The 70823-nt window shown below is 34.8% G+C and overlaps 1 protein-coding gene and 2 long non-coding RNA genes across 3 annotated transcripts; 2 read left to right on the top strand and 1 right to left on the bottom strand.

The window, feature by feature from the left end:
• The first annotated feature begins 41536 nt into the window (after positions 1 to 41536).
• On the top strand, positions 41537 to 53152 carry LOC117328707. The gene is made up of 4 exons (XR_004533025.1): positions 41537 to 41635; positions 48141 to 48228; positions 51601 to 51637; positions 52869 to 53152. It is a non-coding gene; the product is annotated as an uncharacterized LOC117328707 (long non-coding RNA).
• A 308-nt stretch (positions 53153 to 53460) lies between these two features.
• Positions 53461 to 54419, bottom strand: LOC117328702. The gene is made up of 2 exons (XR_004533024.1): positions 53957 to 54419; positions 53461 to 53591 (listed from the first exon to the last, which is right to left on the bottom strand). It is a non-coding gene; the product is annotated as an uncharacterized LOC117328702 (long non-coding RNA).
• A 1482-nt stretch (positions 54420 to 55901) lies between these two features.
• On the top strand, positions 55902 to 69855 carry LOC117328690 (zinc metalloproteinase nas-4-like). The gene is made up of 6 exons (XM_033886180.1): positions 55902 to 56020; positions 56268 to 56341; positions 58620 to 58692; positions 63386 to 63530; positions 65545 to 65974; positions 68262 to 69855. Exons 1-6 carry the CDS (start codon positions 55924 to 55926, stop codon positions 68286 to 68288), a joined length of 846 nt encoding a protein of 281 aa, XP_033742071.1. The 5' UTR covers positions 55902 to 55923; the 3' UTR covers positions 68289 to 69855.
• The last annotated feature ends 968 nt before the right edge of the window (positions 69856 to 70823 follow it).

Here is a 70823-nt window from a genome sequence, read left to right as displayed (position 1 = left end):
CAGGGCAAAATAGATTTTCATAGATGGACGGCATATCAAAATTGTGTTGATCCTGAGGGTTCATCTTTCTTCCTGGTGAGGAATTTAACTTTTAGCACTACAAAATCACAATTTTGTATATGATTTGTTTAATTGCCATTGGAAATAATGCAAATTTAGTTTAAATAATCGATGTGGGATGGTAGTTTGACGGTATGACTGACCTCAGGGGCTGAAGGGGGAGGGGACAAAAAGGGTCAAATTGTCTAAAATTTCAAAAATCTTCTGAATATCTAGATATGATAGAATCAAATACTCCATATAGATAGAAGGGTCTTAATTAAGCTGCTTTACCAAAATTGTGAATCTGATTACCCTGGAAGGGGATTAACTCTGCTAAAACTTATATATTTTTGACTATCATTTGTTGAATTTCTATTGAGATTCATTCCAACTTGGTTAGAATTATCAGTATGGGAGGACAGTTTGATGATGCACATGGTAAGGCACATGGGCCTCTTATGTAACATTGATCAAAGTTTTATGTAAGATCACTGATCAAATTCGTTTGAAACACTCAAATGACTAATTAACAAAAGTATAATAAATATGTAATGAAAGTGGTAGGTTTCTTGTAGGAAGCCCTGACAACGCTTGAAGTACCTTCACTTAACTTGTTAATATCTAAAGAAAATCTCAAAAACAGACCTAAGCTAATTCTATTGGGCTGTTAGCATGCTAATAGAAGCAAGGATGAAGGCAGGTTTGTAGGTTAAAGTTCGCACGATATACACTGGCAAAAGTCATTCCGCACATTCTAATTTTGCTATATAATCTTGCCATTTAAATTGTTTTTAAAGAATTTTCCTGGAAGTTTCTTTGCTGAAAGAGTATATATACATGTGTATTTCATTTGATAATATTTTCATTATATTCCGTTGTCATTTATTTGAAAAATTCAAATTCATTTTACAATATGAATTTTTGTAACATCATTTTGATAATTTGGGAAGTTAATGAATGATGAGGGTGCCATGGGAAATTTGATTTCATAGTTACTTTCAATTTCTACCTACATATGGGGTATTATGCATTGAAATTTTACACGAAGAATGTCTACATTTCTTTTTTATCACACAAACTTTCAATAAGATACAAACGTGAATGAAGGCATGGCAAATGATTGAAATACAAAGAAACTGTAGCAGAATTAGGTTGTGCAGAAAGACTTTTGACCCGAAACTGTATTACCAAAAGAAGATTAACAGCAACACTGGATTTCCTTAGGATAGCTTATTTTCTCACCTTGGTCGATCTGTCATACCCTTATTTTGTACACTTGCTACTCGTGTTGATTTTTACTAATTTGACTGAGGTACATGTTCCTATGGGAAAGGTCATATGATATTTGGGGGGGCCGAGTGGTTAAGGTGTCCCGACACTTTAACACTAGCCCTCCACCACTAGGTTGCGAGTTCGAAACCTACGTTGGGCAGTTGCCAGGTACTGACCGAGGCCGGTGGTTTTTCTCCGGGTACTCCGGCTTCCCTCCACCTCCAAAACCTGGCACGTCCTTAAATGACCCTGGCTGTTAATAGGACGTTAAACAAAAAGAGACCAAACCAAACCAATATGATATTTGACTGTAACAGCATCTGTTCTCATGCCCATATTGGTACTTTGGTTGGTTGCCTGCGTACAGAAGCCTTGGGGAAACATTTTGTTTAGTTGCCACTTATTTACAATTTTGTTTAGTTGCCACTCATTTATTATAACTTGTTTATTACTTACTGCTTAGTTTGTTAATTGATAGTAATAAAACGTGGTATAAGCACTGATAGGCTGAGCGGCAAAATGGACGGCTTCAGCTGTAATGCTAAATTATTTACCAAAATGTATGCTACATGTATTTCAAAAGCGGACATTAATCAATACGCTTAATTGATTAAAAGTGAACATTTTACTGAACAGAGGCTGTGTGCCTAATTATCAGTAACAAAGGAGGGCTAAGTAATAACAAATAAGTATTAAGGTCTATTTTAGGAATAACAAAAAAGTATGAAGTTTTAGCAAACAACAAAAGTAATTTGACATAATTTTCAGGCAATTAAGTACTCCACAACGAAACATAAACACAAAATGATAAATATAAATAGTATACAAATGTACCTGGTACGAAATATCAGGAATAATATCTAAGAATGATTCAAGATTATAACAAAATACCTCAGTATTACTGATGATTAATAACAAATAAGTGACAAATAAATGCTTACAAATAAGTGGTAACTAAAATGTCCCTCCAGGGCACCCGTATTTGTGTAAGGGATCGCAGGGAATTGCTCTTCATTGCGCAGGTCAAAGGTCATGTGGTTCTTCTCACAGGGGTTTGCAGATATGCTGATAGCATTTATAGCAACCAAAGAGGCAACTGATGGATTGAGGTTTTCATAGTACTCTATTTTCCCAGATTCAAATGAATGTGTTGAGATGTATTTGAGACGAAGGACAGTAGTATTGAACCAGTAGCATGCTGGGTAGACTGCCCTTGTCTCTAGAATATTGAAGATACAAATCAAATTAGTTTTACAATTTTGGTCGATCTAGGTAGCTTGTATTAAATTTTATCTGGGTAATTCTGTGGTAAAACGTAAGGGACACAAAGTGTGTTCAAATGAATAACAATGACAAACTTTAAAATCATGATCATATGTGTCAAATGTAAGGAAAACAAATTATTGGGTCCTATAACCCAAATTCCAGGGTAATGGTAGAATGTAGACATGCATAAATTAAAATTGTTATGTAGGGAATGAATGAAATTTCATATTCTTGACCTAAATCAACTTTGAGATGCATATAAATTACATTTTCCACCCACTTCATAACTTCAGAACATGTTAAGATGCAGACCTGTCAGGCCTCTTGTATTTATGCATATCAAAGAAGGGTGGCTTACCATAAGTATTCTTAGCAGTACCTCATTTTAACATATTATCAATTGAGACAGTCGAAGCACATGTTATGGTATGATGGTCTTATTGGTATAAACGAGAGCGATTTTGTTACTGCTGGAGAAATGACAATTGATTATACATGTATGTACTAAGTTGTGTAATGCCACATTTTGAGGTTGACTGAATAATTCAAGATGACCCACCACAGGACATCAGAAGGTTCAGAATGTGCACGTGTATTTCATATGAATGGTTTAAATCATGAGGTATATGAACCTCCACATGTATATTTCAAGACAATTTCCATAGGTTCACTTCTGAATTCCACACTTTTGGTTGAAGAGTCATAGAAGGATTGACGAAGCAGCTGTAGGTTATCTACATAATACCTTTATATTTATTTTCATTTCCATTTTCTGTTCAGAGCGAGAAATTTGATAGCTTATTTCAGGTTGAAACGTGTTCGTTAGAAAATATGTAATTTGTTCTTTATGACTTTAGGCGACCTTTATCAAATCTGACAATTGTGTCATGAATCATGATGCTGGTCAAAGGTAAGAATGGTAAGAGTTAAGTTTTGTCGGTCAGATTCGATAGCTGTAAATGAGGGGATATCAGATGGCCGAATTAAACAAAGCATTTATTTATGTACTTGTGTTTACTTGACAATTGAAGTTAATTGAAATAAATGATGCCTTTAAAAGTATACTTTACAACTGTAGGTGATGATAACGTTGATAGATTAAATTCCCAATGATATTTTTGCACCTGTTTGACCTCCACACTGAGGTTGATGTAACGGAGACCAATATGTAATGAACTGCACATCTATGGCGAAATGTTAAATGTCGAAGTGACCTTGGTACATCGCACACTTCGGGTAATTTATTTCTGATAGTTTATCTCCATTTCGTTTAGGATGTTAAAAAACAGCACGGAAAAATTACCAACAGATTATATATACTTAGCATTTTAGCATTCCATCTGTCTCCAGTTCATGTGTGAACAACGGTAGGCTGTAATATGATATACAGATGGAATTGAAGGGAGTAAAAAAACAAGTCTCAAATAATTGTCGGAATAATCGGTCATCTTTACGGAGAAATTCCTCATAAAATACGTTATCTGAACATCAGGTAGTTGTGACTGTTTCATGGACGTCGGAATCCCTGCAAAATTGCATCCTCAATTGGCAAATCTAAAATCTTTGTTTCGCAATGTAACGCTGCTCGTGGTCGTAACGTTCATGTACAACGACAGTATTGTCGACCATTTTATGATAGAATTCGGACTACAAATATTCGTTTATGAACTGTTAATCGAAAATTAAGTGACGGATAACAAAAACAGTATGGAAAGTTGTCATTTATTCGTGGAACAATCTTGATCCAGTAACTAACCAAATTATATAAGATAATGTTTAAGCTATCTTATAAAGAAAATAATTTCAGATATTTTTTTTTTTTTTTTCAAACAAACATTTTATTCACTCAGATCTATAGCAATACACATTACAATATTTGTCCTCTCACAAGAGGGCTCTCACTCGCCATACTTCATTCACACACTGATTTAATTTACTAGTTTCCATATTGTGTACTGTACCTTATATATCTATTGACTAGGCCTAAAAAATAAAAATAAAAAATATATTACACGGTTTTTGTGTTGTTTTTTTAAATCCGCTTATCCGACGACCGTATCGTTGTATTTTTTTTTTTTAAAGTTTTTAGGATATCTCATTTATGATGCAAGATATCTGATAAAGTATAGCATATATGTATTTGGAAAACACCGAAAACTGTGCAATAGTCAAGATAATGGATAGTTCGAGGACCGTCAGGGCCGAGACCTATGCGTTATCTTGACTACATGTATTCCACATTTTGAGGTGTTTCTCATACTTAAAACATGGCATCATTAGACTTGACTATTACACAGGTTTATTGTTAAACTACTCCACTGTTAAACCTTTACCTGTCACACTCTGACACCCATTGACTTTGTTAACCTCACTAAACAAAACGTACATCATACTTTTCATGAACTCTCTTTGAAACATTTACTCTGGTTTCACTGTTTCACTCATCAATAGATGACATCTCTGTACAGTACTGTAGTAAAGTTCTCACAAAAACAAAAACTCACATTACTTTTGACCTCAAAAGGGATCCTCTTTCGGATATAGATATATCGTATGCAATCGATTCAGAACAGGAACATAATCAAGCAATACAGGAAAAAGAGCATAAATTGGAAAACCAACATAACCACCAGTTTCAGACTAACCATGGTAAACTGGACAGTTAGTCATTTAAAGCCTGAAGACTGATAGAAAGAAAAAGATTATAAACCGTCAAAATGTGTTCATGTGAAGTAAAAGGGAAATGTTTAAGTTTTTCTGACAAAGATATTGATTCCAATTTAGGAAGATATATAACAGAAATACACAAACAGATAGAACAGAGTATCAAGGTAATGTATACTTTATGAAATAAATACTGGAATTCAGTGTTATTTCGTGAAATGTGTCGATACTTCCACATGGATTATGGATATCTTTTTATTAAAAGGTGTTATTTTCCATCTCATATTTTTTTTTTTTTTTTTCAAAATCAAAACAATCTATTGTTTAGCATGGAATAGAGTTGAAACAGATGTACTTTTATCACCTGTAACTGTGGAATAGTTCTTGGATTATAGTTAAATAGTTTGTAGCTATTCCACAGTAAATTCCAACTGTTCCACAGCTGCAGGTGATAATGGTAGATCTGTTTCAACTAAACTTCATGCTATAACAATAGATGACATCACAACCATGTTTTAAATATATTTATTACATACTTATTTATTGTTTATGTCTATTTAGTTCATACATGTTCATTATTTATGATGCATAATTAAGTAAGATATATAATATAATTTGGTTAATTAATTAATCAACATTACACCATGATAAACTGACAAGTTGGCTTGCGAAAGACACATCAAGTAAAAACAATGCTGGCTAGTTGGAACGGAACCTAGTGTTTGATATGTATATTGTTTGGATTTAGATGAAGCCATTCTCATGAAATGACCTGACGAAGAAATGTGTAATACTAGTAATCATATGTAAGTACACGTAAATGTATTGAATGTCCTTTATACGGATCCCCGGACGGGCGTTGTTGTTTGTATTTGTATCTCTACATTCCATGATATTAACTCAAAATGTTGGAATTATACGTTCATAATTTAAAACATTAGATATATGCCATTTATATCAATAAGTCACTTCTTCAGCCTCATATCCTTATGCTGCGAGAACAGACGTTGTTTATGTATAGTATCGAGTCCACATATGACCGCAGGAATTTTTGACAAATCAGAATAAAAACCTTTAAATAACTGTACTGAATTAGTTGTCTTTATTGAAATGTATTTACACGAAGATTTATTGAACATTCTCTCATTCTTTGTATGAGGGATACGAACTTCGTTTGTCACCGTGATTCTTGGGATGTTAGGTTTGAAATTGTTTTAAAGAAGAGTTCATAAAATTGTGTTCTTGTCTAGAGATACAAAATTTAAATAAATGTTAATTTTCTCGTACTGAAGGCGAAATCTGTTAAAGGTTAGCTATAGCCATATTGGATGGAATGCACATGTACAAACCGTCAACAATTGTAAATAATAGAGCTATTGAAGTAGAGACTTTTCCCCTATTCAACTTAAAAAAAAAGTGTTTTTTTTTTTGTCGAAATAAATTAAACATTTCTTCAAGCACCCGCTTATGTTTTGGAGAAAATCATACATGTTTTTTTAGGCTAAACGTTTTGATATCGGATGTAGTTTCTTAACTCAACATTTGATTAAGGATGTTTTCGCTTAACCCCTTTGACATTACTTACTCATAGGCCTTGGAGTTTAAACTCGCTGCTACAATGATGTAAGTTATCAACGTCAATACTTCAATATTTCACCAGTAAAGTACAGATAGACTTTGTAACTTTACCCAAACGTTTGTTTATATTTACATTACTTTCAATAATTTCGAGAAATACTTGGGGCATTGATAATTAAGTTATGGGGCATTTTATTTTTTGCATATTCATATACGACTTTTTCATATGTAAAATTTACAAACAGTTTTTGAATGAACGTTTTTCTTGGCACCTGGCTTCGGCGTAAATCACTCCACATATAGCATCTCGCTTTGGCGTAAATCACTCCACATATAGCATCTACCGTAGACAAGTTACGGTCCATATATGGTTACTACGGGAAATATTAATGTGTAATAATCGTCGTTGTGGGTTTAAAGTAGTGAAATACGACCCGGGTATCGATAAATCACAGACACTCGACAACAGGACTACCATTGTTTACTTCTAACGCGTGTTTCTATTAATTCATCCTTTTCCCCTCTCAAACATGTATAACTGGGCTGGAATGATAACTACGATACCAACTAGGTTAAGCTGACCTTGTGAGGTACTTCAATAATTTTAGCTAGATAATTAAAGATGAAAATCCTAAGCAGAGTGGCCGATTTTAGCCTTTTTGAAAATCAGAAAATAGCTAATTCCATATATAATATATAGTTCCCATGGAAAAGTAAGCATTTTTGAAGATTTTCATTTTCAATCCTGGTAAAACAACGAATGAGGTATAAACTGAACAAGACCGAAACCACTGTTTCCATTTAGAGATTAAGAGACAATACATGCTTTATTTACATAAGAATGGATAATGATATTTGTGTTGTGTATTCTGGTTAAGATCACTGCATCCTAGGGCTTCAATATCACCTTTTCATTATTCCAAAATTATAAGTTAGATTTTAAAGTGTTAGGCTGGCAAACAAGGTGTGATATTGATATATTTGGAAAAATCAACAGTTGAACAAAAACCACAACCTTCTATAATAGTCAAGAAAAACGAGAGTAGTCCACTCGTATTTTCGTATAGTATATTTCACTCTAGGATAACCGATTTATATGGCTTACTTATTACATATACATTATGATCATGTCTACATTGTGCACTTAGTTCAGGATCGTGTACTTTTGGAAAAATAACACGTTTATATAAACTGTAACTCTACCTAGATTATATAAAGTTGCTGGAAATTTTAGTTGATTTATATAGGAAGTCATGAGGCAGGAATATCGTCTTTCTAGCGTCTCGCGCTTAACTGATGTCAATACCAAGTTCTTTAACCTAATTCGAAAGGCAAAAATAATTATAAGGGTGCATTTATATTAATGTTATAAATCAAGATTTAGAAACCGATTAAAATGTGAATATAAATCCGCATGCCATCCGCAAGATAAGATCATTTTTCATCGAGTTTCACATGTTCACACATTTCTTACGATCAAACACGATCTTACTGCAAGGTAGATGTTCATGTTGATTTGATATTCATCTGATAAACATCGTGTGTATGTTACAGGTGTTTTGGACAACCAATCATACTCATGTATTTGTCAACATATAAACAACAGTTCACTAGTATTTAAATACAAGTTTCAAACAATCAGACGGCATTTTACTAATATGATTATAAATGTAGTGTATTTAATTTAGTAAACATTGGCATCTAATATAAAAATGTAATGTATTAGTAAACATTCAGCAAAATATTACTAATATATAAAAATGTAATGAATTAGTAAACATTCAGCAAAATATTACTAAGATATAAAAATGTAATGAATTAGTAAACATTCAGCAAAATATTACTAATATATCAAAATGTAATGAATTAGTAAACATTCAGCAAAATATTACTAAGATATAAAAATGTAATGAATTAGTAAACATTCAGCAAAATATTACTAAGATATAAAAATGTAATGAATTAGTAAACATTCAGCAAAATATTACTAAGATATAAAAATGTAATGAATTAGTTAACATTCAGCAAAATATTACTAATATATAAAAATGTAATGAATTAGTAAACATTCAGACAACTTCTTACTAATATGTAAATGTCATGTATTAGTAAACATTCAGCAACATATTACTAACATATAAATACAAAATGTATAATGTTTTAGTAAATATTCGGACAACATCTTACTTATATTTAAATGTAATGTTTTAGCTAACATTCGGACATCATCTTACTTATATATAATATATAAATGTAATGTTTTAGTAAACATTCGGATAACATCTTACTTTAAAATATAGATCTAATATTTTAGTAAACATTCGGACATCATCTTACTTATATAAATGTAATGTTTTAGTAAACATATAGGGAGTACCTGTCTGTATGTCAATAAGCATTAATAGATATAGGCATGTACAATGTATTACTTGACTGGTATAAATACATGCATTTGTCAACATTCAGGCACTGTCCTCTTATTCTACCAGTTAATATATGTATAAGTAATCACATATACATGCATTATTAAACGCTTAATCATTGCATATCTGGTAAATAAATTGAGAAATTAACTGATTGAATGTTACATTCAATTAACTGTTTTATTACGCACGACTCTTCCGGCATACTCCAAATGCTTTATATTCGCTATTTCAAGTCCGATATATTTCTGATCGGAATATGAACTATTATGTTCTGTCAGCGTGGTTTATATTATCCATATAGACCTTCCATATAGACCATACATATAGACCATCCATATAGACCATCCATATAGACCATCCATATAGACCACCATATAGACCTTCCATATAGACCATCCATATAGATTATCATATAGACCATCCATATAGACTATCCATATAGACCATCCATATAGACCTTCCATATAGACCATCCATATAGACCATCCATATAGACCATCCATATAGACCTTCCATATAGACCATCCATATAGATTATCATATAGACCATCCATATAGACTATCCATATAGAGCATCTACATAGACCATCCATATAGACCACCCATATAGACCTTCCATGTAGACCATCCATATTACCATCTATATAGACCATCCATATAGACCATCCATATAGACCATCCATATAGACCATCCATATTAACAATCCATATAGACCATCCATATAGACCATCCATAGAGACCATCCATATAGACCTTCCATATAGACCATCCATATAGACCATCCATATAGACCATCAATAAAGACCATCCATATAGACCATCCATATATACCATCCATATAGACCATCCATATAGACCATCCATATTACCACACATATAGACCATACATATAGACCATACATATAGACCATACATATAGACCATCCATATAGACCATCCATAAAGACCATCCATATAGACCTTCCATATAGACCATCCATATAGACCATCCATAAAGACCATTCATATAGACCATCCATATATACCATCCATATAGACCATCCATATAGACGTTCCATATAGACCCTCCATATAGACCATCCATATTACCATCCATATAGACCATACATATATACCATCCATATTAACAATCCATATAGACCATCCATATAGACCATCCATATAGAACATCCATATAGACCATCCATATATAGCATCCATATAGACCATCCATATAGACCATCCATATAGACCATCTATATAAACCAGCCATATAGACCATCCATATAGACCATCCATATAGACCATCCATAGAGACCATCCATATAGACCTTCCATATATAGCATCCATATGGACCATCCATATAGACCTTCCATATATATAGCATCCATATAGACCATCCATATAGACCATCCATATAGACCATCCATTAAAAAGTGTAGAACGGGTATTCCGGAAGGACAAGCGTTCTCGGCTTTATGGGGACTAGTATATACACATCATATTCAAGTGATGTCATGCTCCCAACACGAGAACAGTAAACGATTCAAAAACAAAATTACAATGATAACCATAAAATGCCATAGTCCCGGCAAACCTGCACCCCACAAACCAATTAGTGTAATCTGTATAGGCTTCAAATGATCTAAGCCAAAGTGAAGATATTTTCATTATCGCAGACATTGGCAGTACATATGAGACTTAACCTTTACGGCACAAATACAAATATTTTCACTCCTAGCACATTCTAAACATAAGTCTAGCAAGTGCCGGAGACCTGCCCCGGATTCCTCCGCACGCAAAATCAAAAATTCCTATATAGCAAATATATACGTGAATTTTCTATGAGGGTATTTTTGTGTAAATTTTAAATCTAAGTTATCATAAGATAATCCATTATCTTTCTCCCACTGTTTATCCATTTATAAACTGCAACCATTATTATTTTACTTGATATGTAAGAGTTTCGGAGACAATGCGACAGAAACAAACGCTTCACACTAATTACTACAATGTCTCCGTACCTACGCAATTAGACATGCGAAACAAGCACGTAAACAGGATAAACAGTAAATCAGATGATGGACATTCTTATAGCAATGCATTGTCAATACAGACATACTTCAACGTTGTTAAAAAAATACAATGTAAAGAGAGAACATATTTACAACATTCAACGAATACAATATATATGGAGGGCAAATCATATAACTTTTTAAACAGTTCTTTGATAAATTTACATAAATTCCTAAAAGTTTTGATATTGGTAGATTACATTAGCTGTGAAAATTTAACAATATTAGGTATAGTATAAAAGCATTTCTTACTTTATAATTTTCGTTCAACAGTCCAAAATGGGCATTTTAATAAATAATGAAATTCATCACCAATGTCATTGGTATCACAATGTTGAAAAATTCTATTTCGATAATTTACATTATGCTATTTTCCAGTTTCTACAATGAATTTACATAAACACACACATTATCCATGAAACAAGATTATGGACATTCTAATAACAATGTATTGTTAATATAAACATGAAAATACACATTCGCCCTGAAACAAGATGATAGACATTATGATAACAGTGTATTGTCAAAACAGACATAAACACACACATTATCCCTGAAACAAGATAATGGACATTCTAATAACAGTGTATTGTCAATAGAGACATAAACATGGTGGACATTTTGATAGCAGTGTATTTTCAATACAAACATTCTCTGCACATGTAATCATTTACGTACTAACAATACTGTACACATCATTTTCAAAGTAGCAAATGCAAGTATTGCATGTAAAAACCTTAAATTACGTTGATCTAGTCATATTACAATTACGTCGTAATGGGGCTTAGAACTAACGGCACTACATACAGACATATCTAAAGGCCATTCCAATCAAGTTAGGGCGTTATTCATAATCAAATTATAATTTAAGCTTTGTTAAGTTAATGAGAATGATTTTAAAAGACAATGTTTAATTGTTGCGGTGCAGTGAGAACCTAAAGTGTTACATATGCCATATCGAAGTAAGTATTTCGACGCGACCACTAGGCGTCATAGTGCGGCCTCTTTAAATCAACCCACGAGTAGGTCACCCAAAATAGACCGAAAAACGCATAACTCATTTTTATATTGTAAGGTTGGGGACCCCTGGTATTTTCGAAATTAAATAAGAATGAATTTATGGCTACATAGAGCAACGAAGGGAAGTAGATATCTACGGCTTCATAATTCTGACTGTACAATGTGTGTTAGTTATAATGTTTTGTTTTACGTCATCCTACTTTGTGGCTGAATGATGTCTACCATATCCTTTGTAACTCGATATCGTACATGCTTTCGACGACATCAGACAACTTCTAACGCTGTGATAGTCTAACTTGTTTCATACGAAAATAAACAACACATAAGTGTTGTACAAATAACAGATTAACACTACAGAAAAGTACATGGAATGATGATACCAATCATTCCCGCAGACAGCATAATGTCTCTTCAATCCTTGTGTTTACACTTCAGAAATCTCGTCTTGTGGTTTGTCCCTCTCATTCAAGCACTATTCACATTAAAGTGCTCAAACTTAATAATGTTGTCATGGGACGCATAAATGTATAGAATTATTTGATTTACTGGTAAATTATCCAGTTCAAAGCTATTTAGCATCCATTGTCATTTCAATCCTATGCGGACAGGTAGTGTGAAGTGGCTGACACTTCAGCAAGCTGTCAAATACAACCGAGGAGCGTTACATACTAATGATGTTCATTGAAAACGCAAATATTTGAATGTCAGTTTCAATTATAGTAAATTCTTATTAAGACGCCCAGTGTGCGGGATTATTGGACTTTGTCAGCAACTACATGTGACAATTAATTTGAAATCTTTGAATGATATAAATGAAGACCAAAATGTTTTTAGTGTATTCGTCGGAAGCATGCATGTTTTTGATATATATTACCTATGTGGAATACAAAGCATCTTGAATGGAGATTCAAACGTACAAATGTTCTTAAGATTCAAATAAATTGCTAACAAAAAAAATCTCTAGAAATGTTCGGCTCCTGCTAGGCTATACATATAAAGCATTTTCTATTTCATTTTTCTTAAGATTTGTTCAGAACTGGAAGTTTTTGAAACCCAACACTGCCATCGAGTAATGTCTATACGTGTTGTCATCCCTTATTGTAGATATGACACAGCACTTCATTTCACAACGTAATCCGTAACGTTCTATAAAGTTCTTTAAATTATCTATTTTTAATATCTGAAAATAAAATATCTGTACCGGAATATTATCATTATATTTAATGATATGCAACTGTCCTGCTGTCAAGGCTTTGCCTACTTTCTCTCGGTGAACGACTATGATGTGAATGTACGGCCATTAAAATATAAAGGTAAACAAAATTCATCTATCAAACAGAATTAAATTGGTGCACGTAACGAGCAGACATACTGCGATAATCTACTGATGATATATTTGCATCTGTAAAGTTATCGCGAGACCTCACATTAAATTAGACAGTATTTGGCTATTTTAAGGGTTCCTAACAGTGAAGCATTTCATCCGTTAGGAGTTGTGAATGCCAAGAATTACTTTGAATGTAAATTTTTAGAAGTAGTCAATATTTTCTATGGAGGATGATTTGGCATTTTTAAGTAGGTGAAATTCGGTCACTAGTAGGCACCTGGTATCCATTTCTGGCGTCATATAAATTATGTACGGCATCACTTTTGGTATAAATACATCACTATAATAATGTACACCTATATTTTAGATTATCGTTTATAGATACTATATATAGTCTCAATAATTGTTTACGGCGTATTGAACCTGGTATGGTTATATTCAGCTTAGATAGAAAAGTACCACACTGAAGTTCAGCGTATAAAATTTGTTACATTTGTGGAACGTACAATTCAATAAAGGAAGTAGTAATACACAAAGAAACACACATATAAATATTTACAGGAAAATCATAAATTTGCAAATGTCAAATTTATGAAAAGACAATTAACACTCATTTAATCAGAAAAAAACTACTACATGAAGACGTACTGACTAAACGCGAAATTCAGTTAATGGAATTGTCGTTATCTATGTTAACGTCTGATAGTTTAATCATTTAGTTATGTTTGATGCAACAGTATATAGAATACCGAGGATTTGATTTACATAAAAAGGTACATCATTAGCCGGTTTATATAGTTCGCAGTTTATTTCAGTATTGACAGTTTGACGTAAAGACTGCCGTTCAATAGAAACATGATATTAAAATGTCTAGCGTACTATAAACGGAACGTCTTGTGTTTATTTCGTATCTGTTCAAACAACGTCACTTTCGCATGTAATTTAATCAAATTTGGTTTTTATACACGGTGCATTAGATAGGACCGCAGTGACATAGCTACTTTCAACAGTCTTCCCGATTTATAAACATGTGACACTTTGCTTGGTTTCCGCCTCAGATAGTTTGTTTGTTGAGATTATTTGGTGTGGAGCACCCCGCCGGGTGGTCCTCGGATAGTCTGGATGCGAGCTGAGAGCGACAGTATTGACACAAATCAGAGAAGATTCCATTCAACCTGTTTGATCCGTCCTATTGTGTTTTATGGGGAAGTATTCTACAGACATGACATGATAATTGGCCTTGTAAACATGTCAAGAAATCCTCTCGTCATGGACCTTTTATCCATAAAACGTTTGCGATTTAGCCCATATTTATTTTCGGTAAAGCTATTTTCAATACATCATGACGACTTGTTATCGAATTAGAGCCACACCATCATGTCTTATACAAACAGAATATTTTCATACAAGCAAAAAAAAATATATATATATGAACTTCATTTTGTTCATTTTTTAAAATAGTGTTATAGGTACCTACATGTGATAAATCTTGTGCGCTATCCAGTAAAACGTTCCTCAAACTTCATCAGGTTTATCAAGAAAATATGTGTCTACACACTATTCCATATTTAAGATTATATAAATAATAACATAATCTATTTGAATGGATGAACTTCGTATACTCTTCTGAAATTATTTAATTTGTGGTAAAGTTAAATGTATCAAATTAAGATAATAACATAGATCAATGGTAAAATAATGATTTTATATCTAGGTCTACATCTCTCGTACAGCATAGTACTTTTACGAAACTTTCTTTATCGTTTTTTGGAAACTACATTCTGTATATCATTTTCTCGAACCTTAAAGGACGTAATTTATTTTTCCATAAAACTGGTTATAGCAAAACGTGATGTTAGTATTGAATTAATATTGTACAAACGTTATTTCATATAAGTAAGCAATACCATGAGGAATACCAGTTTGTGTCTATCATAGTATGGTCAGGTTTTCATGGCGTATACAGAATAACTAACTTTATAAATCCAATAATCATGCATGCGTTCGAAAGTACAAATGAAATGAAATGCATATCTTTGTCCCTGTGAGTAACATGTATCAATCCGACATACTTTTGTCCTAACAAGGCACGCTAATGATATACGACAATTTAATGACACAGTCTATTATTATATATAAATTTTACAATTCTCCAAATTTCCATCCTCACGTTACATCCCAAATTGTTACATAGAAAAAAATAAATCCATTATTTTTTTCGGACAAATATACATCACTTGTTTGTCCACATTCCACAAACATCTTATCCATCCGCAATCCTTCACAGAATCAAATCCTTATTTCACCACAGAAAAATGTTTATGAAAATCATGGCTATATTGTTTCGAGACTGTATGGCTGATATCACGAATCTTCAAATCATGCCAGCGAAAGAATCGTTATTACCTTTTCTGAGACACAGTGAAGAGAGGGACATCATTACTCGTCTACAATTTTATTAATCTGGTGGTTTTAAGTATTTGAGTTGTAAGGTTTTTATATGGAGGAATATGCCACAAGGTGCCATCTCTACTGTGTGTGAGAACGAAAAACCGAATGAGAGAGAGGACCGTGCATGGTACGTCTCGCTGAGAGACTCCCTATCAAATGACCATGATGATAAAACATATGACCAAGTCCTCAGTTAGGGTATACGATATTAACAATGGACATGTAGTAAAGATTTATGAGTTGTTAGATATAATATTCATGATATTCAACATTGAAGCGCAATTTATATGTAAAAAAAACTAGACAGTTTATAAAATATCGTACAGTAAACACAATGTTTCGATTTCAGTGATAAATAATATCAGAAGGAAGTATTTTTGTGTTTCAAATGATGGTCATTGCTTTGACACGCGCTCACGCTCCTGTCAATCGGATATCACGTATCACGAAAAATAAAAGAATAAACTTATATCTGATATGATAACCGTACACAAACCAGTAAATAAATCTGAATACAAGTCGATGGAATTGATAACGGTATACTAGTCACAGACTTGCTAATTTCTCCGTGATACTAACGACTTACATATACATGTATATGTTCACTTTGATTGAAAGCCACATGTTTCGGAAGTTTAATTATAAGCGGACATTGGTTTATTTCGGTGAATACAACCACGCTTTAACCCAGGGAAATGTCGGAAACGGTAACAGTTCGTCTTCCAGGATTTATCATTACGTGTTCCCGAATGGTCAGTGTTTAAATATCATTATGATCCGTCACAGTAATCAATTCAACAGTGACGGCCTCTTTCGGTAGCTGCAATAATCTAGGAATTAGGTTTTATATTTCATTAAAAAAGTATATGTTATTTTGAATTGCTATTTTATTTCTCCTGTGGAGCATCATATAATTATTTTTCTGCATTTATTTAATTTCGTGTAGTTTTTATAATTTTCATTTTTAAAGTGATAAATTTGTATGAAAATGACGCCCGTGGGTGTCGCACCGCGTGTGGTTTTGTAACTTTAGATAACTCATTATTTATGTTGTGGAATGTAAAGTTTCACAGTTGTAGGGGAAAGCCCTGACTTAGTGTCAAGATACCCTAATTACCAGTCCCAGTTTGACAAATTGCGTATACTGACAGTACCCAAACCATAAAGGCTTCATTACAAGGGTATGTTTCTTATTCTTACTAAATTACCATATAACCGTGTCAATATTATTTATGTGTAATTTGTACGGATTCCGATAACCACTCGAAGTAACCTAATCCGTAACAACACCCTTTCATGTCATTGTAGTGTTATTTTGATATATTTTATTGTCGAAATATGAATGCTCGGACTGTTTTCTGTAAAATGTAATAAAATATCACTCCCGATGCGGTTTGAAAGCGACAGAGAAAAGGAAACTTAATACCTAGTGGTTTGTACGAAGTGTCCTCTTGACGAAGGCTTTTCCTTCGTTTATACTGCTTTATAATAAATAGCATGTCTGAGGCAAAGCAGTTTGTCGATTGAAGCAATCGCCTATAATCAATCATACGGAGACATTGTTGTTTGATCAGAAAAAGAAATCGCGTCTGTTTCGAGAACCAGCGCCTCATTTTAGTTTAAAGACGTCTGGCGTCCATTTCTGTCTCCGTGTTGCTGTTATGGGGTATGGTTAGGACATATAGATTACAATGATTAATGGGTGTAACTACTTGTAGGATACACGGGTACAATCTATGTGTACCTACTGTAGGATACACGGGTACAATCTATGTGTACCTACTGTAGGATACACGGGTACAATATATGTGTACCTACTGTAGGATACACGGGTACAATATATGTGTACCTACTGAAGGATACACGGGTACAATATATGTGTATATACCTACTGTAGGATACACGGGTACAATCTATGTGTATATAACTACGTGTAAGATACACGGGTACAATATATGTGTATATAACTACTTGTAGGATACACGGGTACAATCTATGTGTATATAACTACTTGTAGGATACACGGGTACAATCACGGTGTTTATACCTACTGTAGGATATATGGGTACAATCTATGTGTATATAACTACTGTAGGATACACGGGTACAGTATATGTGTATATACCTACTGTAGGACACACGGGTACAATATATGTGTATATAACTACTGTAGGACACATGGGTACAGTATATATGTATATAACTACTGTAGGACACACGGGTACAGTATATATGTATATAACTACTGTAGGACACACGGGTACAATATATGTGTATATAACTACTGTAGGACACATGGGTACAGTATATATGTATATAACTACTGTAGGACACATGGGTACAATATATGTGTATATAACTACTGTAGGATACACGGGTACAGTATATGTGTATATACCTACTGTAGGATACACGGGTACAGTATATGTGTATATAACTACTGTAGGACACACGGGTACAATCTATGTGTATATAACTACTGTAGGACACACGGGTACAGTATATGTGTATATAACTACTGTAGGATACACGGGTACAGTATATGTGTATATACCTACTGTAGGACGCACGGGTACAATCTCGGTGTATATAACTACTGTAGGATACACGGGTACAATCTATGTGTACCTACTGTAGGATACACGGGTACAATATATGTGTATATAACTACTTGTAGGATACACGGGTACAATATATGTGTATATACCTACTGTAGGACGCACGGGTACAATCTCGGTGTATATAACTACTGTAGGATACACGGGTACAATCTATGTGTACCTACTGTAGGATACACGGGTACAATATATGTGTATATACCTACTGTAGGATACACGGGTACAGTATATGTGTATATAACTACTGTAGGATACACGGATACAATATATGTGTACCTACTGTAGGATACACGGGTACAATATATGTGTATATAACTACTGTGGGACACACGGGTACAATATATGTGTATATAACTACTGTAGGACGCACGGGTACAATCTCGGTGTATATAACTACTGTAGGATACACGGATACAATTTATGTGTATATAACTACTTGTAGGATACACGGGTACAATATATGTGTATATAACCACTTGTAGGATACACGGGTACAGTATATGTGTATATAACTACTGTAGGATACACGGATACAATATATGTTTCTATAACTACTTGTAGGATACACGGGTACAATATATATGTATATAACTATCGAGGATACACGGGTACAATCTATGTGTATATAACTACGTGTAGGATACACGGGTACAATATATGTGTATATACCTACTGTAGGATACACGGGTACAGTATATGTGTATATAACTACTGTAGGATATATGGGTACAATATATGTGTATATAACTACTGTAGGATACACGGGTACAGTATATGTGTATATAACTACTGTAGGATACACGGGTACAATATATGTGTATATAACCACTTGTAGGATACACGGGTACAATATATGTGTATATAACTACTGTATGATACACGGGTACAATATATGTGTATATAACTACTGTAGGATATATGGGTACAATCACGGTGTATATACCTACTGTAGGATATATGGGTACAATCTATGTGTATATAACTACTGTAGGATATATGGGTACAATCTATGTGTATATAACTACTGTAGGATATATGGGTACAATATATGTGTATATAACTACTGTAGGATATATGGGTACAATATATGTGTATATAACTACTGTAGGATACACGGGTACAATATATGTGTACCTACTGTAGGACGCACGGGTACAATCTCGGTGTATATAACTACTGTAGGATACACGGGTACAATATATGTGTATATAACTACTTGTAGGATACACGGGTACAATAGATGTGTATATAACCACTTGTAGGATACACGGGTACAGTATATGTGTATATAACTACTGTAGGATACACGGGTACAATATATGTGTATATACCTACTGTAGGATACACGGATACAATTTATGTGTATATAACTACTTGTAGGATACACGGGTACAATATATGTGTATATAACCACCTGTAGGATACACGGGTACAGTATATGTGTATATAACTACTGTAGGATACACGGGTACAATATATGTGTATATACCTACTGTAGGATACACGGGTACAATATATGTGTATATAACCACTTGTAAGATACACGGGTACAATATATGTGTATATAACTACTGTAGGATACACGGGTACAATATATGTGTATATAACTACTGTAGGATATATGGGTACAATATATGTGTATATAACTACTGTAGGACATATGGGTACCATCTCGGTGTATATAACTACTTGTAGGATACACGGGTACAATATATGTGTATATAACTACTGTAGGACACACGGGTACAATATATGTGTATATAACTACTGTAGGATACACAGGTACAATATATGTGTATATACCTACTGTAGGATATACGGGTACAGTATATGTGTATATAACTACTGGTAGGATACACGGGTACAATCTATGTGTATATAACTACTGTAGGATACACGGGTACAATCTATGTGTATATAACTACTGTAGGATACACGGGTACAGTATATATGTATATTACTACTTGTAGGATACACGGGTACAATATATGTGTATATAACTACTTGTAGGATACACGGGTACAATCTATGTGTATATAACTACTGTAGGATACACGGGTACAATTTATGTGTATATAACTACTTGTAGGATACACGGGTACAATTTATGTGTATATAACTACTTGTAGGACACACGGGTACAATATATGTGTATATAACTACTGTAGGATACACGGGTACAATTTATATATATAATTACTGTAGGATACACGGGTACAGTATATGTGTAAATTACTACTGTAGGATACACGGGTACAATATATGTGTATATAACTACTGTAGGATACACGGGTACAGTATATGTGTTAATTACTACTGTAGGATACACGGGTACAATCTATGTGTATATAACTACTTGTAGGATACACGGGTACAGTATATATGTAAATTACTACTGTAGGATACACGGGTACAATCTATGTGTACCTACTGTAGGATACACGGGTACAGTATATGTGTATATAACTACGTGTAGGATACACGGGTACAATCTGTATGTACATACCTACTGTAGGATACACGGGTACAATATATGTGTATATAACTACTGTAGGATATATGGGTACAATCTATGTGTATATAACTACTTGTAGGATACACGGGTACAATCTATGTGTATACAACTACTTGTAGGATACACGGGTACAATATATGTGTATATAACTACTGTAGGATACACGGGTACAATCTATGTGTATATTACTACTGTAGGATACACGGGTACAATATATGTGTATATAACTACTTGTAGGATACACGGGTACAATCTATGTGTATATAACTACTGTAGGATACACGGGTACAATCTATGTGTACCTACTGTAGGATACACGGGTACAATATATGTGTACCTACTGTAGGATACACGGGTACAATCTATGTGTATATACCTACTGTAGGATACACGGGTACAATCTCGGTGTATATAACTACTGTAGGATACACGGATACAATTTATGTGTATATAACTACTTGTAGGATACACGGGTACAATATATGTGTATATAACCACTTGTAGGATACACGGGTACAGTATATGTGTATATAACTACTGTAGGACATATGGGTACAATATATGTGTATATAATTACTGTAGGATACATGGGTACAATATATGTGTATATAACTACTTGTAGGATACACGGGTACAATTTATGTGTATATAACTACGTGTAGGATACACGGATACAATATATGTTTCTATAACTACTTGTAGGATACACGGGTACAGTATATGTGTATATAACTACTGTAGGATACACCGGTACAATATATGTTTCTATAACTACTGTAGGACATATGGGTACAATATATGTGTATATAATTACTGTAGGATACATGGGTACAATATATGTGTATATAACTACTTGTAGGATACACGGGTACAATCTATGTGTATATAACTACGTGTAGGATACACGGATACAATATATGTTTCTATAACTACTTGTAGGATACACGGGTACAATATATGTGTATATAACTACTGTAGGATACACGGGTACAGTATATGTGTATATAACTACTGTAGGATACACGGGTACAATATATGTGTATATAACTACTGTAGGATACACGGGTACAATCTATATGTATATAACTACTGTAGGATACACGGGTACAGTATATGTGTATATTACTACTGTAGGATACACGGGTACAATCTATATGTATATAACTATTGTAGGATACACGGGTACAGTATATGTGTATATAACTACTGTAGGATACACGGGTACAATCTATATGTATATAACTATTGTAGGATACACGGGTACAGTATATGTGTATATACCTACTGTAGGATACACGGGTACAATTTATGTGTATATAACTACTGTAGGATACACGGGTACAGTATATGTGTATATAACTACTGTAGGATACACGGGTACAGTATATGTGTATATAACTACTGTAGGATACACGGGTACAATCTATGTGTACCTACTGTAGGATACACGGGTACAATATATGTGTATATAACTACTGTAGGATACACGGGTACAATCTATGTGTATATAACTACTGTAAGATACACGGGTACAATATATGTGTATATACCTACTGTAGGATACACGGGTACAGTATATGTGCATATAGCTACTGTAGATACACGGGTACAATATATGTGTATATAACTACTTGTAGGATACACGGGTACAATCACGGTGTTTATACATACTGTAGGATATATGGGTACAATATCGGTGTATACCTATGGTTACAATCATACTGTGTACCATCAGGATAAGTGTGGTGGACCAGTAATGTGTATTACCCATGAGGGTCAGGTCCTCGCGGTACACCACCAGGATAAGAACTATGTACATATAGATATTGTGAATGTAGGTATCAGATTTTGCAATTGAGAGAAATTATACCAATTTAGGTATTTTCAGTTAAAACATATGATAATATATTCCTTTTCCCGTAGTGGTTTAATCAAATCGTCCTTTACGATAAAAGTGAGATAAATATAATTATTCTTTCACGGGTGGTAAAGAGGTCTGTCAGTAAAAAGTGCTAACGTTCTTAATCATTCACATTGATAAAATTGGTAGCATTTGTGTTATGCATAAGCAACACTGTACTGTTTAAGCTGTAATAGGTACTTGCTGTCTTTTTTACTTAAGGAAATGCATTTTTTAATGAAATTTATTTTTTCAACATTCATGAGGTCATAACAACATTGGCTTCTAACGCAATTCATGGTAAATATGTCCAGAAAGTCAATGTTGTCAATGACCTCATGAATGTTGAAAAAAAGAAATTTCATTCATTATATTTACTTTATGATTATTTTTATTTTATATGTGAAAGCACCCAATAATTAACCTTTTTCATGGCTCTACTAGGGAGTGACGTCGGAGAGAGAACAGCCGTTTTCGCGGGAAAGTGTCAGACAGTTCTTAGCACTGTCTCAGCAACCGTCATAGCAACAACACATAATGTAGTTCCATCTACGACACTTATTCTGTGAGATTTTTGGAGTGATTTTTATGTTTTAAACATTAAGGAGGCCGTAACAAAATCGGATTTATGTAAATATTACATTGATCTTGTTAATTTAAAAGAATACGAGAGGAAGAAAAAAATCCGACGGCGAAGAGTAGGTACTACCCTTGGTAACGCAGTCCCCGACATTACTACACACTGTACTTGACGGCGGAGAGTACTACCCTTGGTAACGCGGTCCCCGACATTACTACACACTGTGACGGCGGAGAGTACTACCCTTGGTAACGTGGTCCCCGACATTACTACACACTGTACTTGACGGCGGAGAGTACTACCCTTGGTAACGCGGTCCCCGACATTACTACACACTGTGACGGCGGAGAGTACTACCCTTGGTAACGTGGTCCCCGACATTACTACACACTGTGACGGCGGAGAGTACTACCCGTGGTAACGCGGTCCCCGACATTACTACACATTGTACGTGACGGCGGAGAGTACTACCCTTGGTAACGCGGTCCCCGACATTACTACACACTTTGACGGGGGAGAGTACTAACCGTGGTAACGCGGTCCCCGACATTACTACACATTGTACATGACGGCGGAGAGTACTACCCTTGGTAACGCGGTCCCCGACATTACTACACACTGTACGTGACGGCGGAGAGTACTACCCGTGGTTACGCGGTCCCCGACATTACTACACATTGTACGTGACGGCGGAGAGTACTGCCCTTGGTAACGCCGTGCCCGACATCACTACACACTGTGACGGCGGAGAGTACTACCCGTGGTTACGCGGTCCCCGACATTACTACACACTGTACGTGACGGCGGAGAGTACTACCCGTGGTTACGCGGTCCCCGACATTACTACACACTGTGACGGCGGAGAGTACTACCCTTGGTAACGCGGTCCCCGACATTACTACACATTGTACGTGACGGCGGAGAGTACTGCCCTTGGTAACGCGGTCCCCGACATTACTACACACTGTACGTGACGGCGGAGAGTACTGCCCTTGGTAACGCGGTCCCCGACATTACCACACACTGTACGTGACGGCGGAGAGTACTACCCTTGGTAACGCGGTCCCCGACATTACTACACACTGTGACGGCGGAGAGTACTGCCCTTGGTTACGCGGTCCCCGACATTACTACACACTGTACGTGACGGCGGAGAGTACTGCCCTTGGTTACGCGGTCCCCGACATTACTACACACTGTACGTGACGGCGGAGAGTACTGCCCTTGGTAACGCGGTCCCCGACATTACTACACACTGTACGTGACGGCAACATTAAAACCACTGTTCAATACTTATATTTACATTGTCTTACCATTTTCGTCAACTTTGAAAAAAAAACTAAAAAAACTATAAAAAAAAAAAAAAAAACGCCTTTTTTAATGTCACATGACCCTCTGGGTGTTATAGCCTGAGGCATTGGGTGTTATAGGCGTATAGTGGCAACTGCCTCTTAGCATTATGTCAATGGGGAAATGCGGAACAAATGTAAATATAATGTGATGAGGCTAATGTTGTTATGAAAATTAAATACAATTTTCGCAAATGCTTTCAAGCACTGAATGTAAATATAATCAGACGAGTACAATATGATATGATGCATTTTGTCTACAGGCAGAAGCGACATATTCACTATTGACACCGGAAGATCAGCCCCGTGATGTACGATTCACGGAAGGGGTTCTGTTTTAATCAATGATGTGAAGATGTAATGAAGAAATTTAACTTCTTAATCAACATTTATTGATATTTGATAGTTATATTTACTACGCCATTTGCATGATGGATCATTTATTAGAAACGGCAAAAATCTCACTCCTTTCAGCTCCGCACATACGAATTAGAGATATTCCGTACAGACTACTTCATCAAAAAGATTAAATCTAGCATACGTTAAAGCATTAAACTTTTTGAAATGAAATGCCACTTTAAAGGAAGAAATACTTATCGAATTCTGAAAATTGAAACAAATGATATGTTCGTATTACAAAAGATACAAAGTCAATGGGCCTGTATTTACAGGAGGCCTTGTCTGATTAGCGGAGTAGCGCCGAGATAACAAGCTGTTACCTTCCTGTTTTATTAACATTGTTATCAAGTGTGACTGATGTTGGGAAAGACTTTAAATTGCCCAATCTGTCATACTTAATTTGTTCACTTAACAAACTGTTAAATCTTATCAGAAACAATTTGTTTTAAAATTGAAATCACATATCAATTGACCCTCCTCCATCTACAGACATTCTAAGTAAACACGATACCACTTTACTCAACAAAACTAATTCTCACGAAGAGATCTACAAAGCCGGTGATTAATGTTATACCTAAATATAGTAAATTGGTCATATACTACGTCTGGAAGGTACTGACATGTTTTAATTAAGATATAGCACCTGAACATTTTTTTTTTTGCAAAATCTATTTCAAATTAAATCAGACATGTCATTTAAAAAATTGGATTTAAATCAATATAAAATTTAAAATGCAAAGTGTATACCTTCTTTTAAGGTAGACATATGATTTAATGTATCATGCATAAATTCTTTATATTAAGATAAAATAATATTCGGAAAATATTATTATATTAGAATATGCATATTGAGATATAAAACTTGTTTTCTATGGTAACTAAATAGTTTTTTCTCACATCAGACAAATGCATTTAATCCGTAGATAATATTACTCTATACGATTAAAATTCAGTTCATTACTAAAACGTTGACATGCAATATGTCTGTAAGTAAATCGATGTTACACACTGGTACAGTAACTTAGTATTCTAGATATATTTAACTTGTCAATAAGTCAATAGTATTGGTTTTGAATTGGATAGTATAGTAAATAAAAAGGAAAGCTAAAATTAGATATCTATGTATTGCATTTCCTGGCACACATAGTAAAGTTGGCAAAGACGGTTTTATCTTATAAGAAAGATATAACGTCAGAATGATTCGGACGAAAATCAAAATTCGTTACAACGTTGATGCTAATAACATGACATCAATATAATGTTAGAGTGGAGCGTTTTATTCATTCATCAATTCAGTTTCCGACATTTAAATAAAATCCAAAAAACAGCATGCTGTTTCATCCCAGACGATTTGACCAGATTCTTTCCACAATGTTTACGCTCCACAAAATGACCCAACATAGATACAATACAATACAATAATATTTTATTTGAGTGTCACACATCATTTAAAAATGTACAATGAGGATAACGATAAAAGCTTGTTAAAAATGTACATGATGTCCAGCCGTATTCGGCTTATGAGACACTTTAACAAATATGTATGCTCTTTGAATATCAAATGTCCGACTTTAGAAGACGGCGCCTCGATGGCGCATGATTTGTTTTATCCTCAAAAACTAATTATCATAAACAACACGATGCGCTAAGTACCTTGCGCGTTGTTTTGGCATCAGTAGCATTTGTACACGGCAAAGTCTCGCGGGCACAATTCGCAACATGCCTTGCGAGCCTCAAAATATTACATACTCTCGAGTGGTGTTTGGTGGACTAATGGATGATAAGCCACGTTGTCATTTATTCACGGAGCAACGTTGATCCAAGATTTTACCAAATTATATCTGATATCTTATTTAATAAGATTATTAGATAAATTATATAAGATATCTTATATAATTATATAAGATACATAGACTTTATAAGATATCTTATATAATATGTAATATCTCATATACTTTATAAGATATTTTATTTAATAAATGAGATGTTATATGATTTTCTTGGTCAGATATGTATATATTTTACATGATATCTTATACATTATATTATATATCTTATTCGATACAATATGATATATTATATGATACATTATATATAATATAATATTATATAATATATCTTGTAAAGAAAAGCTTATGAGATGGTTGATGTCTTCTATGAGATACCGTATATCTTATATCAGATATCCCATAAGCTTTGAATAAGATATCTTATAAACATATAAGATATCTCATATATTATATATCTTAGATAATTTCGTAAAATAAATAACAACTAGGCTTGCTATACTAATGACTACATCCGATTAATGACAGGCAAATGACCCACAGAACATAGGATTTTGGTACCTTTTGGCCACATGCAGTGAGGAATGTTTTAGCCGTGGGAGGTGAAATTACGTCAAGTTTGGTACGTACCTGTGGACCAACTATCAATAAGCGGGCTGAAGTTAGCAGCGGATTCGTTATTCGTTATTGGGGATTCGAATAACGAATCCGCTGCCAGCAGCGGATTCGGGATTCAGTTTTTTAGGTTTAAATTATGTTTCTTTTTATTGACATTTTGACGATTGGATTCAAATAACAAATCCGTTTCAGCCGTGGATTAGAGATTCACTTACATATAAGTATTTTTCTTATTATATGTGATTGGGGATATCGAATAACGAATCCGCTGCCAGCAGCGGATTGGGGATTCGAATAACGAATCCGCTGCCAGCAGCGGATTGGGGATTCAGTTTTTTAGGTTTAAATTATGTTTCTTTTTATTGACATTTTGACGATTGGATTCAAATAACAAATCCGTTTCAGCCGTGGATTAGAGATTCACTTACATATAAGTATTTTTCTTATTATATGTGATTCGGGATATCGAATAACGAATCCGCTGCCAGCAGCGGATTGGGGATTCAGTTTTTTAGGTTTAAATTATGTTTCTTTTTATTGATATTTTGACGATTGGATTCAAATAACAAATCCGTTTCAGCCGTGGATTAGAGATTCACTTACATATAAGTATTTTTCTTATTATATGTGATTGGGGATATCGAATAACGAACCCGCTGCCAGCAGCGGATTGGGGATTCGAATAACGAATCCGCTGCCAGCAGCGGATTTGGGATTCAGTTTCTTAAGCCTAATTGCTATTTTTATACCCCCGCCATGAAATGGTGGGGGATGGTGGTATAGAGGAGTGTCTTCAGTAATACCAACTATATTTTATGAATGTGGCTAATTATTTGATATTTTTAAAAAAAATATTAGCAACACGAATGAAATATATTTGGTATTACTGAAGATACTGTTAAATATTCTGTTCATTACATTCCATAGTAAAATATACCGAGGCAGCTCAATCTCTCCCAGAATCCATTGTAGTCCCTTGTCAGTGGCTTACAAATGTACGCAAAATTGTGACGTTATATGGCCTATATTCTATCTTACATTATACCTATAATTTCAAATCTTTACTTTCCGCATTGTCGTTTTTAAGCAGTGTTCTGATTGGTCAAATCAGAAAAAGTGATATTTTTCAAAATATCATTTTGATAGAATGAATAATTCTCAATATTTCACAGGTAAAAATCTAATAAATAGTGTTCGCGTGTCCGTCCCGTCCCGTCCCGCTTCAATATTAAACTTTATTAAAACATATCCTGTAATAGCGTTTGTTCTATCTGATTATGGATATTGATGGGAGAAATGATACCATGACAGCACTCATTATAAACAATTAAAAAAAACAACAACAACAGAATAACGATTCAAGATGGCCGCCAAATAGAGATTTCTGATTGGTCGATACTTAAATATCGTTCGACTTTTATGAAATTTGGTATAATATGCAGTCTGGCTATACAAAGACAATGGCATTATTTATTTTTGTAAAAAAAAAAAAAAAAAAGAAGAAAAAAAATTCTGGCCCCTTATTGGTTAAAATACAAACATTATCCAAGTATCGATAACTAATTTCATGTAAAGACGGGACCATTTATGTCTTACAGACATTTCTAGTTCTTATAAAATATGATTTGGGGTTTCAGTTACATACATGTTCAATTGATATTTTTCCTTTTAATATATGATTGGAGATTCGAACAACAGCAGAATAGTTTAACAATATTATCCTATTTGTAGCATAAATATAATAACCAAGATTATTTTACTGATATAATTTTAGATTCCGTATACATGTTTGCATTCCAATCAAACCTTCAGCTATATCGAAATGATACTCTGGTCTTTATATATTACAATATATAACATAGAGTGCTGGCGAAGAAACATAGAACTTTGTCTACTTGTAAAGAGACGATAAACCTCCCACAAGAAAGAAACTCTTGGCAGCAGATTTGAACTAGAATTCCGTTATTGTTGATTGAATTACCAAGTAATTATATCATTGTAATACCCGCAAATTACCATTTTCGTAATTTATGATAAAATACGTCAATTAAACATCATAAACTGAATCCACAATACGCTATTGGCAACAAATTTGCTATTCGAATCACAAAATAAAAATGTAAAATCGAATCTCCAATCATAGTTTATCAAGCGGATTCGTTATTTGAATCCCCAATCACATATAATAAGAAAAAAATACTTATATGTAACTGAATCCCCAATCCACTGTTGCAGCGGATTCGTTATTTAAATCCAAACATTAAAATGTCAACTTAAAGAAAGATCATTTAAACATAAAAAAAAAAACCTGAATCCCCAATCTGCTGCTGGCAGCGGATTCGTTATTCGAATCCCCAATCCGCTGCTGGCAGCGGGTTCGTTATTCGATATCCCCAATCACATATTATAAGAAAAATACTTATATGTAACTGAATCTCTAATCCACGGCTGAAACGGATTTTTTGTTATTTCAATCCAATCGTCAAAACGTCAATAAAAAGAAACATCATTTAAACATAAAAAACCGAATCCCCAATCTGCTGCTGGCAGCGGATTCGTTATTCGAATCCCCAATCCGCTGCTGGCAGCGGGTTCGTTATTCGATATCCCCAATCACATATAATAAGAAAAATACTTATATGTAACTGAATCTCTAATCCACGGCTGAAACGGATTTGTTATTTCAATCCAATCGTCAAAACGTCAATAAAAAGAAACATCATTTAAACATAAAAAACCGAATCCCCAATCCGCTGCTGGCAGCGGATTCGTTATTCGATATCCCCAATCACATATAATAAGAAAAATACTTATATGTAACTGAATCTCTAATCCACGGCTGAACCGGATTTGTTATTTGAATCCAATCGTCAAAACGTCAATAAAAAGAAACATCATTTAAACATAAAAAACTGAATCCCCAATCCGCTGTTGGCAGCGGATTCGTTATTCGAATCCCCAATCCGCTGCTGGCAGCGGGTTCGTTATTCGATATCCCCAATCACATATAATAAGAAAAATACTTATATGTAACTGAATCTCTAATCCACGGCTGAACCGGATTTGTTATTTGAATCCAATCGTCAAAACGTCAATAAAAAGAAACATCATTTAAACATAAAAAACTGAATCCCAAATCCGCTGCTGGCAGCGGATTCATTATTCGAATCACCAATCCGCTGCTGGCAGCGGATTCGTTATTCGAATCCCCAATCCGCTGCTGGCAGCGGATTCGTTATTCGAATCCCCAATAACGAATAACGAATCCGCTGCTAACTTCAGCCCGCTCTATCAATACAGGCAGGTGAAACACGTTGTAACATGCTTACCACTGTAGCTTGTCATATCACTATATGAACTTTTCTATGTGGTCAAATGATCAGAAAATCATAATGATGTGTCCCGTAAAAATGGCACACCCTCACTCCCAGTCATAGGGGACTACCGGCAATAACGATGTCATATCGTCATAGGGGACTACCGGCAATAACGTTGTCATATCTTCATAGGGGCCTACCACCAATAACGATGTCATATCTTCATAGGGGACTACCACCAATAACGCTGTCATATCGTCATAGGGGACTACCACCAATAACGATGTCATATCGTCATAGGGGACTACCGGCAATAACGATGTCATATCGTCATAGGGGCCTACCACCAATAACGATGTCATATCTTCATAGGGGACTACCGGCAATAACGATGTCATATCGTCATAGGGGGCCTACCACCAATAACAATGTCATATCGTCATAGGGGACTACCACCAATAATGATGTCATATTGTCATAGGGGACTACCACCAATAACGATGTCATATCTTCATAGGGGACTACCGGCAATAACGATGTCATATCGTCATAGGGGACTACCACCAATAACGATGTCATATCGTCATAGGGGCCTACCACCAATAACAATGTCATATCGTCATAGGGGCCTACCACCAATAACGATGTCATATTGTCATAGGGGACTACCGGTAATAACGATGTCATATCGTCATAGGGGACTACCACCAATAACGATGTCATATCGTCATACGGGACTACCACCAATAACGATGTCATATCTTCATATGGGACTACCACCAATAACGATGTCATATCGTCATAGGGGACTACCACCAAAAACGATGTCATATCGTCATAGGGGACTACCACCAATAACGATGTCATATCGTCATAGGGGACTACCACCAATAACGATGTCATATCTTCATAGGGGACTACCGGCAATAACGATGTCATATCGTCATAGGGGACTACCGGTAATAACGATGTCATATTGTCATAGGGGACTACCGGTAATAACGATGTCATATCGTCATAGGGGACTACCACCAATAACGATGTCATATCGTCATAGGGGCCTACCACCAATAACAATGTCATATCGTCATAGGGGCCTACCACCAATAACGATGTCATATTGTCATAGGGGACTACCGGTAATAACGATGTCATATCGTCATAGGGGACTACCACCAATAACGATGTCATATCGTCATAGGGGACTACCACCAATAACGATGTCATATCTTCATATGGGACTACCACCAATAACGATGTCATATCGTCATAGGGGACTACCACCAATAACGATGTCATATCGTCATAGGGGATGGCCACCGAAGATTAAAAATGAAAATAACTGTATCCAAAATATGTTAGTTGATTTGGTGATAAGATCTTCAAACAAACTATCAGCATACCCACAGGGACAAATTGTACTTGTTTTTTCGTTGTCATAAGATGCTAGTTTCATCGGTAAGCTTATCAGAACATATCACAAAGACACTGAGAATACATTCTTTAAGTTTCCCTTTCAGATAAAGGACTCTTTTTTTTTCTTTTTCTTTCTTTTTTTGATTATGAAAAAAGTGACTTCTGACAGGATTTCGAGAGCCGAATATCGATGAAACCTGGGGATATTTTATTATCACCATCATGATGTATTTCTTTGTGTTCTTTAAAGTCAGACGTTTTCGATGGATGTTGATGTACCTAGTGGTTCGGATGTAGCCACCCCGATTCTTATACTGAGAACATGGTATTACCTTAATAAAACAGAAAAAAATTACCATTCTAAAACAAATCGTCTTGTACGTTTTACACTTAATGTGAAGAGCACGTGTAAACTATATTTGATCAATTTTGAGTGAGAATTATTATGTTATTTAGAAGTAGACATTCTCTTCATTCTTTTATATTAAATGGGTGATGAAAATGGAGAACTAACCACTTCGGTTTTATCCGGGTACTACGGCGAATTCCTCCCAAATTTAGAGTCTTTGCGCTCATTCACCCGGACAAAAAATAGGTTAATAAATTTTATCTTCACAATTGGTTTATACTTAATAAAGTTTTATTTAAATTGTAATACGTCAATTTAAAATATCCAATGGTGTTTTTTTTTCTATTTATCTTCTTCTGAATTTGGTTAAATATTTCATTCTCCATCCACAGATACGCTTCATTTTTACGATGGCCCTTTTATAGCGAAGGCGGTACGTCGTTCGTCTTAAGTTCAAAATAGAATTTCAAACAAAGCACGAGCCAATGACAAAAAAGCATAAAGGCATGGGGATACACATTTTTGAGCTTATAAAACGAATATATTGTTAAGAAAACAATGAAAATTGTTTATTATTATGTTATGGTTTGTTACATGTACCCAGATTGGCACACATAAAGAAAATTCACAATTACAAATGATACACTAAATGTGATAGAATGAAATCAAAAACACCCGTGGAGTTAAATATTTAAACGGATGTCAGATAAGTTCAAACAAATAAATAATCGAGTGATTTAGATACATTTGATATTTGTGATTAATAATGGGTGTACCGGCCCGTACCCCATGTCACCTAAGGTCTGAACGAGTTGGTAGAATGTGTGCGGTATATATTGGATTAATGTTTCCGCCCAGAATTGACACTTGCGGTGCGTTATCCATGGGATTGTTATACTTCCTAACATATTAAAACTGCAATTCAATCTAATGCTTAGACACTGTGGGGAGCCTAATGTCGTAGTGGTCGCCTCATTCTTATTTCACTATCTCTCGAATTTCAAAACAAACAACACAGACAAAGGCACACAAATATGACTGTGTGAGACGATACATAGGAATGATTCGTTCTCTAAAATAAAAGTTATAGGGTGTACAATAGGTCACGTTTAATAAAAGATATTTTTTTTAAATCAAAGGTACATCCTTTATGTAGGTTTTAAGAGCAATGATTAAATTTTCAAGTATACCTTTAGTAAATATAATTCTCATAAATGTATTGAGATAGATGAGCTTATGTATGTTCCGAAGGTTAAATTAGGATTTCTTAAACCAAGGATACATGAATAAAAACTTGGGTAACAAATAATCAATCAAATAAACGACACTATCTTTAAAAACAACAGTTAAAATACCAGGTTACCTCTTATCAACAACATCATTTTGCAAATTTGTGTAACAAAAAACCCAAAATATGGTTAAAAAAAACCCAAAAAACAATCAAAAAATATCGAAACAGTAAACATTCTCAGATATTGAACACACTTTTAATAAGTTCATACAAAGCTGTTTGCATTGAAAAAATCATCAGAACAGATAACAGAGATTAACCTAAAGTCATATCAACAACGTGTTTAAATAACAACTATCAGCCGCTAACTTCGATCTGTACTTACAACATCAGCCGCTAACCTCGATCTGTACTTACAACATCAGTCGCTAACCTCGATCTGTACTTACAACATCAGCCGCTAACCTCGATCTGTACTTACAACATCAGTCGCTAACCTCGATCTGTACTTACAACATCAGCCGCTAACCTCGATCTGTACTTACAACATCAGCCGCTAACCTCGATCTGTACTTACAACATCAGCCGCTAACCTCGATCTGTACTTACAACATCAGCCGCTAACCTCGATCTGTACTTACAACATCAGCCGCTAACCTCGATCTGTACTTACAACATCAGCCACTAACCTCGATCTGTACTTACATCAGCCACTAACGTCGATCTGTACTTACAACATCAGTCACTAACCTCGATCTGTACTTACATCAGCCACTAACCTCGATCTGTACTTAAATCAGCCGCTAACCTTTATCTGTACTTACAACATAAGCCGCTAACCTCGATCTGTACTTACAACATCAGCCGCTAACTTCGATCTGTACTTACATCAGCCGCTAACCTCGATCTGTACTTACAACATCAGCCGCTAACCTCGATCTGTACTTACAACATCAGCCACTAACCTCGATCTTTACTTACATCAGTCGCTAACCTCGATCTGTACTTACAACATCAGCCACTAACCTTGATCTTTACTTACATCAGTCGCTAACCTCGACCTGTACTTACAACATCAGCCGCTAACCTCGATCTGTACTTACAACATCAACCACTAACCTCGATCTATACTTACAACATCGGCCGCTAACCTCGATCTGTACTTACAGCACCAGCCGCTAACCTCGATCTGTACTTACAACATCAATCGCTAACCTCGATCTGTACTTACAACATAAGCCACTTACCTCGATCTGTACTTACATTATCAGCCACTAACCTCGATCTGTACTTACATCAGCCACTATCCTCGATCTGTACTTACATCAGCCACTAACCTCGATCTGTTCTTACAACATCAGCCGCTAACCTCGATCTGTACTTACAACATCAGCCACTAACCTTTATTTGTACTTACAACATAAGCCGCTAACCTCGATATGTACTTACAACATAAGCCGCTAACCTCGATCTGTACTTACAACATCAGTCGCTAACCTCGATCTGTACTTACAACATCAGCCGCTAACCTCGATCTGTACTTACAACATCAGCCGCTAACCTCGATCTGTACTTACAACATCAGCCGCTAACCTCGATCTGTACTTACAACATCAGCCGCTAACCTCGATCTGTACTTACAACATCAGCCACTAACCTCGATCTGTACTACAACATCAGCCACTAACGTCGATCTGTACTTACAACATCAGTCACTAACCTCGATCTGTACTTACATCAGCCGCTAACCTCGATCTGTACTTAAATCAGCCGCTAACCTTTATCTGTACTTACAACATCAGCCGCTAACCTCGATCTGTACTTACAACATCAGCCGCTAACCTCGATCTGTACTTACATCAGCCGCTAACCTCGATCTGTACTTACAACATCAGCCGCTAACCTCGATCTGTACTTACAACATCAGCCACTAACCTCGATCTTTACTTACATCAGTCGCTAACCTCGATCTGTACTTACAACATCAGCCACTAACCTCGATCTTTACTTACATCAGTCGCTAACCTCGATCTGTACTTACAACATAAGCCGCTAACCTCGATCTTTACTTACATCAGTCACTAACCTCGATCTGTACTTACATCAGCCACTAACCTCGATCTGTACCTACATCAGTCGCTAACCTCGACCTGTACTTACAACATCAGCCACGAACTTCGATTTGTACTTAAAACATAAGCCGCTAACCTCGGTCTGTACTTACATTAGTCGCTAACCTCGATCTGTTACATCAGTCGCTAACCTCGATCTCTACTTACATCAGTCGCTAACCTCGATCTGTACTAACATTAGTCGCTAACCTCGATCTGTACCTAAAACATAAGCCGCTAACCTCAATCGGTACTTACATCAGCCGCTAACCTCGATCTGTACTTACATCAGTCGCTAACCTCGATCTGTACTTACATCAGCCACTAACCTCGATCTGTACCTAAAACATAAGCCGCTAACCTCGATCTGTACTTACAACATCAGCCACTTACCTCGATCTGTACTTACAACATCAGCCACTAACCTCGATCTTTACTTACATCAGTCGCTTACCTCGATCTGTACTTACAACATCAGCCACTTACCTCGATCTGTACTTACAACATCAGCCACTTACCTCGATCTGTACTTACAACATCAGCCGCTAACCTCGATCTGTACTTACACCATAAGCCGCTAACCTCGATCTTTACTTACATCAGTCGCTAACCTCGATCTGTACTTACACCATAAGCCGCTAACCTCGATCGGTACTTATATTAGTCGCTAACCTCGATCTGTACTCACAACATCCGGCACTAACTTCGATCTGTACTGACAACATAAGCCGCTAACCTCGATCTGTACTTAAAACGAAACCAGCAGGAACAACTTACAATTAAGCTTTATGGCAGAGGTGATGGATTCACTTTCCGAATTGTAAACTCTCGTTTTCTAGACAGATACCTTACAATTTATGTGACATATGACGACAACTGACAAAAGAACGCATTGTCTCCAGAGATACAGGTTTATGAAGACCGACGAATAGTTTTATGGTATGATTAAAAATAAAAGTGTTCCGTTGATATGTCTGAGTGTTCCGTTGATATGTTCCGTTGATATGTGTGAGTGTTACGTTGATAATTGTGAGTGTTCCGTTGATATGTCTGAGTGTTCCGTTGATATGTGTGAGTGTTCCGTTGATATGTGTGAGTGTTCCGTTGATATGTGTGAGTGTTCCGTTGATATGTCGGTGTTCCGTTGATATGTGTGAGTGCTCCGTTGATATGTGTGAGTGCTCCGTTGATATGTCGGTGTTCCGTTGATATGTGTGAGTGTTACGTTGATAATTGTGAGTGTTCCGTTGATATGTGTGAGTGTTCCGTTGATATGTGTGAGTGTTCCGTTGATATGTGTAAGTGTTCCGTTGATATGTGTGAGTGTTCCGTTGATATGTATGAGTGTTCCGTTGATATGTGTGGGTGTTCCGTTGATATGTCTGAGTGTTCCGTTGATATGTCTGAGTGATCCGTGATGTCTGAGTGTTCCGTTGATATGTCTGAGTGATCCGTGATGTCTGAGTGATCCGTTGATATGTCTGAGTGTTCCGTTGATATGTGTGCGTGTTCCGTTGATATGTCGGTGTTCCGTTGATATGTGTGAGTGTTCCGTTGATATGTGTGAGTGTTCCGTTGATATGTGTGAGTGTTCCGTTGATATATGTGAGTGTTCCGTTGATATGTGTGAGTGTTCCGTTGATATGTCGGTGTTCCGTTGGTATGTATGGGATATTCTAACGGTTCTCTTTTAGATTTGATTTCTTGCGTTCTTTAAATACATAAAATGGAAATACGATCGTTCAAACTCAAGGCTAATTTGGGCAAATGAAAGATTAAGATCAAAACAGCTGAATGTCCCGGCACATTTCTATGTCGACTATAGTCGACAACAGGAAAGAGGGAGCACATTTTCATTCGACTATAGTCGACAACGGTACTGAAAGAGTTAACACACAACTCCTCTTCCCCGCTGTCGACTATAGTCGACATGAAAATGTGCTCCGTCTTCCCCGCTGTCGACTACAGTCGACAGGCTTAGTTACCGTTATCAAAGTGTTGATTTGTTGAAACCATCACCCGACATATATAACCAACCGAGGCAATGACAGATAAAAGGTGGTCAAAACTTTTGAAACAAACATTTTTGTGGTCAAATTCGTTTTTATTTCGTTTGGATTAATGGTTTTCACTTAGAATAATAGATTACATTTTCCCAATTTGTTGTTAATGTAAACAATATGGCGGCTTGCTACATTTGAATTTTAGATATCAGTGTCTAGGACGTTTTAGAGTGTTCAATGTGACATCTAGAGCTTATTTAGTTCAATATTTCTTAATTATGTACAAATATTACACTAACCTTTATGTTTCTATATGAAAAAAAACAACACTACAAAAATGCACATGTAGTCTGCGATTTTGTTTACACTTCTGGGGGCGAGCCTTATAACTACACTGTACTTCCGGTACGGAATCAGAGTTAAAGCACGAGATATCTAGCAGTATGGGAGAAAAGCATTGTACTTCATGACGATTTTTTTATTATTAACTACTGTCAAACTTCACTATCTCGAATTCTGATAACTCGAAGACTCTGCATAACCCGAAGTAAAAAATAGTCCCGACAGTAAAACAAATATATAAAATATACCCCGTTACCTCGAATACTCGACATAACTCGAAGTCTCGTCTTGACCCAAAGTAAAAAATAATCCCGACAGTAAAACAAATATATAAAATATACCCCATTACCTCGAATACTCGACATAACTCGAAGTCTCCAATGACCCTCATTGACATCGAGATAGCGAGGTTCGTCTCTATTTGAAAGATAAACAGTTAAACACTTTCCCGACGCCACAAATCGTCAACCACTAGAGTGACCAAGTTGGACAGTGGTCATCGAAAGCTCCTTGTAAGCTTCAAATAAAACAGCATGAGGTTAAATATATGCCTTGAAGTTTTCCGTAATGGTTAAATACCATTGCGAATGACCAATGTACAGCATGTGTCAATTGAGAAGTTAATGTGTGGTCTGAAAAAAATAAACCGCTACTGAGACCACTGGACAATAAGATGCCCTCAACTGACCTTAACAAAGGGGTAGATAGCCGGACATCACGACAAATCGTAACAACAGGACAAACATTCACTTCATACTCGGCCTGGCTATTGTGTTACATCTCTGTCAATGTAGCTTACCCGTAGGTACGACTTTCAACAGAATTTACTGATTTGTTAGCTCCACTATGGAATTTCAAAAACAGAGGTCAGTAATACGAGAGCGAGTAGGTCAACATATATGTCAAAATGCCAACTTCACATAGATGTAAATCAGGAGCTGAGATGTTCGACGTTATCAAGACCTCTTCATCACAGGAGAGAGGGGCCAAATTATAAATGGCTATATAAGTATACATCCCATACACATCATACCGCAATACTCATCCGTTATCGACTCGCTATTTTATATTTCAAATATTACTACTTTTCGATTTACGCCCTCATATTTTCATGGATCCGAATATTTATAATGCCCCAATGACATTCATCGTGTGTGTTTTTCGTCAGTTTTATTTTCAAATGAGCGCATCCAGTTCCATAGGACATATTCTATTCCATTTTTTGACATGATAGACATTACTTTATCAATGATGACTAATACTAAGACCTAATCTCAGCATGATCTAAACCTCCAGTATCAGTTCAATACACAGATCGCTTACAACCGCAATCTCTACAATACCTTTTGGTGGATTCACGCAACAAATTCACTAAGCTGTCGCTTTATTCATTGGTGATAGCTAAAATTTTATTAATTTGTGATCGCTAGGCTTTTATTCATAAGTGATTGATAGAATTTTACTCTTTAGTGATCGCTAGAATTTTATCCACTTGTGATTGCTAAAATGTTATGCTTTGGTGATATCTAGATATCTTTTTTATCCTTTAGTGATCGCTAGTATTTTATTCATTAGTGATCAGTAGATTTTCATTCATTAGTGATCAGTAGATTTTCATTTATTAATGATCAGTAGAATTTCATTCATTAGTGATCAGTAGATTTTTATTCATTAGTGATCAGTAGAATTTCATTCATTAGTGATCAGTAGATTTTTATTCATTAGTGATTAGTAGATTTTTATTCATTAGTGATCAGTAGAATTTTATTCATTAGTGATCAGTAGATTTTTATTCATTAGTGATCAGTAGAATTTTATTTTTTAGTGATTGCTAGAATATTGTCCACTTGTGCTTGCTATGATTTTATTCTTTGGTGATAGCTAGTATTTAACACTTTAGTGATCGGTAGAACTTCATTCATTAGTGATCGCTAGAACTTCATTCATTAGTGATCGGTAAACTTTTATACCTAAGTGATCGGGATACTTTTATTCATCAGTGATCGGTAAACTTTTATTCCTTCTAGTGATCAGTTGATTTTTTTCTTTAGTGAACCATAGAATTTTATTCATTAGTGACCGCTAGAATTTTATTCATTAATGACCGCTATAGTTATATTCACCAGTCTGCGCTACACTGATTTTTATATCTTATACTCAACTGTTCGGTTAATTAACTTGGCCAATTGAGATGCTATTTTCTTTCCGCATACAATGATATCATCACCATATCTGATTTTGGATTCGTGTAAAATTTGTAATTTCACGTTCGTCTTATGTATATACAGTTCAGAGGTATTTATTTCTAATTATGGTTTAATAAATAACTCGTTATCAATTAAAAGCTGATGATATATAATTCAAAATCATTAAACATTAATCATCAAAAACATTAGACTGGTTATACTAACCATAGAATTCGGTTCTCGTTAATATGAATAATATCCGGCGAGTCTGGTTATCAAGACGCTTTGTATCACCGGGATGGAGTATTTGTTTTTGGTTAACTATTCTCCGCATTATTATTCGAATGTGTTGTGCGTCACTTCACCCTAAGCTCAACCAAAAACCAATGGGAATACATACAGATTGTGTGATTACACCACGTCACCTAATTCGTTACAGAGACAATTGACTGTTATGATTGACAACTCGAACTGTCATGTAATATGCAAAATAGTTAAGCAATCATCCATACGTATCCATAGAAAGCAGTGTCTACCAATCAAATTATTTTCTGGACTAAAAATGAAGTGTAGCAAAAAATGTTCGGTTTTATCATTTTCGCACTAAATGACACGAGGGCGCTATCAACAGACACTCCACGAGTACCTGGTTTGTGTCGCCCGCTGTTTAAACCACGCCTTTCAGGTAATCGTTATGTGTAGATCTAAGCTTAAATTCAACGAAACCTTCATTTTAGTGCAATATACCTGGATTTTCTCAAAAGATAGCTCCTGGAAAAGAAAGACACCTTTCAGCATTCCTCCAAACTCAGGTAAGGACATTTAATATCGCATTTACAGGTTAGCAGGGAACGGTAGGATTCATTGCACAATATCAGAGTTATTGATAATTTTGATCAAGGTTTGATTATGTCTTTATCCGAGATGTTTAAGTTTTTATTGTATATTACATCACATTTTTTTCTTTTATATTTTATTTTACCAAATAATATTTTAATTAATAGTCATAAAATAACCAATATTGTTGTGTATAAAATTTTGCGTTTGATATTTATTTAGCGATACAGACATGCTTTGCAGTTGCTTGGTAATATTAGATATGACTGTATCCGCAACTTTTGTTAAGGGTGCTAAATTGTATTTTCTGATATAGATAACCGTATTTAACACCAGCGATGCTGTTAAACTCGTTACATGTTGGTGTATTGATAAGGTATGTTTTATATACACCATATAAAGACACAAGTTATATATCACGTATTACTCTACCCAGGACATACATGGGTATACTAGTGCTTTGTGCTATGACCACTTAGTTTTATAGATATCCTAATTTAATATTGGTAATAAATCAGTAACACCAGGATGTATACTATTCAAAACATGGAAACTGAAACCTTCAATAGATTCTATGAAAACATTCGAATAAACGCTACTATTTGATTACATTATACTTTGCTTTCTTCCATTGAAGCTATGTAGTGTTTTTATATTTCAAACAAAAAAACTGTTGTATTTCCATTGTCATTACCTTTGAAACACAATTACGTAATATGTTTCTACGAAGATGATCAATTCACGAATACGTAAATATCTTGTTTGTATTTTTCAATAAATGTATAAAATACATCGGTTACCTGATGATGTCAGTGTGACACATACATACATTTACCGATATTGTTTAATAACAACATACAATTGATGAAGGATATTTCTTTTTTAATCTTTTTTTTTCTATTTTGTTCTAACAATTAAAGAAAGGGAAAAGATAGACACCACTTCTAAACATACACGTACCCAATTTAGTATCTGAATAAAGCTCTGTAGTCCTTGTAGAATTCTACAGAGACGGTGAAGGACAAACAATGCGGAAATGTAAAAGAGTTATAGGAAATCAAAATAATCCAAAACAAATAATAAAATACATATTAACGAATCCAACAACAATATGAACAATCAAGTATCCCGGTTTACAGTGTAGGATCAATTTTAGGACAAAGCTAGATCTGGATGTAATTTCTTAAAAGAAAACATTGTTTCGTTAATATAGTAATATCAGACTTACTGGCAAGCTTGATCGTCATTTGATATATATTTTGTGGTAATTTAAACGATTTTGATAGAGCTAAATTTCAAACGATGGTATGGTCATTTTAATTGGTACGGCTGTATATCTGTGTGTTCTGTACGTCGTCACACGATCTAGAAAGTAAATAAAAAATACCAAAATTATAATAACAAAAGCTGCATTGTTAGCTGGATGCTAGCATATAAATTGACATTACATCGTATGATAAAACTCTGCCTACGACAAAAAAGATCGTTACTCATGTAAACAATATATATCAAAGGGTCGACATGTCTGTACACAATTTACTAACTGTTCCACAAATCTAGGAAAACGCTAAGTGTGCATGTTAAAGTACATTTTTAGCATATACACAACGAGGAAAACATGGGGACAAAAGCAGTTACTTTTTTGTCCCTTTTTGTCTACCGTCATATTCATAGGAGTATAAAGGTCATCACTGATATAAGATAAAATAAACAATTCAGACGTAATAGATTTACACATGATGTAGACATTAAAATCAGCTTACCTGGTCCAAATGCCATGCCAGGGCACAACGTCTGTCGTCCATTAAACTTCAAATAACTAATTCGATGAAATGTTTAATGTTGTATAACCAGTGAGTAGAGGGGCACGGCTAAATAAGGGAAATCTGTATCTGTTTAAATCATCCAGGGGATTTTTATCAAAGTTTGTACGGAATATCATTTAGTGAAGGGGTCTCAATCTGGCTTCAACAAAGGTCTGGGTTCGTGTGGTTTGGTTTAACAGGAGAAATACGGGCATTTTTATCTGTACAGATAAGGAATATTTGAATAACGTCTGGTCAAGATTACCATCGAGCGATGGAGAAAATCTTCCTTATGAACGTGGAATCTTCCTGGAGGTATGCCGAGGGTCGTGTCCAAAGGAAAACGAGGGTTAAAATGTTAAGATCACTCGTCTCCTACACAGATTAAGTGTAATTGATCAATTTTAATCTACGGCATCACAGAGAGAATGTGACCTAATGATGTATCATGTGGGTGTTGATCACTAGAACAAGAGAGAAGATTTTTTTAGGGAATAAGATACAAATGCATTCAAAATCCTTCATTGTTTTATGTTTTATAAACAGTATGTTTTGCCTTATTTTAAAAGGAAAATGTCAATTTTCTTTTCAACCTGTATTGAAATGTCTCAGAAGTTGCCTTTCGAACTCTCCTACACAGGTGAGCAGGTTCAGTTCAGATCCATATATCACTGTCCTGTGTTACGTGTGATGTAAATAACGAATGCTGTAAGATGAATAGCTACGATATGGTGATGGAATGGCGATAAAGTGAATGTGTATCATACAAAGATTATAAATATATGTTTAGTCACAGCTCACTTGCCATATTCTGAAGCTATATATACATCAACGTATGTACCTACCAACAAGACATCTAACTTTAAATATAATTTTAACTGAAGAAATGATTTTTAGTTTAAAAACAATTTGAACAAAAATTATATTGACAAATATGGACATTAATAACTTATTAATAATCTGTAAGATTTTGAATTTTTCGAAGCAATGCTGATGTTCAGAAATGAAATAAGATCGGCATTGAATGGTGTGGTATTACCCACCCCATGCAGTACAACTTGACCAGCGGACGAACTGAAGGATACTTGCTAGTTAATCCGTTAGTTATACAATCTCACTAAATTATGAAACCCTTAATAGACAGTCCAATGGAACTGAATTGAGTCTAATACAACAATTTGTCTTGTATATATACATCTTTCGGTTACCAATTTTGTCGACCCTTTCGCTATATATAGTCAACCAACATACTATACCTCTCGGGAGAATAAGTTTAATAAAATCTCTTTTATTATCACAGTTTAATCATCTATTTATTTCCTTGCCAAACCCTGATGAATTAATTCTGCAGGAAGCTTAACTCAATTCTTTTCGCATTTTAATGGAACAGTAGGGCTGACAAAATAAAGAGAGATGTCGCAACCCAGAATTATTATGAAGGGGGTCTTAAAATGGTTGATGTAAGATTGTTTATAGACTCATTGAAATTAGGTTGGGTGAGAAGGTTATATAAAAAAAACATGCAAGTGGCATTTATTTTTAAGACACACTCAGACTTACATAAGCTATCTACTTGTGGCGGTGGTTATATTCAGGAATGTCAGAATAAATGTAAAAACACATTTTGGAAGGATGTGTTTAAAGCATGGATACGGTTCAATAATTCAGATACAGTAAGGGAAAAACAGGAAAGCCTAATACTGACCATGCCATAATTTATGGTATAATAGAAATTTAGTTACTGGGAAATTTCTTTTTTTTTTTACAAAGTTTGATACAATAGAGGAGTAACAATAGTTAATGATCTGGTAAAAAATTACAGTACGAGCACTTTCTATTCATTCCAAGAATTTACTGAGATCTACCAAATAAACACCAACTTTCTTCAATATCAGGGTGTGATTGCTGCTGTCAGAACATACCTAGCAAAGATGAACTTTGAAAAACAGTTAATAGTCTACCCAATCATTCCTTATAATATATTACTACTCATGAAAAGTGTGAAAGGGACTAAGGATTTATATAATCTGATGGTAAAAAAATAGTATTATTTCTAGAGGTAGGAGAAAATGGGAGGAAGGTTTTGAAGATGGTGAATTGAACTAGCCAGAAAGTTATGGAACTCCTTTTAGGGTTACTAAAAAACACAAAACTACAATGGTTTCAATACAGAATAGTTCAACATATACTAACAACAAATGCTCTCATGTTTTAAATGGTCCTGGTGAATAGTCCAATATGTATATAATCTTGGTAATTTAGAGCGAGAAACAATCATTGATATTTTGTGGGAATGTCGAGAAACACAAAGATTTTTGCAAAATTTGTAGAAACACTTCTTGATGCTCTCTTTATTCCATTACAATTTAACAAAAAAAAAGTTTCCTTTTTGGTGTTTTTGTTAGAAATAAGAATAGTACGACAAATAGATTGGATAATGAAATTTTGATTATGATTAAGTTTTATACAAGACAAGGTGTCTACATAAAATATTAAGTCCATATGCTCTAATTAATTCTATTAAAGATTTCTATATTTTTCAAAAATACATTGCTAATAGTCAAGGCGACCAGGTACACCAGAACTTTGACAAAGAATGGAGAAAATGGGGAACATTATTAGAATTGGCTGACAATTTTTTTCTGAATTGATATGATGTCCAGTGTATTATTCCTATTCTTCTTTCTTTTTTTATGTTTCTCTACATACTTTCCCTGGAGACCCTAGATTATATTGATATAGCTATGTAAGATAAATATCTATGATAGTTATTTTTTACTGTTTCATTTGAGATATTTGTTTAGTAAGTCTCATTTCTAGCCCAGTCTATCTCTCTTACTTTCTCTATCCTCTAGCTTCATTCGAATCCCGCCCCCTCTCTGTCTGTCTGTCTGTCTCTCTCTGTCTGTCTGTCTGTCTCTGTCTCTCTCTCTCTCTCTCTCTCTCTCTCGTATTCAAACTCCTGTCTTCTGTTTTTTGTTGTTGTGGAATGTATGTGATGATGACGTATGTGTGATGTTGATAGTGATTTTGGTCACTATGTGAGATAATTAGTGCATGTAACTGATTGTATAGCATGTTGATTGTGAAATATTGAGTGAGTGATGATGTTGATGAACTAATTATGTATGTATATGGTTAATGATGATAGTGATTTTGGTCACTATGTGAGATTACTAATTAGTGCATGTATCTGAATGTATATCATGAAAATGGTGATATATCGAGTGTGGATGATGATGATGATGATGATGATGATGATGATGATGATGATGACCAAATTATGTATGCATAGGCGTGATGACGATAATATTAATGTATCATTGTATGTGAAATAATTATTAATTAGCGCATGTATAGTTTGAAAATTGATGATGATGCTGTATGTATAGGTGTGGTCACTACACTGTATGTGAAATAATTATGAATTAATGCGTGTAAGCGAATGTATAGCATGGAAAGGATGATATATTAAATGATGACGACGACGACGACGATGATGATGATGATGATGATGATGATGATGATGATGATGATATCATATATGTGATGTAATTATGATCTTGTGTGCGAGTGTAAGTGTATGGGTTATATTTTTGTATTATACTATGCTGAAAAACCCAACATACCAATTGAATCGTAAACAAAGAATGTTGGTGTACAAAATTCGGAAGTGGGTGATGACTTCTATACAAAATGAAATATTTAAAATATGCATAAAAATGCTGAAATGTTTCATGATTGAGATTACATAACTTCATAATTCTATAAATTCGTGATATGCAGTTGAGCTCAAAATTAAAATCGGTCTTTCCTGATTTGGAAATGAAGTACCTTTTTGTGTTTAATTATCAAACGCGATTTTTCTTCAATTTTTATCATAATTTCGCAACATAATATGCCTGATAAATGTACAATATCTTTGGTGTACAAGAACCAAAAGTTGGTGTATCACTTCCATTTACATATTGACACAGCTAAAATGCGCCTCAAAATGTTGCGTCCTTAAGATTGTGTTACATATTCATTGTGCAATACTTACCTTCATATTTGAGCTCATGATTTATAACGAATAATACTCTTTAGAGTATTATATCATTAAACATCATATGACATTGACTTAATAGTATTTTCGATAGAACAGCGAACCCTGTCATACACCTCTGATTGGCAACACTAAGTACACCATAGTCGGCAAATGGGAAGTTTTGAGTTTTTTTTTAAACTTACCTCATGGGTTGTGTCTAAGATTGCTGCAAAGAGCAATTGGTTTTGTTCAAATTTGTATAGTGTGCAAAATTCCATTGTTCCTATCAGAAATATTGAATTATTGACATATCCTCCCTATCTAGGTTTCCTTTAGTTTTCGCTTATTTTTAGTATCCTTCGTCGACTCCTACGCATGCACCGTTGAGGCCTTTAACACTAGGTTAATTAACACTTTTGGCCATTCCAAATATAACTTCCAATTTACAATATATGATCATTTACATACATCTATGTACCAATTATTTGTGGATAAGCAGATCTGAAAATCACTTAGGTCATATCAACCTGTTTTCAAATTCAATCTTAAGGTGTAGTAAATATTTTACTATCTTATATTTGTTATATTTATAAGCATGTATTTACAGCATAACATATGTAAACGGATACAATTTTGTTCTTTGATCAGAATGCGTATGCAGGCAAGCGCGGTGGCAATGGTAGCTGTATGCATGCTGCTTCGGGGCTCCTGTGCTACGTTCGTTGATTTCCCAACAGTAAGTACAATAGAAATATATCATACATGTTACGACTATATGCTGTACAAACCGAAATTAAAAACCTAAATCTAATAACTCTTAGTAATGGATGGTACGCGTGAACGTCTTTTTATCTCTTAGTAAAGGATGATACATCAGGGAAGTCTTTATATCTTAGTAATGGATAGTACACGTGGGAAGTCTAAAGTTATATCTTAGTAATGGATAATACACGTGGGGAGTCTTTACATCTCTTAGTAATGGACGGTACACGTGGGACGTCTTCATATCTCTTAGTAATGGATTATACACGTGGGAAGTCTTTATATCTCTTATTCTAACACGATTCGTTTGCAACGCGTGTTTTGATTGTTTACGGACCATGTTCTTATCTGCAATAGAACCACGATCTATTGTGTTAAGCCACGCCCCGTTTCTGATTAAAATAATATGGCGTCAAGTTCGACTCGTAGCGAAATTCAACACTCTGCACCATTTATGATTGGTGACCCATGAGATTGGAATCGAAAGTGAAGAAATCGAAAAGAATGAATTAACTGAATAAATTTAACAAAAATCGTTAACATCGTTCTTACCGTCATTTATTGATTGAAACGTTCATTTCGTCCGTGTGTAGGCATCTAGCCAAGTAAAATCCGAGATGAAATGGAACAAGTGCAAACAACTTCACATAACGGTTGAGCCTGTAGAAACACATCAACACTGACTTGTCAAAACGTACATTTCGTTATGCATACTGCAGAGTAAATCCAAATATGTCGTTAAATCTTCGGTAACAGGACTTTCACAGCAATCCAAATACACCGCTTCGTCAACATACAGATCGAACTCTCGCCAGTATGGGCGTGGCCAATTGACCGACTTTGAAAGCTTCTTTCTGATTGGTCAATCCGCCACAGTATGACACGTCACTAGCGGAGGTCACAGAGTACTTACCAGCTATGGAACGCCAAATTAACACATATATATTCAATTAATTGAAGATAGGTCCAATTATTTGTACCTATCTTTAATTATTTAAAGATAGGTACAATTGAATTGAACCTATTTCTAATTGAATTGAACCTATCTCTGATTGAATTGAACCTATCTCTAACTGAATTGAACCAATCTCTAATTGAATTGAACCTATCTCTGATTGAATTGAACCCATCTTCAAATACAACACATCCTTAATTAAATTAAAACTATCTTTAATTCAATTGAACCTATCTTTAATTCGTCTCTTTTCCCCCTATTTGTTCGTAATTGAAGATAGGTTCAATTCAATTAGAGATAGGTTCAATTGAATTAGAGATAGGTACAATTCAATTAGAGATATGTTGAAATCAATTGAAGATAGGTTCAATTAGTCTTGTATAAACCTATCTTTAATAGAACTGAACCTATCTTCAATTGAATTAAACCTATCTCTAATCGAATTGAACCTATCTCTAATTGAATTAAACCTATCTTTAATTGAATTGAACCTATCTTCAAATAATTGAAGATAGGTTCAATTAATTGAATATATGTTAATTTGGCGTTCCATAAACAGCGTACTTGTAGCGATGTAAAACAATGTTCTAAATATATGCGATAGTAAACGTGTTAGAATTTTCGTGGCTATACTGGCGATTAGAACATGAAATTTGGTTTAAACTCTCGACCTATCGGTCTCGAGTTCAAACCAAATTTTATGTTCTAATCGCCGGTATAGCCACTCAAAACAACTTACTATCCCCTAAGTAAAGGATAATACACGTGGGAAGTCTTTATATCTCTTAGTAAAGGATGTTACACGTGGGACGTCTTCATATCACTTAGTAATGGACGGTACATGTCTTATATATCTTAGTAAGGGGTGATACACGTAGGAACGTCCTTTTATCTCTTATTCTACCATGTTTGCTATGCAACGCCAGTTTTGATTGGTTTAAAACCATGTATTATTTTCCAATAATACACGCTCGTGCCAATAATACACGGTCGGGAGTCACGGCTGTAACAACTTTATATATCTAATATTCACCCGTTTTATTTAAGGTCACCATAGCCTAGTGGGCTAATGGGTTAGTCTTTCATTATTTTTTTATCACGACGCAAGTTCGAATCCTACGGAGGCCCACTTTTTTTTCTTTTTTTTTTATCCCTTTTTTTTATTTTCAAAATCAATGCCATATGGAAGATGCTCTTGATCGTAATACTGTATTGCCTGTATATTTCATCAACAAATAATGTAATACTCAAGAAATAAATTACAAGGTTTTCTCGGGGTTTCTTTGCTGTTTTTCTATAAGAAAGAAGTCGATCTAAGAACTAAACAGTACATGGTAGAATAGAAATAATCAACTTTGACTCGTGTATTGTTGCAGGATATACAACGAGGACGAGGATATTTTGCAATTTTAATTAATAACTCAGGCCTGCGGCCTTCGTTATTAATTTAATTGCAAAATATCCTCGTCCTCGTTGTATATCCTGCAATAATACACGAATCATCGTTGATTATTTCTTAAGTAATGGATGGTACATGTGGGACCCTGTATATATCTATTAGTAATGGAAAGTACACGTGTGACGTCTTTATATCTCTTAGTAATGGATAGTTCACGTGTGACGTCTTTATATCCCTTAGTAATGAATGGTTCACGTGGGACGTCCATAGAAAAGGGCGGTGAACGTGAGACGCGTTTATTATGTAACAGCGTAATAAATGATGAACGTGGGACGTATTTAAAACGTGTCTTAATAATGGATGAGTAATAAATAACGAAAATGTAGAGTGATGGAGGAAGGCAAGACGCCATTATTAAATCTCTGAGTAATGGATGGTGAACTTAGGACATCATTATGATATCTCTGAGTAAGGGATGGTGAACTTAAAAACTCACTATAATAGCTCTGGTTAATGGATGGTGAACTTAGAATCTCACTATAATATCTTTGGGTAATGGATGGTGAACTTAAAAACTCACTATAATAGCTCTGGTTAATGGATGGTGAACTTAGAATCTCACTATAATATCTTTGGGTAATGGATGGTGAACTTAAAAAACTCACTATAATAGCTCTGGTTAATGGATGGTGAACTTAGAAACTCACTATAATATCTTTGGGTAATGGATGGTGAACTTAGAACCTCACTATAATATCTCTGAGTAATGGTGAGGACGGTGAAGTCTTTTATGGTTTCCGAGTAATAGATAATGAAGACAGGACGTCTTTATGATATATCCAAGTAATGGATGTTGAACGCGAGACGGCTACAGTAACCCATATTTCCGAGTGGTTTTTTGACGAGCATAGGCCACGAATGACATGGATGTCACACCTAACTTTTTTTTATTATTCATTGTTTTCCACTCACACGACTTCTTTTTTTTTCAGATGACAAGATTTTGTCAGAGGAGGGAAACAGTAAAACGTAAGTTCAGAGACCTTTTTTAAAACTTTACATTGTATATATTATCCTATCAGAAACACATTATGGTTGATAAAACAATGAAAATAAAGACCGACTATGCACTTGGCTAAACAATCTGTTGTCCAAATGTTAGTGTGCCATAAGAACTTGCTCAATTCATAAATCAGTAAATATGAAATTGAAAATATATAAGAATAGCACTAGATATTATACTCTTATAAGGAAAATAAGATAAAACAAGACAAAATGCCACATTGATCTACTCTACTTGATATGTTACTGTCAAATACTGGTTTATAAGTACATCCGTACTATAATCAAACTGATTTATTGCATGGTCATCTCAAAATGATCAATAAATATCGGGAAATTCGTCAAATTAGATAAGATTATGTCTATAGGATCCCAAATAATTAATTTATTAAATATGAGGATTGATGGAACGAGCCTTTAATTTTTTTTTCTTCATTTTTTTTGCGAGCTTGGCGGATAAAGAAATCTATGTAAAAATAACTTATTACTTACAATTGTGAAATGATTTATTAAAACCTGTCATTAAATGTTATCAAACTAAAACTTAGAATTATAGACTTAACATTATAAAACATTACAAAATGTAAGGAAGCATCGTCCGGGATGGTGGGAATTCTGACCTGTAATATTATCTATATCAGGTCAGATCTCTAAAGTTCACGGTTATAGGTTAATATTCAGGTCAAATTATCAATAACTGCAACATATATCGCAATGAACAACTGATATAAAATGAAGTGATGCTGATGCTTAGGTAGGCGACCAAAAATGTGAATTAGGCAAAACAGCCACTAGTGAAACGAATCCTTGAAGTATGAATGGTCAGGCTTAAAGTGCACCTGCTTATGAATCAATATTTAGCTGCGCTATTCCAACTTGTTCCTTTTAGTTCTGTGCAATGTAAGCTTTAAGTTCGATAACCATGAATACAGGGCATATAACATAACCTTAGCAATATTGTATTGATTGGCTTGTGTTCATGAATACTGGACAATGCATGCATATGCCGTGCCATCGTTTGAGCTAATCAAAGGGGGGATAACTCGCAAACTACATTCATACATGCGCTGCTTTTAGCTGAAAAGCCAAAATTGTAATTGAAAACCATATTAAAACAATATAACTGTGGTCAATATTTTTATTTGAAAAGATTTTGCGAATAATTTGTGTTAATATATTTTTATTTGATTTTTTTCAGCTCGAGGATTTCGGAGGTAATTTTACAGCAATGATTCACATTCCTGCGAGGAGTTTTATTGACAAAAGTAAAGCTGGTCTTAAGGCGTTATGGCATGACCACATGACAAGTAGTTTGTATGGATTTTTTTTATCCCCTCAGAAGCTAGAATGAGATTATTTCACTATGTTGACTAGAAACAGTATTACAGAAGGGTTCCGATACCCCATTTCCACCCTCATATTTGATTATATTCTCATATACTTCCACAAATTAAAAACAAACAAACAAACAAACAAAAAACAGTTGGAATAAACACCGTGTGAGATTAATAAAATCTTCCACTCCGTTAAGGGTGAGACAGGGGAATCTCAAGCCGGGGAGGAAGATTCTTAAGCTGCCACACACGAGGTTTGACAATTTTAAATGATCCAATGACGCCTCGGTTTTTCTTTGATCTTTTGTTGGCGATATATTGCATACTATGTGATATTTCAAATATCACATATGTGATATCTGAAATATCACATGGCATTTCTGATTGGTCCATGCCTCAGTCTTGAGGCGGGGCCAATTTCAAATGTAGGCGTGACAAATGAACAAAGACAGGAAATGCATTTCAAACAAAATTTAATGAAATACGAGTGCCGTTTAGAAATTTTCCGTCTTCTTTCTTCACCTTGTATGCACGTACAGCCCTGCTGCGATGTACCGTTCTGTCCATAATGAGTTGTTCATCAAAACCTGACCAAACAGAATATAAAACCCTGTTCATATCTTATTAAGTAAAATCTATTTTAACAGGTCAGTAAAAAAAAGCATACATTACATGATTACATATAAAATTTCAGTCATTTAAAAAAAAAAATGGTTATACAGATTACGCTAAATGTAACAATATACTTTCGTTGCACAAAAATCCTATCATAAACAAAATCGTGATGAAAATGATAACAAGACGAGTTGATAAAAATACCGATTAACCGATTCATTGATTTCTTTAAACAATTTCACGGATTTTGAAAGGATTTTGTGACATTGTGAACGTCGAAATTTACGAAAAATATTTCATTTCACAATTTGTTCAAACGATATGATTTTAGACTTACCTGCTTGGTAAAGGGAAGTAGCGCAGGTCCTCTTTCCGGAATGGTTTATGTAATTTCCCTCGAATCCTGCAGCCTTTCACATGTTTTTCACATTACCATTCAGTTCATTTACAACAATTGGCTGAGTTAATTCCTTGGTATCAACTATTCCAATGTCAGTAGCTACCGTGTCACTATCTTCAAGTTCATACTCATACTTATCTACGGCCTGTGATAATGTTATATCGTCGAGGTCAGTGAACACATCGACATCAGTGATCAGTACATGATCCGTCATGGTTGACAGTCTCACCAGAAATGAATGGGCTACTGTGACAGAAAACAAAACGTGTCAGAAATTGGCGGGAAACATATCACAGTGACAGGTTCTGATCAATTTTATAGCTCCACCCCTAGGCACGTGGGTGGCAAAACCTCGGCTGCCATTGGATAAAACAGATACAAAATGGGTACTCGTGACGTATCGCATATATCACACTCGTGCTACGCACTCGTGTGATGTAATAGATACATAATGGGTACGAGTGATGTATCGGATATATCACACGAGTGCGTAGCACGAGTGTGATATATGCGATACGTCACGAGTACCCATTTTGTATCTGTTTTATCCAATGACAGCCGAGGTTTTGTCACCCACGTGCCTAGGGGTGGAGCTATAAAATTGATCAGAACCTGTCACTGTGATATGTTTCCCGCCAATTTCTGACACTTTTTGTTTTCTGTCACAGTAGCCCATTCATTTCTAGTGAGACTGTCAACCATGACGGATCATGTACTGATCATTGATGTCGATGTGTTCACTGACCTCGACGATATAACATTATCACAGGCCGTAGACAAGTATGAGTATGAACTGGAAGATAGTGACACGGTAGCTACTGACATTGGAATATTTGATACCAAGGAATTAACTCAACCAATTGGTGTAAATAAACCGAATGGTAATTGTGAAAAACATGTGAAAGGCTGCAGGATTCGAGGGAAATTACACAAACCGCTCCGGAAAGAGGACCTGCGCTACTTCCCTTTACCAAGCAGGTAAGTCTAAAATCATATCGTTTGAACAAATTGTGAAATGAAATATTTTTTGTAAATTTCGACGTTCACAATGTCACAAAATCCTTTCAAAATCTGTGAAATTATTTAAATACATCGATGAATCGGTTAATCGGTATTTTTAGCCACGCGTCCTTTTATCATTTTCATCACTATTTTGTTTATGATAGGATTTTTGTGCAACGAAAGTATATTGTTACATTTGACGTAATCTGTGTAACCATTTTTTTTAAATGACTGAAATTTTATAATATGTATCATGTAATGTATGCGGTTTTTTCACTGATCTGTTAAAATAAATATATTCTACTTAATAAAATATTAACAGGGTTTTATATTCTGTTTGGTCAGGTTTTGATGAACAACTCATTAAGGACAGAACGGACATCGCAGCAGGGCTGTACGTGCATACAAGGTGAAGAAACGGCACTCGTATTTAATTAAATTTGTTTGAAATGCATTTCCTGTCTTTGTTCGATCATTTGTCACGCCTACATTTGAAATTTGCCCCGCCTCAAGACTGAGGCATGGACCAATCAGAAATGCCATGTGATATTTCAGATATCACATAGTGATATTTGTGATATTTGAAATATCACATAGTATGAAATATATCGCCAACAAAAGATCAAAGAAAAACCGAGGCGTCATTGGATAAATATCCGATACATCACTCGTACCCATTATATATATGTATCTATTACATCTTGCCCAGTTCGGTTGTCTTCACACTTGTGGTTGAATAGCTACAATACAATGTTGTTGAATACAATGTTGTTGAATACAATGTTGTTTAATACAATGTTGTTTAATACAATGTTGTTCAATACCGGATACTATTTCATTAACATGCTTCAATTGGAGTCTTTGTTGAAATTTTACGTTTTAATTTTGCTTCAAAATAAAAGATGTGTTTATTTCCTATTCATGCATCTTATATAAGTTTAATGTGTATTTTTGCTTTATTCCAGCAATGTTACGGTAACCTTTGTCACGAGGAGAACGGTAAATATTACAACTATATTCTAAAACGTATATATCGGGATCCTTTCGGTATACATCGTAACATAACCAACGACGTGAACAGTTGATTTGAGCATACATATACCACACCCGATACACTAGTATTAATATAAGTTTTCTTCTAACAATAATAAACAAAAACGTTATTTATACATAAATACTTCATGAGAAGTGAACACATTTGTATATCATACCAAGTGTCATGAATTAAACTTTCTATTTTTGTTAGCTAACGTAAAAGTACAAGGGGGAAGCTATCTCGTAGAAGGCGATATCTTGTGCGAGGATGATAAAATAAACAAGGTTGGTATCATTTTACATTTTATATCCCTTCTGGGTTTTAATAATTTCAGATCTAAGCGTCACTGCGTTATTGCTGTTTTTAGTGTTTTTGTTCATTTTGTTATGTTTGAATGGTGAGATTCGGTTAAAAGTTATCAAGAAACTCAATGTACCGCATTTAGTTTTACGATAAAAGGGCAAATTACGTATACTTATGCAATGTTCATAGTCAGCGCATTCGTAATCTAAGCTGTTTATAGCAACGACGAGGACACATTTTTGTCACTATATTTTAACTTTTCAGCTTCCAGGAACAAACAGTTACGTTTTACGTTTTATCTTGATTAATTAAATCCAATTTGCATTCGCGTGTAGCTGTGTTAGGACTACTGCAGTAATCCCCACGTTCCTCACACGACTTATACTGCTGTCGCCGTGTACCTGTGTTAGGACCAGTACAGTATACTGCTGTCGTCGTGTACCTGTGTTAGGACTAGTACAGTATACTGATGTCGCCGTGTACCTGTGTTAGGACTAGTACAGTATACTGATGTCGCTGTGTACCTGTTAGGACTAATACAGTATACTGCTGTCGCCGTGTACCTGTGTTAGGACCAGTACAGTATATTGCTGTCGTCGTGTACCTGTGTTAGGACTAGTACAATATACTGATGTCGCCGTGTACCTGTTAGAACTAGTACAGTATACTGCTGTCGCCATGTACCTGTGTTAGGACTAGTACAGTATACTGATGTCGCGGTGTACCTGTGTTAGGACCAGTACAGTATACTGCTGTCGCCGTGTACCTGTGTTAGGACCAGTACAGTATACTACTGTCGCCGTGTACCTGTGTTAGGACCAGTACAGTATACTACTGTCGCCGTGTACCTGTGTTAGGACCAGTACAGTATACTGCTGTCGTCGTGTACCTGTGTTAGGACTAGTACAGTGTACTGATGTCGCCGTGTACCTGTGTTAGGACTACTGCAGTATACTGCTGTCGCCGTGTACCTGTGTTAGGACTACTGCAGTATACTGCTGTCGCCGTGTACCTGTGTTAGGACTACTGCAGTATACTGATGTCGCCGTGTACCTGTTAGGACTAGTACAGTATACTGCTGTCGCTGTGTACCTGTGTTAGGACCAGTACAGTATACTACTGTCGCCGTGTACCTGTGTTAGGACCAGTACAGTATACTGATGACGCCATGTACCTGTGTTAGGACTAGTACAGTATACTGATGTCGCTGTGTACCTGTGTTAGGACTAGTACAGTATACTGCCGTCGCCGTGTACCTGTGTTAGGACCAGTACAGTATACTGATGACGCCGTGTACCTGTGTTAGGACTAGTAGAGTATACTGATGTCGCTGTGTACCTGTGTTAGGACTAGTACAGTATACTGATGACGCCGTGTACCTGTGTTAGGACCAGTACAGTATACTGCTGTCGCCGTGTACTTGTGTTAGGACCAGTACAGTATACTGATGTCGCCGTGTACCTGTGTTAGGACCAGTACAGTATACTGATGTCGCCGTGTACCTGTGTTAGGACGACTGCAGTATACTGATGTCGCTGTGTACCTGTGTTAGGACCAGTACAGTATACTGCTGTCGCTGTGTACCTGTGTTAGGACTAGTACAGTATACTGATGTCGCCGTGTACCTGTGTTAGGACTACTGCAGTATACTGATGTCGCTGTGTACCTGTGTTAGGACTAGTACAGTATACTGATGTCGCCGTGTACCTGTGTTAGGACTAGTACAGTATACTGCTGTCGCCGTGTACCTGTGTTAGGACCAGTACAGTATACTGATGTCGCCGTGTACCTGTGTTAGGACCAGTACAGTATACTGATGTCGCTGTTTACCTGTGTTAGGACTAGTACAGTATACTGATGTCGCTGTGTACCTGTGTTAGGACCAGTACAGTATATTGATGTCTCTGTGTACCTGTGTTAGGACTACTGCAGTAGTCCACATGTTCCTCACACGACCTATACTGCTGTCGTCGTGTACCTGTGTTAGGACTACACGACTGATATCACCGTTCTGCTATAAACACTCATAGTCGATCATGATGTCATCTTTCCATATGGATGCCTACAAAATCCATGCTTTCGAACTCTGCGTTTAATGTTAACTGATCAACACAGAACGTAAGTTAAGCACTTGAGGTTGAATAACTAACTTTCTCTCCGTCTTGTAGGCCTATATTTACATAAACTTACATATTTACATTATATAGCGAAACTGATATTATGAATGAGTATTTCTGAATAGAAATTTCTTCAATTTAGGATCACAAAGTGATAGAGAAAGGGACACACAAATGGGGACCTGAAATGAAATATCAGATTGATGGACGCTTTGGTAAGTTGTTTTTATACATACCGGTTATTGAATTTGGTAAGTTGGTTTATATATACAAATGTACCGATTATCGAATTTGTAAGCTGTTTTGTATATACCGATAATTTTAATTTGTAAGTTTTTTTTGTATATATACAGGTAATTTGAATTGGTAAGTTTTATTGTATAAACCGTTTATTGAGTTTGGTAAGTTGTTTTGTATATACCGGTAATTGAATTAGGTAAGTTGTTTTGTATATACCGGTAATTGAATTAGGTAAGTTGTTTTGCATATACCGGTAATTGAATTAGGTAAGTTGTTTCGTATATACCGGTAATTGGGTTTGGTAAGTTGTTTCGTATATACCGGTTATTGGGTTTGGTAAGTTGTTTTGTATATACCGGTAATTGAATTAGGTAAGTTGTTTTGTATATACCGTTTATTGAGTTTGGTAAGTTGTTTTGTATATACCGGTAATTGAGTTTGGTAAGTTGTTTAGTATATACCGGTAATTGAATTAGGTAAGTTGTTTTGTATATACCGGTAATTGAATTAGGTAAGTTGTTTTGTATATACTGTTTATTGGGTTTGGTAAGTTGCTTTGTATATACCGCTAATTGAGTTTGGTAAGTTGTTTAGTATATACCGGTAATTGAGTTTGGTAAGTTGTTTTGGATATACCGGTAATTGAGTTTGGTAAGTTGTTTTGTATATACCGGTAATTGAGTTTGGTGAGTTGTTTTGTATATACCGGTAATTGAGTTTGGTAAGTTGTTTAGTATATACCGGTAATTGAGTTTGGTAAGTTGTTTAGTATATACCGTTTATTGAGTTTGGTAAGTTGTTTTGTATATACCGGTAATTGAGTTTGGTAAGTTGTTTAGTATATACCGGTAATTGAATTAGGTAAGTTGTTTTGTATATACCGGTAATTGAATTAGGTAAGTTGTTTTGTATATACTGTTTATTGGGTTTGGTAAGTTGCTTTGTATATACCGCTGATTGAGTTTGGTAAGTTGTTTAGTATATACCGGTAATTGAGTTTGGTAAGTTGTTTTGGATATACCGGTAATTGAGTTTGGTAAGTTGTTTTGTATATACCGGTAATTGAGTTTGGTGAGTTGTTTTGTATATACCGGTAATTGAGTTTGGTAAGTTGTTTAGTATATACCGGTAATTGAGTTTGGTAAGTTGTTTAGTATATACCGGTAATTGAGTTTGGTGAGTTGTTTTGTATATACCGGTAATTGAGTTTGGTAAGTTGTTTAGTATATACCGGTAATTGAGTTTGGTAAGTTGTTTAGTATATACCGGTAATTAAGTTTGGTAAGTTGTTTAGTATATACCGGTAATTGAGTTTGGTAAGTTGTTTTGTATATACCGGTAATTGAGTTTGGTAAGTTGTTTTGTATATACCGGTAATTGAATTAGGTAAGTTGTTTTGTATATACCGGTAATTGAATTAGGTAAGTTGTTTTGTATATAGCTGTTATTGAGTTTGGTTAGTTGTTTTATACATACATATGTACCGATTATTGAGTTTGGTAAGTTGTTTCATATGTGTACCTGTTATTGTGTTTGGTCAGTGTATTTTAGATATAAGGGTTATTGAGTTTATTACAATGATAAATTACTATTGTTCTTGTTTGTCGCTTGTTGTTATTAACGTTCAGGGCAAATGCAATCTAATTAAAATTATACTTGTAATTTCCACTCCTCTACGATACTCTAAGATACACTGCAATACAAGATCTAACAATGCCCCGTAGGAGGTTATCTCAGCATGACCTTTGAGTTCAGCCAATCAACGCGCTGCCTATAAAATTATCGGTGTGATTTCATTCTTCGGAAGTATAAATACTTACACAACGTTCCCGAGGTACATGTGTATTCCGATGGTCGATAGCAAATGTAAACAACATGGCTTCAAACACTTCAGCTCACCAAGATACCTCACCGAATTGATAATTTAACAAACGTTTGCTGTCCGTTTTGTTTTTCCTTCATCGTAAGAGAGATAGACAGTGAAGGCAACAGCGCCATGAAAAATGAGTTTGAAAGGGAATACTGTATAATTATAACGTTTACGGTAACGATTTTCGAAATCCAGTTCGCAACAAAATCCGTCCTGTCGGAGAGACATTGTTTACTCGTTATCTGTTCTTATTTCAATGTAACGTCCAGAGGATTAGCAATATTTTCATTACCGTGGCTATTAACATAATGCAGTTATGCTTGCGAAATCTTGCGTACAAGCATGCATTTCAAATCAAGCGCTGAATTGAGTCGCAAATACTAAGGAAGGCTCGTATAAGATTCTTTGTCATTGGTTGATTAATGACATCATTGGCCAGTTTTCATTGGCTTATATTTGAAGCTCGAAGGTCATGTTGAGATGACCTTCTACGGGGTATCGTTAGATCTTGTATTGAAGTGTATCGTAGAGTATTGCAGAGGAGCGGAAATTACAAGTCTAATTTTAATTAGATTGGGGCAAATGGCGATTATTATCATTTTAAAAGCTTAAGCATCTCAGATCATGTACCTTATTATTGTTACATTATTGTAAATCACTCGCAGAACCATTGTCATTGTCACGCATGTACATTGTACTGTTGCTGCTTGCAACACAAAGGCATACTGAACATGTTTATTGTGATGGTTAAGGGGCATCTAAACAGCAAATTCAGTCAAAACAGTGATATTTTACAAGCCTATACATTCCTACTAAGGTGTAATTTAACAGAAGTAACATGTTGAACCTTTAGTAAGTATCATGGCAAACCATGGGACTTGCTGTTGACATGTAAGTTGATAAGGTGTTTGTAAATTTCAGCAAAACAGACGAAAAATGCATGTTTCAGGGGGACATAATTCGCTCATTTGTATCACATATATTGAACAAACTAGCTATGTCGTTTTGCTCACAGGTGTCTAAAGCACAAAACACATGTAGATACATTGGTTTGACCAGATTTGACTTTATTATATGTATAAACACAGGTATTTCAAACATCGAAAATGCTCTTATTAGACACTATAAACAACTCTGAAAACGGCAAGAAGACTGCTTTTAGAGAAAAAAAAAATGTAAAATATGCCTATTTCTGAAAAAGGCCACAAATTCACCAGTTTAATAATTTGACTTAAACAGTTCCTTGTTACTATGATCAGAAGTATCAAATATACTATATGCCATATTTGTGTAATATTATTCACAGCCGGCATTTGCATTTCAAGGTCAAAACAAAATAAGCGGTTATACTTACATAAAGTTAATCCGGTCAAACAAATACTCCTACCCTGTGCTATAGACAATTGTGAGCAAAACAGCCTGGCTATTTTCAAGTTTGGTCATTTGCGTGACTTAGAATTATTCCATGCTGCATTTTACCACAAAGTAACTCTATAGAAGAAACTGATAGCATCTACAGCAAATCATTGGTAACATTTTTGTATATACTACATGACTATATTTTGCAAATATGTATATATCTGTTCGTGTTTCGTATACAGGTGACTCTTAATGCGTACTTACGCATCCACTATATCATACATTCATTAACACACCTTAGTTATACAGAGTCACAGCTCAATAAACGTCCATCTTGTTTACGGTTATCATGCCAGTGTCAGAAAGCAATGGTATTTCACAAATTACCTAGGAATTGTTTTTGAATGATATAACTGAAAAAATACCTTTGATACTTACCATTATGTCCAGTCCAAAACCGCGCGTGAAGAGTTTCTTAAAAGTCACGAACATTTCTGAAAATAACGTAAGCATCATCTGTAACTATCTAAGAAAGCACAATTACTTTCAGAAAATTATAATTGTCCCCCTATATTATAAAATATTCTAGTAAAGTGTGCTGTTAACTTATTGAAACTAGTGGTTGAGGTGACTAAACTTTGCTGTTTTTTCGCAGTTTTGGACTTTACCTTATGTTTAATATTTGTCATTTATCTATCGCTCACTATGAGGCTTTTCATGCTTTCCAAAACAGTGCCAAGAGGATTCTTAAAATATCGTTATCATAAACATAATTACAGATCACCGTTCAAAGATGGCCGTGCAAATGCACGTAATGTACATTCTTGCTATAAAATCATGATGTTTTAAAAGTCACTTCATCTGGATTAAATACTGGACAAACTATTCCGTTGTATAGATGTCATTAAGTGTCTACGGAAACTTAATACTGCCATGTCAGTTTTCTCCTATATCGAAATTTCGAGTTATTATCTAACAATGTCTGGTGGCCTTTATCCGCTTCCGTACATGTAGGTGTCAACATTTTCATGTTCGCTAACTAAATGACCTGTTGAGATGGGAAAGGGTATTCCGCAACATTCTGGGGAGAAAACAATGTGAATGATGTGAGAACTATAATCAGATAACTGTCCGTTTCCTTCATTTGGTAAGGTTATATGGTAACAATGCAGAGTATATGGAAATATTTGACTAAGACTGCATCAAGGTTCAATACTGGAGATGACGTCTATCTATCTATCTATCTATCTATCTATCTATCTAAACAAAACAAAAACAAATAAGAAAGCGAATGAGATGGGCTCATCTACAAATTAACTACAAATATGAGCATTTTCGAACAACATTATAGGTATTGAAGTGACCCTTTCATAGGACCCTGTCCTCAAAATGCAAAAAAAAACAACGTATTATGTAATGTTTTATCATTTTGTACACAGACGACAGAGCAAAGACAATCATCAGAGACACGCTGATGAATCTCGAAACTAAAGTCAAGAAAGATGCATTGGGATGTAAATTTTCCCTGAAGGAAGAACGTCCCGAAAATCAAAGCCAGAGTATCTTCTTCGTGAAAGGAGACGGGTATGATATATAGATTACCTTGTATTATAAATATAGCCTTTAAGTTTCTGGTATAATTATTTCAGTAATATCTTATAGCAGTTTAGAGCGCTCTCCTCACAAATATCGGTAAGCGACCGGGGTTCGATTTCCTGAACAGACATGAACGTTTATAGATATGTCGTATTTTGCTCTGTTTACTCCGGTGTCTCCTTACTCCGGTGTCTCTAAGCAATTCTCTACATGCCAGTTTTATCACATATTTAGCCTTCTTTTTTTATATAGATTTTTTCAATGGCTTCGCATAAATAGATTGTGACGTAGTAAAGACAATGATGTTACGTCATGAACTATAAATGATGCAGCAAAATGGCTGCCTCCATTTGATTTTTCTCCATTTTTTTTAATTTTAAAACAAGTCAAAATGTACGTTTTTTCTTCATACTGTACATGTAAAACGTATCTTATAGAATAAAGACCGTGTTTAAATAGATTAAATAGCACATGACCTATTGTGATTCCCAGAGTACCTAAATAGATCGCTAAGGTCCATTTGTGCGCTGTACGTTGTGAACGGATGACTAGAATATTGCGTGTATATAGCCAATCCATAACATATGAAATAAAGTAATATTGACATAGATAGTCATTTTGTACTACCTATAAATGTATGTCTCTTTTCGGCGCTCTAGTTTGTTTACATTTTACATTGAGCGGAACGTAGTAAATCGTTTATTTTACACTTTTTCCTCCAAGTGAAAATATTTTATCTCAACATTTCTATCTTTATACTTTTAAAATACTTTATATTGCATAATAATTTGATATTAAATGTATCTTTTAAATATGATCAAGAAAAAAAATGCTATTAAGAAACATAACATAATACCAAATGGATATATCTTGATGATTCGAAATCCAAACTTTCGGGATACTTAGCGGTGGTTCAACCACATGAGCTAAGCAGACTTGTTATAAAATGAAGTTTATATAAGGTCTAATGCTAAAACTAAAATATGTCATCGCACTACAGATTTTCAATTTTCGATACCTGCGCAGTTGAGAACCACTTTTTTGGAATAGGATTCTAACAACGATTTTAAAATGGCCTCTTCCCTTTACGGTAATGATTATAATGAAATAACTATATAACACATTTTTGTCAACAAATACAGAACTCACCTTTCAATTTCGGATAGCACAAACTCGCCTAGCTCGAAGTTGAAATTTTTGTTCGCCAAAACTCGTTTAATTAAATCTCATTAAGATCCTCTAATGAGTTGTTTTAGGGAAACATATTTTTAAATACATTACGTATTTATGATTCTTGAAAACCGCTCGCGTAGACAGTACATATCTTATGTATGTGTCAATATACATCGGGGAATAGGTGGAAAATATACACTAAGAGTGCTTTTAAGTTTTATCTCTTAAGAAGTATTGTAGTGAAAATCGGGGGAGTTATCTCCCTTGGTTGGAACTCATTCCGCACGTGAGCTAGTATATAATCCCGCGGGGTGTCAGAGAGCAGCCTCTTTGCTCCTGAACCCCGCGATGTAAACATACAGCCACTAAACGTGAGTACTTGTCACTACATTGTTTGGGTTTTGGGATACGGGAGCATTCATTAGTCTTTTAGAGAAGGCTGGTGATATACCACACCAGTTTTCTCTACAGTATATCGAAGATGGTATCATATGTAATCACTACTATTTTAGCAAATCCAATATTCAGCAGTATCGTCACTATATACTATTAAGGTATCGAGAAACATTTAAAACACATTATTTTTCAACTGCGAAACAAAGTTGTATCCACTTACAGGTATTGTTGACCTTGATGGTAGCATTGCAGTGGTCTTACTCTAGGAGGATACCCATTTCATGTCCACCCGGGAAATCGAACCCCTATCGCTTTTGTGAAATGAATTTTGTTATCACAGCGCCATCCGGTGAGTCAATTATACTCCTATCGTTGTTCATAATCATAATGCACAGATCTTGGTTGGTTAACAAAATATTTATCTTTTTTATAGATATTACACTGCAGTAGGGAAAACGGCTAGCTCCTCTTCGCCACATAATATAAGTCTTGCTGCAATCGAAAAGGGTAAAAGCGGGTCTATTGTTCACGAGCTGATGCACGCCATGGGATTTTGGCACGAGCACGTGAGGCCAGACAGAGATAAGTACATCACAGTCAACAAACGCAACATAAAGAAAATGAAGGAGATCTACTTCATTAGACTGAATAGTAATGAAGTGCAGGGGGACTTTACCGACATCAAATATGACCCGTGTTCCCTTCTCCATTATGGAGAATATGCCTTCAGCAATGCAAAGGGGAAAAAAACCATAACTTCAAAACAAATCCTTCCAGATGGTTGCGAAATGGGACAGAGACGTGAAGCGACTAGGTCGGATATAGAAAGAATAAGAAAAATGTTCAAGTGCGAGACGAAAACAGTAAGTTTCATATATAGATATAGGGTTTTCGTAGTTTCATATATTGATATCTTCGCCTTACTGTCTGAGGGCTTTTCTAGTTTCATAGATAGGCTTGTTTGCAATGCTTCTGAGTTTTTTCTAGTTTCATTATTATATACATGTGTTTGTAATGCTGTCTGAGAATTTTCAAGTTTCATATATAAATATGTTGACAGTGCTGTTTGTGGGCTTTTCTAGTTTTATCTATAAATATGTTGACAGTACTATTTGAGGGTTTTCCTGGTTATATAGTAAATAATTGTGTTAGGCTATTTGGGGACTTTTCTAGTTTCATTTAAGAATTGAATGTTGCTTAGGTCGATTTAAGGGGGTATTTTATGGCAAGCCAAGTTGTCATTTCTTCGTGGAGCAATGTTGATCCAGTATTTTACAAAATTATATAATACGTGTATATCTTATTTACCATATCTTATATATATATAAGATGCATATATATACATTGTATCTTATATAATTTGGTAAAATTCTGGATCAACGTTGCTCCGTGAATAAATGACAGCTAGGCTTGCCATAGAGTTGCTCTTGAGACAAAGGACCTCTTTTACGAACAATAGAATTTTACCAAACCAGTTATTTGTAGCACATTGAGAGCGAATACTTGAATTAGGTTTGAAAAATTCAGAAGGTCCAGGGGTCTGTGCTTTGGCCAAAATAAGCTAGTGTTGCCCTCTAGAGATGTACCGCAGTTTTTAATCCAATCCAAAACTGTACCAAAAGATTATCTTATGTGGTCTAATGCTTTTATTTAACTAAGGAGTATGATTACTGCATATATACAAAATCAGGCATCATTTTGAAGTGAGAATTAGACATTTTCCCCTTGGTTTTCCTGAACATTTTCATTTTTAACTGTGTTTTTGTTGAAATTTCATTGAAGCCTATATGTTCAAAATCATACATTTATGTTATTTTTTCTGATTCAGAAAACTATTACTGCAAATTAAGCCTTTTGAGACCCCCACCCCTTCCTCCAATTGGCCCATCGTACTGTTCGGCCAGCAGATCGTACAGAAGCGAGCAGGCGCCTTGCATGTGCATTTTATTTATTAATACACATATAATGATGTTGATCAAATTCATGGACACATTATATAGATTAAATTTTGTAATTTCATTGAGTCCAACTTGAGTAGAAATTGAAATATATAAAGATGTGTTGGCCGTGTTTTCTTACGGCTTTTTCTAGTTTCATAAATACCGTAGATGCCACGCAGTCTGAGAGGTTTTCTGGTTTCATATATAGCCAAAATATATTCAATTTGTCCATTATGTAAAGTTTGATAGCTGCAGCATTATCTATATAGAAGAGCAAAGATTTCAGCGTTGAAAAATAAGATCATACGGGAGCAAGGAAATGAAGTAGTTTTAAAGCGTTTCCTGTTTCACAAATGACATCTGGTTGCTCCCGTAAAATCAATGTCATTGCGATATAAGTGCAGCCGTTGACTAGGCATATTTGAGCATTCAAAGAGGAAGTATAATTGAAACGCATACCGAGAAGGCTTCAATTCTGTCTAATTGAAATGATGTAAAAATGAAAAAGATCGTCTCTTGTCGAAAACAGTTTTTTGAAACATACCCTGTGTATAGAAAGTTGAGCCAGGGATAAAATGTCTGGCAGCCACTGATTGGGCAGTATGTTATGAAGTGACAAAATAGATATGTAGCCTGATAGGTTACTGTCCATAAGAAATGTTGATATAAATTTCGTAAGTCTGATTGAATTTCCCCCCAAAAGTTCAGGTCATAATAGTTAACTGGTAAACATTTCAGAATTTTAAGATTTTTTTCTACGAAATTCATCCATTTTCAAAATGGCTACCCTGGACAAAATTTGAGCTGAAGGACCCAAATTTTTTTTATTTTTTTTTTTTTTATTACGTGTTATATGAGACCCTAAACTTTCGTTATAAACCATAATTGCCATATTGAATTCAAGAATTTTAATGATATACTCAAAAACGTTAACACTAAAGTCTATGGAAAAACAATTGGTTGGTTGATCCCTATAGAATACCTTTGAATATAGAGATGATTATCATCCATTAATATTTACCTGACAGTGGGGCTTTTTTAAGAAAAAGGTTAAAACTTATCAGTTATTTCTCTTAGAAGAAGCTGGTACCTCTCTGGTTTCGCTGTACCAGCTTAAGATTCCTACAATTAAAACACATACTGTTTTATCTGTGTCAATCTGTGTCAAAATGTTTCATGAAATGTGATTCCGAATCTTACTTCCTTTCAGGGGACCGGCGAGAAATCTGGACCATAAACCCATACATGTAGGGCGAAAGAAGACAAATAACATTGTTGGGGTGTTGAGCTTAATGGCGACATTTTCAGAAATTGTTACGCCGATTGCTGACATTTATTTCTGCAATATTTACGCTTACTAGTTACAGTGACTATATTTGCAGATGAATACAAAAAGTATTTAGGTTTTAATTAAGTATAAACTGACAAATTTTATTTATTTCATAATAAACTTTGATTCCAGATGACATATGAGTGTTTAAAGAAATGATTTTAGTATTATGTATCTATTTTATTAATTTATGTAGATCTTTGTGAATTCTAAAATAATTGGTTAGCAATATATAATTATGTTTCATAAAAATATTGTAAATAAATCCCTTAAAACAGTATTATTTTATGAAAATCCCGTTATATATAAATTAAATCTGCAAGTATTGCATTTTCAGTAGTTTATTACTTATCGTCGGACTAAGCATAATTAATTTATCACAACAGTCATTTCAATACTAGTTACACATAGGTCAAGTTTTTACGATGGTATTTTCACATTTTTATATTTATCCAACGGAAATAAATGAACATAGAAATAATGATTGATTGGAAGTAAATATCATATAATTTATAAAGTATATAGAATATGTAAACGCAACTGTTTTCATGACATATTCCGGATGTAAAATTAAAAACCGATTAGGTATAATAGATTACCGTAAAGTAGTAAAAATTAGGGGCTAGTGATAGTTCGCAGTTGTCCTAGCTGGACCTAGTTCGCGGTTAATCTATTTCACGCAGTCACGCGTTAAAGAAATTATGTAGTAAACAACTATATGCATTTGTTTGTAAATAATCGCTGGGTATTCATATCAGCGCTATATTTAATGACCGCGAAAGTGCAAAATTAAATATCACTCGAATATTACCAGCTATACAATATAGAGAGCACCTTTTCTAGTAACACCATTGTATTTTACCACTGTCATTTTTTGAATCTCTGCTTTATACTGTACTTAGTTATAATCCTATTTCAATGAAATTGAAAATGGTATTAATTTCGCCACGATCATATACTGCTTGAATCCGGCACAGTTTATTTTTTGAATTGTTTATTGTTAGTATCTGATATGAATGATGTTAACCTATTATTGATATTTATTTTCCCCGAAAAATAATTAAGTTCAAGTAGACTAATATATTCAATAAATATAAAGTGACATGAATGTATGTTGAATTAATGGATAAATCCCTGTATATAAATGTATGTTCTATACAAGATGTTATGTGATGTTTTTTCAGTATTTAAAAGACATACATTTTCACATGTGATCAGATTTTGAAAAACCCGAAATTCATTAATTGAAGATAAACTAAATAATGTCACGTAAAGTTTTTCGTTGTTTACTATGTTTTCATCAATAACAGACAATACAGTTCGGTTTTAAAACACGAAAATGTTGAGATATACTTATCTTTAATGACATGTATCTAATTTTGTCTTTGGTCTACAATACCTCCTGCTGTGCTGCTTCTGTGACTGTTGAATTATTGTCTCCGTTTCGTTTTCAATTAAAGCATTGTTGCTATCAGTTGTGCGTTGTTATATGCATATAAGTCAAACCATTGAAATGAAAATATGTTTGATATAACGGGTATGAAAACAAGAAAGTATATATTTGGGTAATATTTGCGGCATTATTTCCGTGTGGTAGCGTGAACCAGCAGACATCTACAAGTTCTTCAACATGATCCTTTGGTAGAAAAAATGGTTAATTAAACAATAGTGTCACACCAACATGTTCATAAAATAATTATCACAATTAATATTAAGATGTAAAATGGTTCAACTTATTAAAATCAGTAACGCATTTCCTATTATTTTCACCTAAATAGTCACACCCTACATTTTCAATAAGATATCACAGAAATATACGCACAATAATCCATGCTGAAAGTTAGCAGTGGCTAATGTATTCAGTAAAAAAAAACATTGGTTAAGTTATTCATTCACACATGACTTGAGTCGACATTTAAAAGAATGTTTAGAGTCAAGATTTCGAGAATGGGAAACAGCAGACAAGCTAAACGGGAAAAGGGAATAATGATAATTATCACAATTATCACTGAGACTAATTCTTACTTATTTCTGAAAGGAACAGGAATTGCTAACATATGTCCGGGGCAACAAAAATTACATTAAACGATACAGAAATATATACATGTTTAGGTAGCAGTGTACAGTAAAAATGCCCAATTCTGAAAAATATGGCACATGTTTTAGATATGTAAACATTGCCAGTTAACCCTACACATTACCTCAAATAAAGTATATATATTTGTAATCTGTACAACATTTGCAATTTTAATACAGCTCTGAAGGATAAGTAAACTTATATTTTCTGTGATTTTTAGAGCTGTGAATACCATGGTACAGCTTAAACAATGCTCAAAAATTGCAAAATATTATGATATTTTACCCAAAATGACACAATTCTCTACATAATTTTTTATCTGAAACCTATTTGAAATTAAATATCTCTATCCCAAAGACAGAACT

This window comes from Pecten maximus, chromosome 1 (genome assembly GCF_902652985.1).
Source record: "Pecten maximus chromosome 1, xPecMax1.1, whole genome shotgun sequence".
Classification (NCBI taxonomy): Eukaryota; Metazoa; Mollusca; class Bivalvia; order Pectinida; family Pectinidae; genus Pecten; species Pecten maximus.
This window is presented reverse-complemented; position numbering and strand designations above follow the sequence as displayed.

Bases quoted from the DNA above. Each gene is read 5' to 3' on its own strand.
- LOC117328690 (XM_033886180.1), top strand. From the start codon at position 55,924: ATGTGTTTATTTCCTATTCATGCATCTTATATAAGTTTAATGTGTATT. The intron at 56,342-58,619 runs GTTGGTATCATT...TCTTCAATTTAG, and splicing joins AGGATGATAAAATAAACAAG to GATCACAAAGTGATAGAGAA. The intron at 63,531-65,544 runs GTATGATATATA...TCTTTTTTATAG, and splicing joins TTCTTCGTGAAAGGAGACGG to ATATTACACTGCAGTAGGGA.